This window comes from Erpetoichthys calabaricus, chromosome 5 (genome assembly GCF_900747795.2).
Source record: "Erpetoichthys calabaricus chromosome 5, fErpCal1.3, whole genome shotgun sequence".
Lineage (NCBI taxonomy): Eukaryota > Metazoa > Chordata > Cladistia > Polypteriformes > Polypteridae > Erpetoichthys > Erpetoichthys calabaricus.
In genome coordinates, this window is record NC_041398.2 from 112,870,413 (window position 1) to 112,942,501 (window position 72,089).

Here is a 72,089-nt window from a genome sequence, read left to right on the forward strand (position 1 = left end):
GTTGTAAAGACAACAATACCTGGGACAGTCCCATCAGCCATTCCTGCTGGATGTCCCTATGCACCTTTGCCTCAGCAAGCTGAGTCCATTGCTCTCCCACCTGGATTCTGAGCACCTATAATTCCACTGCCATGGCCTGTATAATAGTTGTGACATCTTGGGACTCGCTCATCTTGCGAATCTTCATAATTCCTGCCAACTACGCCACTGTAATGAAACAGGCAAGTCATCAAGGTTTGGGGCACCCACAGTGAAACCCTGTATAATTGAAAATAAATGCGAGTTTACTGGATTTCTTTTTGTGGCTAGAGGTCCACAAAGGGAAAAAATGAGTCATGTACCTTAAAATAGTTTTTAATTCCTAAGCTTTCAACGACCTAGCAGGTGTCATCATCAGAGGAAAATGACTAGATATACAGGAATCAAAAGCAGGTGAAGGGTGGGGGTGGAGGGAGAGGTTGTAAGAGCGGTGGGGTTTGGAAGGTGTTGGTCATAAAGTCATTTTTATTATTTGGATGTTTTCATTTTCATTAGAGAGCCAAGATATACACTGCTAAACTAATCTGAATAGCCTAAAATAATAACAAAGTTCAATGAAGTCGAAGTATTACCATCTTTAAACATTTAACCACAGTTCAAGTTTACCTTATCATGGCTAAATGCAAAGTAGTCAATGTAAACATTCAATCAATGCATAGCGTCAGTTTTTCGAGGCTTTGGAGAATTTTTTTAGCCTGCTTTTTTAGTGAATCTGAAAATTATAATCATGAAGTCATTAATGGTGGTAAACAACTAAGGATGAGATAAGCTGTTTTAACGTATGTTTGAATGTAAGTCTATTTGAGACAATCTCATACTTGTAGCTAACTGAGCCTTTAGCAATGGATTCAAAGTCTACTGTTACAGTCCTATTGCTGTTTTAATCTTAAATTTTCTTTGCCAAGTCTGCATCTCCTATGCTTCGCCAGTTTGAGGATTATTGTTATTATTTTTGTTGTTGTTTCTGAGTTATTATCAATGTTGCAGCCTATTATACTCGTTTATGATGGGTCAATGCCCATGCACATGGCACTGTATTTATATTGTTTATGTTATTTTCTAAAATTTCAATTAACATTAATTTCTAGAATCTGTTTAAGGTGTGAGTCACAATGTCTTTTAAAAGTCTTGTACATTTGCAACATGGACGTTTAATAAAAAAAGTGCAGGCGCCTTTTAACTTGCAGAACAGTTTTAAACATCAGGGTGTTTAGGGAAGCGTGAAGAAGAAAGAATGATAGTGCCGTGGTTCATTTCACATTCAATTTCATATTATACATTTTATTGTTTTTAATGCCTGCTTTGTGTGTTTTATTGTTTTAAACCTACTCTTTCTCAATGGTGTACATTTTCTTAAAAAATAATAAATTATTGATTTTTTCATCCAATGTTTAGGGAATGGACTGTTTCGCGAAGCCTGTACAGCACTACATCTTGTATGTGAATTAAGTGTATTATCTCATGCCTAGGTAGAAAATAAATGAATAATGATAATAGTTAATTATATTTATTAATAGTGTTTTTCTCACTACTCTAAACGCTTCGACACAGGGGAACCACTTCAACCATCACAAAAGTGTAGCATCCACCTAGATGATATCATGGCAGCTATTTTTGAGCTAGTACACTCAGCAAACATTAGCTATTAGCTGGTGAAGTAGTGCGAGAAATAGCCAATTAGAGACAAGGGATGATTAGGGGGCCAAAATGGATGAGGCCGTGGTGGCCAGTTTAGCCAGGATATCAGGATAAACCCTATTCTTTATGGGGTCAGGGATCTTTAATGACCACATAGAGTCAGGACCTCAATTTTACATCTCATCTGAAGGACAGTGCCATTTTTACAGCACAGTGTCCCCATCACTGCACTTAGGCATTGAGATCCACATTCAGACCACAGGGTAAGAGTCCCCTGTTGGTCTCGCCATCATTTCTTTTTTATCAGCAACCCAAGCTTTTTCCTAGATGGTCTCCCATCCAAGTACTGGCCAGGCCCGAATATACTTAGGTGGATTACCTTTTCTGAAGTGCATGTGATATGGTTGCTCACAAGAATATGGTGTGGTGACAGGGTAACAGAAATGTCCCTTATTTAACACGTCAGACCTTCTGTTACATGTTGAATTTTTAGTACTTTATCACACCATGCCTTCTCACCCCCCAGGTATTTCAGGTGCTCCCATTACCATTTTTGTCTGGATACAGCTCATAGAAAATAAAGTGTCCATTATGAAGGTTAATTTGACATGACAAATAGAGGACATGACATTGAAGGTTAAGATTAAGCTATATAAAACACTTATGAGACCTCTCTTGGAATATTGTGTGCAGTTTTGGCCATCATTTTACCAAACAAAAGCCCAGTCTTCTGGAGCAATGTTCAGAGAAGAACAACCAGGCTAATTCAAAAACTGCTAGGTATGAGCTATGAGGAAATATTAAAGGTGTAATATGACTGAAGTTTTTAAAATTATGAAGGAAATTAATACAGTGGATCCAGGTTTTTAACTCTAAATGAGTTTTTCAATAATAACATGAGAACCCAGATGGAATCTGTAAACGGCACATTTCACATGAGCTTTAGAGGTTTGCTATACACAAGGAACCCTAGACATATGGAAAAATTTACCCAGTGGTGTCGTAGAGAGTTTGTTTTTATGTCATTTTGGAGAAGTAGGTAAACAGGAATAAAGAGTGTTATTGGCTTGAATGGGCCGATCTCATCAAAACTGTTCTAATGTTCTGAAAACGTAGAAACCAGTCCCAGGATGAGAGTCAGTGGCAAAGAATTACACACATCTCCACTTACTTACACCAAGCCATCAGTGACTCACCATAAAACCTAATCTAACAGCATGAAGAAAACCAGGGAAATCCATGAAAACACTGGGAAAATATGCAACCTGTTCTCAAAAGACACTCCACTGGGAGATGGTGTCTAGGTTCTTGACAAATAAAACCTAGCTTAAGATACTAAGAAATAATCTAATTTTATAATTGTTAAACTTGTAGACACCACTGAGAAGTCTCATAGTGTAATTTTACCCCAAATAATTCCAAAGAGGTCAAAATTTACAAAAGGGTTCATTTATTAAATAAAGACATCTGACAAGGATGGTTAAACAAAGGGAGAACAGTAGAATACACTGTAATTGAAAAATTAGAATTCCTACCACTTAGACCTTATGTGCAAAGTCCAGAACCAGAACTTGCCCGCCTCAAAATCCCACACAGAATATCTCTAATATGGGACCATCCAACCAGAGCTCTCAATGCTGATCCCAGGTTTCCCTGCACTCCTGTACCTCAGTGCACCCTTTAAGGGAAAGGCTTCTACAGACTTCTGGCTACCTGCATTAAGTAATATATAGAAGAGGTTCATATATTTCTCAAAGGACCACACTGCTGTCACTTATTAACATTGGGGACTTTTACTCTTTTGCCCATCACCCCCAGCTATGCTTTTATTTCTTCATCCATTAAATAACTTCTTTGGGTACTGTTATCAATAACTAAGTCATACCACCTCCTGGCAGACACCCTCCTGTACTAGGATGACAGCTTTCATCATTACTGCCAGCACAAGATTCCTCTTTTTGCTTCTGCCCTGCAGGTCCCCATCCTTGTTCTGTGCTGTGTTTTCCTACTTGTACTCTTCCTTTTCACCTTTCACAAGCTACAAAAACTCAGGAGCAGAAGTAATAAAGGACACAGATTTCTATATTTTAGATTGCTTCTGTAATGATATAATAGATTATCATTGCTTTTCACTAGATAATGAAAAAAAATATTTTAGACACACAAAACAACTGAATTCACTTTCCTCCAAGAATATGTTCTGCTTGTTTTGAGGACCCTGTTTTTTGAAGCCAATATTCAGAGATACAAGTCAAAACTGTTTAAGTAAAAAGTTTAGCAAGCTCAACAAATGCGTTGGCTAACTGCTTGCCAGACAAACTTGAGCTGATCTGTTTCAAAGCATTTGATAAGCTTATTTTGTATCTTTCTCATATGCTATCACATTTCCAATGTATTATTTATTCAAAGCTCAAGCTCGTACGGTGATGACTTACACTTTCAACCCCATGGAAAAAGGTACAGTGAATGAAAAATTCATCACCTTGTTTTAAATACAATATGGAAGATATTACATTCCAAAAAAATACATTTCAGAGTGATAGTCAAGTGTCATTCTGTCTGGCTTGAATGTCAGTCCAACATGGCATGACCAGTTTGCTGATTGCTGGCCACAGTATCTGAGCATTAGATTTTCATGTCATTGTGTTTGTATCTGCAGCATTTGAATTCTTCAGTTTGGTGAACTGGAAATATAATCTCATCAGTAAGTAAAGTTACTCTCAACTCATTATTAGCAGACCTCAACTGTGTTTTAGACTACCGATGTGAAAAGTGCATCTCTATATCCAATATTGTCAGGCAACTCAATTACATTTCCCAAGCTAAAGTGCCATGTAAAAGAGTCAAGGTGCTTTCCCAATTATCAAAATGCTCATCAAAAAGACCATAATAAAAAATATCCACATAAAGAACCTGTCCATCACTTTGGCCACTTTTTTCCATTCTGCACCTTTTGCACATGTTGCCCTCTGTTCCCGGAAGCAATTGGCAATATATTCGATATTCTTTGCAATCTCATCATGGTGCGCACAGGAGCACATATACAGGTTCATTTTCTCTGCGCAGTCCACAGTTTCCTTCACTCCTCCATTCAAGTGGCCACTAGACTCATCCACACCACAGATGTCATATTTTTTACTGCCTTCCACCTGCATCTTCAGCTCTTGCTTTTTCCTGCTTTTTCTATGTCCATTCTCCTCAGTATGAAACTTTATATCTTTTGTTTTTGCCTTTTGGGGGGTGGTGCAGTTTTCTCCTACTTCATAGACAAAAAATATTTTGGACATATAATCCAATATAACTAGTTTTGCCCAGTTTGGTACTGGTTTTGCCTCCGCCCCACAATGGTGAATATTCATGATAAAAATGGTCAAAGCAGTTGAAGCCGTTATCATTGTCATTGTTGCTATGTAATATTTGCCTGTTAAAGAAAGTGGTGAGATTTTTGTTACTTCTTATAAATAGAGAGAACACACATTCATCAGCACAATGAGTAAAATAAACCTGTAGGTTGAGTCATGTGTAATGTATGAATAAAGTAAGCCTATGAGTTAGAGTCATGCATAATGTTCTTTATCTCACAGTACGTTGTCGTCACCCTGTGTTCGGATTCAGCGGGTTAGAAAATGGATGGATGGATGGAGGTTGTCGTCCAATCCAAGTAGATGTGCACCTGAGTTGTATATGGACTAACCACTGCAACTCTAATTGGAGGCTTTCGATATAGTTGGAGGAGTGAATGTACAATATTGCTTTTCATTCCAGACCCCATTAACAGGGAGCGTACTATTTTGTATGTTTTGATCTTAGTATGAGTATTGAGAATTCCATCCTCCCTTCTGTTCATCTGTATTTTAGGAACCCATTATGTTCATATTCAGGGTCAAGGAAAAAAGAAACATATCTCATTGGGAAACAATGTTTGACATAATCCCAATTCATCACAGGGTATAGGCACTTACACCCAAGCTCATCCACATCAGAATAGTAAGTTGCTAGTCAGTGTCATGTCTCTTCCAGGTTTCCTTCATTGGCTGGAGTTCAGACTAATATTTTATGGTCATTTTCTATTTTTTTATTTATGTTTATGTGCATTATTCTTTATTTTTGGTTTGGGCTATGTATTTAAGCTGTCTTTATTATGTTCCAATGTGTTTTGTGGGTGGATGAATCTCCCAATTCACCACAAGGAACTGCCCTCCATGCTATAAATCCAGAGAGTCTTCCACAGTTCCTGGCAATTCAATGTGAATGCGCTCTGGAGTTGGTGAGTTAATTGTGTTTTTGCTGTGCTTGTGCCTTGATATACTTTTAGAATTTTGACCTGCATGCTCTTTGTTTGACTCAAGGCATTCAAACAGTATATTCAATGAAGACACATATAAAAGAGTAGAGTTTTGTGCATGTAAATAAATAGATTGTCTGTACCTATTGTTATGACTTAGATAAAGATCAGGGGGGTATTTTCCGTACGTCGCTTAAATCATCCGAGATCAGATGCCTCATCTTGAATGAGTTAATGCCGGTGACACTCATCCTGGATAAGTCGGATTTTCAAACGCAACCGTGTATTAGATTAGTCTAGCTGGATCTAATCATCCGAGATGAATGCGCGCGCCCGTGCTGATTGAAAAGCCATATATATTGAGTCTAGAAAACATGATCAGCAAATCTTTGATAGGCTGCAACAAAATGACAAAAGAACGGGCGCATTTTTTTTTTCCACACAAGCGGAGCAAGACCTTTTATTCGAAGGACATGAAGAATTTCAAGATTTAATATGCACAAGGGGTAACACTGCAAAAGCAGCCCAAACCAGAAAAGACGGCTGGCAAAAAGTGGCCGACAAATTAAACGCTAAGTAGTGTGCATTGTACTTACTGAATGCAGTGTTTCATTTCCTAGATTAATTATTATTTAATATGTCATAATTCCAGATCAAACGTGAGCACAAGGAGAACATGGGAACAGGTTAAAGTGAAGTACAAGAATATACTTCAAACTGGTAAATATTGGTATATAACTATTTAAAGAATTGTTGACATAAAGAATTATATATAATGTAAAGAACATTAATTTTAAAGCTAATAAAAAGGCAGACAAGCAAAAAACAGGTGGAGGTCCATGCGGTCCAGACGTAACCCATGCAGAAGAGATGGCTCTCCAGCAAAATGCCCATCGCCCTGTTTCTGAGGGCATTCCAGGGGGAAGCTCCTCCTCAGAACCAGTGGCAGGATGCAGTGGTCACTTCATTTCAGGTAGATGGTCATTGCATATATTTGTCCTCAATGTGTGCCATTGGTATGTTCCATATAGCCCTCTTTTTTTGTTGGGTCAGTTGCAGGGAATGTCATATCCCTAGAACCTGTGTCTGACCAACGAGATATTGACAAAGGTCAAATATTTGATGAAGACACTGTGTCTGATTATTCATAAGGAGGGGAGGTACATTTTCCAAATCAAACTCCACTCTGATCAGTCCCATGTGCCCCAATCACATTTGGAAATCCTGGGTAATGAGAATGTTAGGCTGATTGTGAGATTCTTTATGGAACTGTGGGTGTTTTTACTTGTGTATTACCTACCTGCAATGGCATGAAACGCCTCTTTTATTGTCTGCACACGCAGGTGTCCAGGAAACACTATGAAAACCTGAAGGAAATATTTCAGAGCCAGACAGACTTTACGAATTGCCTGGCAAACTGCACTTTTAGATGATTTTCCGCATCGTCTACAGTATATAAAAAAAGTGCCGCTTGCAAAAAACCTCAAAGCAATGCATACTGTCTGTGTGGTTGTGAGAGCCCGACTTCGCCGAGTTTGACTTCGAATATAAGGTCCTAATAAATTTTTGAGGTACAATATTCCCCCTCGGCTAAAGCGGTATCTTTCGAAAAGAATTTCCTCCGGGAGCAATAAAGGATCTTGCCAATCGCGCAAAACTCTCTCTATATGAAATTCTCTTCTTATAATTTGCGTACCGATATCAATTGATCGCTCATTCATGAACAGTGAAGTTATGACTGAATGAGTTCCACACATGGACACTGATTAAGTGTGTGAGCTAATCCTTGTTTATATAGAACAAACCTGCTCCGAGCAGGTTTAAGGATTTGGATGTGCTGCTATGACAACACATCCAGCAAGAGCTTCAAAAAACCGACAGATCCAGGATCAGGCCAAATCGTCAACAATTACATCCAGTTAAACGAGTAATCCACATACGAAAAATACCCCCCAGATCACATTTAGGATTATCCATTGGAATCCAGCAAACTCCAAAGGTTTCACATTTTTTTTCTCATAGCCCTATGTGGGAATGTGATTCACAGTATTAACAGTAATGTTGTGTTTAATATTAAAATATTGGACTACATTAGGACTACAATTTTTAAGGCAAAGTGGGATGTGGCCATTCTATGAGATTATTTACACGTTGCTTATATTTGTCCGTTTTCCTCAGAATCTCCCACTTTGTATTTTTACATATCTATGTGAAATGTAGTTCTGTGCAGTGTTCTTTATAAGACTTAGCTTTATGTTATTAAATATTTACTTAATTTCGCATAAATTGTCTAAAGGCAACATAATAGGCTTACCTATCAGTGGAACACTCTCAGAAGGAGGCATGCTCTCGGCAACCATAAGTTGAAATACTGTCAGTGCAAGAAGAACAGTTACTCCCAGGGATACTTTTTCCCCTGAGTCTGCAGGCAGGTAAAATCCCAATGGTGCCAAGAACGATATCATAACACAGGGAATAAGAAGGTTAAAAATGTAAAAAGATGACCGCCGTTTGAGTAGCAAAGTGTAGGTAATGTCAGGGTAAGGATCAGAACAGCAGCCATACATGATGACATTCTTGGCAGCTGGCATTCCGTGGACCTCCCACTCTACATTCTCTACAAAGTCAGACAGGTCTCCACTATCCATTTCCATAGTAATATCTATTTGATTACCGTTGTATGTCCATGAGCCAAAGGTCAGATTGCACTGTTGGTAATCAAATGGAAAGTAGGCTACATCAACAACACAAGAGCTCTTTGTTATAGCTGGTGAGTCCCAGGTTATTTGCCCATCATATCGAAGTACAACGTTAGTGTCTACAGGTCCAGAAAATTCATCATCTGCTCTGCAGGAGAAAAATAACAATTGTGAATTTAAGCATTTTAGCTAAATAGAAAATGTATATTTTACCTCATCAGCAAAAGTGTAATCAAATATTTTAATAACATTTAATCATAAATACCCATTAGCAAAAATTAAAGTGATATTTGATTTTTGAATCAGTTCAAAATGAAGGGTAGAATATGTAACATGAGCATTGGCTTGATCACAATCAACAGAGGTGAAACTCAAAATCAGCATCACACCAGCAATTCAGGAAACTGTACATCTGCTCTGAGCTTACTTACAGATGTCATCTTGGACTCGCATGTTTTCATGTGGCACTCCTAGCACCTCTCTAAACTTATCAAACTCTCTCTATACAAGGTGAAATGTTCATATTAATTTTACTATTTAATAAAGATATGAATTAGTACATTCCAAATTTTGAAAATGCACTTGTGGCAAACTTTTTGTCAGCTGCGTATAACCTGCTTGACTACCTTATTCCAGGATTGTCACACTTTGATTGTCTCTGATGAGCCCACAGATTCTTTACTTGCTTCTTTTAGTGGAAGCATTTCATGGACATCAAGGTTCAAGCTCAGTGATGCCTGTGTCCTATCTTTAAAGGGCTTTATTCATCATCTGACTCTGTCAGTGCTTTTCTCCTTCAGACATTTAAACTCTGTACACTGTTGTTATAACATTTCCTTGTCATCCATTTTGTTGTGCTGAATTTGCAAGAGAGGGTGAAAATGTCAATTTTCAATAAGGTGTGATGGACTAATAGTTATAATATCAGGCATTTCAATATTGGCAGGCTCGATCTGATAATTCCAAATTGCTCATTAAATCCAGCACAACTCTTATCTGTATGAATTGTTCATTGGGTATGTCAAGGTTCCAAATATGGGATCTCAGACTCTGCAATAGTCATCTCTATGTTTCACTTAGGATTTTTCAAAATAGAAACCTTTATTTAAGCATTTTATGAAACATTTCTATAATCAAAACAAACCCATTTTCACCTGTTACATGTCTACCTCAGATTTTAAGGAATCAATATTGCACTTAAATTACTGTACTTAATATACTGTGCATATATTCATTTTGCCATGGAGGGTGAAAACAACAAGGAAAATGCAGACAGAGATAAGGTTCAAGTGTTGTAAGTACAGTTAGGTCCATAGGTATTTAGACAATGATACAATTTTTATACATTTGGCTCTGTGCGCCACCACAATGGATTTGAAATGAAGCAATCAAGATGTGATTGAAGTGTAGACTGGAAGTTTTAATTTAAGGCTTTTAACATAAACATTGTATGATCCATTTAGAGAAAACAGACATTTTTATACAAGGTCCCTCCATTTTCAGGGTCTCAGAACTATGTGGACAAACTAACATATTCACGAATATAAAGAACATTTTCAATACATGGTTGAAAATCCTTTGCAGTCAATGACTGCCTGAAGTCTGGAACCCATTGCCATCTCCAAGTGCTGGGTTTCCACCCCATTGATGCTTTTCCAGGCCTTAACTGCAGTTGTCTTCAACTGCTGCTTGTTTGTTGGACTTTCTGCCATTGTCTTCAGTAAGTAAAATGCATGTCCAATTGGGTTGAGGTCAGTTGATTGACCTGGCCTTTTAAGAATATTATACTTCTTTGTCTTGAAAAGCACTTGGTTTGCTGTCACGGTATGTTCTGTCTCATTGTCCATCTGTACTATGAACTGTCGTCCTATTAGCAACCCACTTCCATTGGCAGTCATACATGCCCATGTCATAACACTGCCTCCACCATGTTTCACAGATGATGTTGTATTCTGCAAATCATGAGCCATTCATTCTTCTCTCCATACTCTTCTATGTCCATCATTCTGGTGCATACTGATCTTAATTTCATTTGTCCAAAGAAAACCGTTCCATAATTGGACTGGTTTGTTTAACAATAATTTTGTGGTAAAGTCTAATCTGTCCTTCCCACTTTGAGGTTTAGCACTGGTTTGCACCTTGTGGTAAACCGTCAGTCTGTATTTTCATGAAGTCTTCTCTTGATTGTAGACTTTGGCAATGATAGGTCCACCTCCCGGAGAGTGTTCTTGGTTTGGCTAAATGTCCTGAAGGGGTTCATCTTCACCAAGGAAAGAATTCTGTGATCATCCGGCACAGTTCTCTTCCATGGTTGTCCAGACCTTCTGGTGTTGCTGAGCTCACCAGTGTATCCCATCTTTTTAAGAAAGTACCAGATGGTTGATTTGATCACTCCTCGTGTTTCTGCTATCTCTCTTAAGGGTTTGTTTTGTTTTCTCAGCCTAATGATGGACTGTTTTAACTTTTACTTGCACGAACAGCTCTTTGAACCTCATATTAAGAGTTAACAATGACAGCTTCCAAATGCAAATTCCACACTTGGTATCAATTCCAGAAATTCTACCTGTTTAATAGTTAATGAAATAATGAGGGAACTGCTCCAACCTGGCCAAGGAACAGCTTGTCAGTCAAATGTCCAAAAACTTTTGAACTCATGAAAGTGGAGAACCATGTATAAAAATGTCTGCCATTCCTAAATGGTTCATACGATATTTCTGTTAAAACTGTTGAGTTACTGCTGAAAGCCTACGCATCATGTAATTATTTATTCATTCAAATCCATTTTGGTGGTATACAGAGCCAAAATTATGAAAATTGTATCATTGTCCAAATTCTTATGGACGTAACTGTGTGTTATTGAATGAGCAGCCAGAGTGAACCCAGCTACATGCACAGATTGAATTCTCCTTTAACGTGGAGTTTGCAAAGTGGGAGCGATTTGAGTGAGGGAACATTCCACATGAATGAATCCCTGTAATATTTTATTAAATGCAAGGGTGATACAGTATTGTGTTGCGTGTTTGCTACATTCATTGGTTGGAAGTAATATTTCAAGAACATATTATGCAATCTGGTTACATTTCCCAGTTACAAAGCAGTATAATGCATCAGAGTTTAAATTCTTGTAAGCATAATACAGTTAGAGACTTAAGTAGAAGAAATACAGTTAGAGACTTAAGTAGAATTTTGGTAATTGCATTACTCAATCAGTATTTCCCTAAGAACAATAAATTTAAAAGTCGTAAATACAGTATCTTGAAGTGCAGGCATTTCATTTTACATTCAAGGAGGCAAGTGTGGCTATCTAATCTGAGTCTCCAGCCAATTTCACTGCACTGTTTTCATGCGGGTGTAGTACACTTGAATTTTACAACTTTGTCAGATCCACACCAGATGTGTGTGTGTTTTTATAATATTCCACAATACTTCATTTTACTTTGGATCGAACTGAGGTTGACATAGTGTTTATTAAGAAATCAAGATTTTGAGCATTACTTTGAAACATTTCTGTTTTGCAATATATTCAAAAATATGTTTAATGAAGAGAATTTAATTCTTGTTAAAGGAAGACAGAATGAAGTGAACCAATGTGTGTGTCAAGGAACTTTACAATAAACTGTGTAATAGCTACGTTATTATTGTCATTCCTTGTGGTGTATAGCCTGTTGATCAAGAAGTCCATAAGGAAACAAAAAGGACAAAACTCTTCAATATCCAGTTAAAGGAAAACTTTATTTGCATCATTCTGATGGAGGAAAGTTTGTGTGCAAGCATATTAGTTGAACATTTGCCTTAATTGTTACTGAATGTAAGATAGTTAATTACAAAATGTAAATATTTCCATTTCGATTGTCACATGCCTTCTTCAATAGTGTAAAGAGCATTGAGACAGGAGACACATATTGATTATGTTAACATAATAAACACTGCAGGCACAGTAGCTGGACCCACCCGATCAATAAGTGCTCTTGCCCTCTAACCTCTACACTTGCAATAATTTTACTGTTTAGTGACTCCATGTGTTTGTGTGGTAGATTCAATTTTATTTCTAATTATTAAGATACTTTTCGGGTGGCACAGTAGCGCAGTGGGTAGCGCTGCTACCTCGCAGTTGGGAGACCTGGGGACCCGGGTTCGCTTCCCAGGCCCTTCCTGTGTGGAGTTTGCATGTTCTCGTTGTGTCTGCGTGGGTTTCCTTCCAAAGACCTGCTGGTTAGGTGGACTGGCGATTCTAAATTGGCCCTAGTGGGTGTGTTTGTGTGTGTCCTGCGGTGGGTTGGCACCCTGCCCAGGATTGGTTCCTGCCCTGTGTTGGCTGGGATTGGCTCCGGCAGACCCCCGTGACCCTGTGTTCGGATTCAGCGGGTTGGAAAATGGATGGATTGAAGATGCTTTTCATTTTGAATTCTTCATGTGAGCTAGAGTCCTCTACTTACTGATTTGTATATTTAAAATGACTCAGTGCTAATGTAAGTTATGCAGTTTAATTGTTGAATTCACATTTCTTATTTTTGGTTATTTTCCCCTTATTAAACTACTGAATAGACATTTGGCCATTATCCTTATACTTTTCAATTGTCATATTTTTGCATTGGTTTAGAGAGGAACTCTGCTCATTACAGACTGATTTTCATAAACCCTGTTAGTCCATCTGCAAGTGTCTTAAGACTCAGAAACCTTAAATAAGATTAAATCTATTATCTAAACACAATTTTTCCTGGTCAGGGCTGAGGAAAGCTGGAGTCTACCCTGGTAGTTGTAACCTTCAGGAGGGAGATGATAAAAAAAGTAATTCTTACAAACAAAGCACCACATTAGAATTTCCCATCGATGCAAGTGCATGAGAGGTTTAAGGGTGAAATCCTAAGTACTTGCTGGAATTCCATGTGAACAAGTAAACTCCATATAGGAGGAAATGCAAACCTTCCCAGTTTATAATATATAGCACACTTAAGGAAAACTATCCATCCATCCATTTTCTAACCCGCTGAATCCGAACACAGGGGTCTGCTGGAGCCAATCCCAGCCAACACAGGGCACAAGGCAGGAACCAATCCCGGGCAGGGTGCCAACCCACCGCAGTAAGAAAAACTACACAAGTTTTAATAAAAACAGGCAGTAAACCTTTTTTTTTGGAGCCCACTTTTCCTAGCTTTTGGGTCATACAAATCTAAACCAGAAGGAGCCAGGCTCATTCAGCCGACCTATCAGTCAATCGTAGGACACACTCACACACCAATATTTGTTGTTTAATTTTTTAGATGCTCCATTTGGGGCCTTTGCCAAAGAAACAAGTAAAAAAGAGTCTTATTTTGGCTCCAAACTGCATTGTCTTGGAGAATATACTCCCAAAGAAAGCCTTCAGTAGGCTAAAATATCTACATGCTTAGTCTGTCTAAAATATTCATGCACTTAATTAAGATCTACCTTCTGTCATTAAGCTCCATTGACATGAGGACAATTAATGATTAGGTTTGGGAGCGACTGTGAAAGATGAGCCTGATCTCACATGATAGGGTACCTCGGACAAACTTTTTTACCAGAAACAAAAAGGCAGAAGGAAACTTAGCTTGTCTGAATTCCAGCCGGAGGAGACGTCTTAACTGCTCGTGTAAATTGACTCTGAAAGCCTCTTAACAAGAGTATCTTTTGATCTGGACACCTTTAGGTCTTGTCAAATGTATCCTCCTCCTCCTTTTTAGTAATGTTAAAGCGATATCAGAACTACGACATTGACTTTGTGTTACATCCTAAGTACTCTTGCTTTACAAATGACATTTTGTAATTGTGCTTAATTTTGTCTGATTATTGTTAAAAGTACATTTTGAACTGCTTAATGGAGTTACGAATGTCTGTTTTTTTCATGTTTCCTGGTAAAAGATCACCATTCGCGTGCAGCTTTCATGAGTTTTATGGTGAAATACAATTTTTAGATAAGAAATTACAAAACAACTGCCCCTCAAGCTTGTTAAGCTGAGTTTTGATGTTCACCAAAGTCACCATTTTTCGACATTTTCGATGGTGTGCATCAAATATAATAGTCAGTATAACAATAATTCTTTATATACTCAAAAGCGCTCCATGCAGGGAGGACACAGGACATGAACCCATAATCTCCTAACTGCAAGGCAGCAGTGCTACTACTGCACCACTCTAGCTTATACTTTAAACAGTTATAGGGACATACAGTTTATATGATTCTTTTTTTTTTGCAGAGCTACATATTTTATAGACAGATTTAGCTGCCATTCACACTTGCATATTAAAATATTTATCAGTGCTGTGAACACTAACAGAACCTGCAAACAAGGCTTTTGGAATATAAACATCCAGGAAGAAATTATTCTGTACCTGAAGCCCAAACACAACCGGGTTAACAAGAGAGAGAATGGGAAAAAGATATATTTGGGGTTATATTATTGGGCAAAGTTTGTAAATAATATTTGAGTGAGATGCTATACACTACTGGTTCTATCTACTGTGCCTTCATGTGTTAATATGAGTGTGCTTTGTTGTTGGAAGTCATCGAGGCATCCAGTCTTTGGACCTTCTCTCTGAACAAAGGCACCTTGACACAGCTGGACAGGCAAGACCTCAGCCAGATAAAACAAACCTACTCATCTCCTTGCGGTACCAGAGACTCTTGTTTGGTACCCTTCCAACTTCACAGCTGATTGTTCCAAGTTAAACCACCATTAAAAGGTAAGATACGTTTTTTCTTCTAATCATTGACTGCTTTGTTCTTCATTGCCTGTTCTGATGTGTTGTTTTGACCCCTGCGTTCTTACATCTCTTTTTTGTAGAAAATCTCCACTGTGCCTATTTCATTTAATAAAATAATTGTTCAACTTTCTTTATTAATGTTCACCCCCACTGTTCACGTTTTTAAAAAATTAGGCAAGAGATTCCCTTGGAAGTAGACTACTCACATATAGAATATGTGACATAATTATATTGTGTTAATTTTAAAGACTCAGCAGATTAAAATAAAACAGACTCTGAAAGTGTTGATGTGTAATCTAATCATGTGTGCCAAAGAGTCAGACTTCGTACTGTAAAGCTGCAAGTTCTGACACACACATTCTCTGTGTAACTCCGAGCATGTCATTCAACCTGCCTGTGTTCATAATATAAGAGCATTTCGAGTTATATGATACTGTTCACTTAAAGCAATTTGATATGGTGGTTACCATTTAAAATGCTTTCCTATATATAAAAAACTCTGTTGTGTCTTTTTGTTGGTAACATTGTCCGCATGTTGTCTGTAGATTGGCTGCATTGGCACAGGCAAGGTGCATAGAGTTTACTGCTGCTCTGATCACAGATCTTTAAAAATGCACATCTATAGGACTCAATGGGCACAAGGACAGAGATATCTGAGGTTCTTTCAAGAATTTCCTCAAGTGTGTCAACACTGCTTCAGAAATTCCTGGAGGAACCTGTGTAGACTCTGTTCTTCACTCTATACACCTCCGACTTTAAATATAACAGCAGGTCATGCCACTTGCAGAAATTCCCAGATGATTCTGCACTTATGGGGTATATTGATAAAGGGGATGAGACAGTATAGGAGTCAGGTGGAAAAGTTTGTTTGTTGGTGCCAAGAGAATTGTCTGCAGCTGGTTATTGACTTTTGCTGCACCAAAGAGCCACAATGTTCTGTCATTATTCATTGAGGTAGCAAAGGAGAGGATAAAAACAAAACTGAGTGCCATTGTGAACAATGCTGCACATTCTCTCTGTGACACACTGACACTGAGTACTTTTAGTGAACAAATTATTTAGCAGAAGTGTGTCAAGAAACGCTACTGGGGCTCTTTTGTATCAACAGCAATCTGCCTACATAATACCTCACAGGGAAAGTTTACAAGTTCTAAACAATGTGTAAACTACTTAGGTGGCCATGCGATTCCTTATGTCTTAGATTTAATGAAATATGAAAATTTTACCTATACAAGGCAAAGATTAGCCCATCTATCCATTTTCACAGCTCTTATCCAGTGTAGAGGCATAGAGTCTATCTTGACAGCAACTTGCACAAGACAGAAATGAAACCTAGTGTAGAATGGATGGTATTTCTTTATAGGACACACTTAAACACACATTCACACTCATATTAAATGCACTGCTCTGCAAATATTTAGAATGTGGGAGAAGAAACTAAATTAACCAAGAAAATTGCATACTTCTTTATAGGACACACTTAAACACACATTCACACTCATATTAAATGCACTGCTCTGCAAATATTTAGAATGTGGGAGAAGAAACTAAATTAACTGAGAAAATTGCATACAGACATGGGGAAAATGTAAACACCCCACACAGGGCAGGTCAAGATTCAAACCCAGAACTCTGTAGATGTAGCTCTGCAACAACAGTCCTAACTTTATCTGTACATTCTATGAGAACTTGTCTTCTCCTTTGCCCATTTTCTTCAGTTGTATTGTGATGTGTGTTTTTCGTTTTGCATTTGTTTCACGTAAGCACTTGTGGGTTAGATGTATATAGTTTTACTGTAATACAGTTTTCACTGGACTAGTCAAATAATGTTTGCCTTTGCTTTTTGAATTTCATAGTGATTTATTTATTGTTATAAATTCAAATATTTTGTCTATTTTCTATTTCATTCTTCAAGGTTGTTTTCTTTGAAGACTCCCCTTGTTCCTCTTTTTTGTGCAATCTAGGCCGTGACATTGCAGAACTCATACAATTTCTTTCACTCCATCATCTAGCGTTGTACAAATGAAAGTCAGTTTTAAAAGTCATGAATATCTTACCATTTTCAAAGGAAACCAAACAACTATAAATAAAGATTATAACAGCGTGCGTATTATTAGAATGTGGTAATGCAGGATGACACATATGAAAGTGGCACTGCGCACAGTAAGGTGCCCTGCTCAGGTTTTAGCAGCAGATTCACCTAAATAGGACTTGCTTTTTGTACAGCCTCCTGCCAGCTACAGGGATAAAGTCTACTTATTCATAGCCACTTATTCATTCACAGTCAGCCACCAGCTACTTTTTCACACAACCTATGCAAGCTATTTACTTATTCTATGTTAACAGAAAGACTGTTATTGTTTGTCGAGGACATCCTCCCTGGCCCAGATGTCTTTTCTTTTTTTCTTCTTTTTAATGTATTTTGTCTTGAATCATGTAATTATGAATATTGTTTTGTTTATTTATTTAATATTATTGTGCTATGACCATAGTATGTTTAATGTCCTTTAAGTTATGTATCTCGTGTACTTTATGCTAACCCAAGTGGGGATGGGGCTACCTGACGCTGTAACTGGGAAACCATCCCAGGACTATTTAAGAACCAGTAGTATATGAAATAGCTGCTTTGGTATTGCATCTATCTTTGATTTTAAATTTATATTTGGATTCCTGAGTTTGTAAATGTCTAGCTTTCATTTAAAGGTACTGTTATTGGATTTTGCATTGGATTTATTTGCTTTCAGGGATGCCTTTTAGGCAAATCTTTTTGTTTCCCATTTCCATTAGTCCTGCCTGTGTTCTCCATTGTCTCATTTTTTAATTATGAATACATCTTTACATATTAAAGAAATGTAGTTTTGCTTTTGAGATCTTATGGTTTTCTCCTCTCTTGTTGTGGATATTTTTGACTTTAAAGCCTTTGCCCAATTATTGGGCCTGTGCAAATGCTAAGCCTGCATCTTAAGCTTGGGGCTAGGCTGCTTTGCAGTGGTGAGGCCTACTCTTTTTGTGTGGGAGTATATGTCTGATTTTAATTTTTGAGACCATTCACTTTGTGAAATTTGTGTTAAGGTAGAATCACAACAAAGCTATAGTGTTGTTCAAAATATACATATATAATTATACGTATAATTAAAATGTACTAATAAATAGAAAATATCAATGTTTCAAATTTTGATCCCGCATAAGTTCAAACAGGTTACATCATGTTGAGCAATTTTCATCTTTATAGCTTTAAAAGATTTGTCAGTGAATTTGACATGTACATTTTCATTGGGCAAAACTCAGCTGCAGTTTCGCAAGGGAATGTGCCTTGTCCCGAACCTGTGCAAATTAAAGCGGTCCAATGTTATTTAACCCTTTACTGTACTCACACTTGATATGCTGTTTTTGACTACTGTACTTCCATTGGGCTAGGCAAAATTCACCAGCAATTTAAGAAACGTGTATCTTGTCAAAAAAACTGTGAAATTTAAAGTGTCCCAACACAATTTAACCTATTTATTCCTGCAAAGAGTCAAAATGTGAAATATTAATGTTTCCTAATTATTGATCAATGTATACCTTGTCAATGTATACCTTGTAGAATACTATGTCTTGCTATCAACATAGAATATGTAAGTGGGTTTTTTTGTAAGCTGTAAAAATAAGAAGCTGGTGGCTGGCTATGAGTGAATAAGTACCTCAGAATAAGCAACCAGCCTAATAAATAGCTGCAAATAAGTAGGTAACTTCAGCCTCATTTCAGCTCAACACTTGAGGGATTCATGAGCCATTTAAAATGCTCCTCTGAAATGCACAATTTAGCAACTGGTGAAAAGTACCATGCTTCTGGCTCTGTTAGCAATAAACTAAAACAAAGAAACCTTTCATTGGCTGTCAGGAAATTGTTTTTTGATCATTTCTGTTTTCATGAATATGTTACACTGCATGGAACTTTGCGTCTGTTCCGATGGAGATCATTTTATCTTTTTTTTGGTATACTGTATTAATCCCTGAGGGGGAAATTGTCTTTTCACATGATCCTTTGGGGGTCATAGTGCAGGGTTAGCCATCATACAGCGCTACTGGAGCAATTTTCAGGTTTAAGGGTCTTGCTTTAGGGCCAAATGGAGTAGAATCCCTTCTGGCAGTAGTGAGAATTAAACCGACAACCTTCCAGATACCAGCAGAGATCCTTAGACTCAAAGCCAATCCACCTTTGAGAATAGAAAACTTGTCCTCCCTTTGGCCCAGGTGGGGTGGAGAGGTGCACTGGATCACTGAATCGCATCACTGAAGCAGACAGGTACAGTAGGTGCCCAGGTAACCCTGTTGGCCTATGGGAGGTGACTGTTCCTACTTGTATGGGACAAGAGGTCTGGGCTGGTAGCGCCTGCCACCCAGGCCTCTCCAGGCCACGCATCCAGCCATGCCTGAGGGAGAACCCTAGCAGGAGTCTGGAGCGGAAACCCGACAGGGAGGGCATTGAGCAGGTACGCTGGACTTGGTTCTCACTCTTGGCAGATGCCTTTCCATCCAGCCCTCATCCTCCAGAGAGGAGGAAGAGGGTCCAAGATGGTCCAGGAGTTGGGGTGAGAGATGGGGCCATGACCTTGATCTTCACCGACATCAGGGGAAGCGTCAGTAATGATCTTTCTGCAGGTTCAGCTATAGAAACCTTAATACAACATTTACTTTCCCTAGATATTCAAGTTTGATCATCTTCTTGGCGCTGTGCTACTGCAGCAAGACCAATCTAAGGACCTCACTAAACCATCCAATCAGTATTAGCAGTGGGCCTTTAGTAACATTTAATAACAATAATAAAATAACAAAATAATTTTGCAAGTGAAGGCAGCATGGTAGTACAGTGGTAGCGCTGCTACCTCACATCCTAGTTCAACCATGCATGGAGTTTGCATGTTCTTTTTGTGTCTGTGTGGGTTTCCTCCCACTGTCCAAAGATATGCAGGTTATGTGAATAGGTGACACTAAATTGGCCACTGTGTGTGTGTGTGTGTGTGTGTGTGTGTGTGTGTGTGTGTGTGTGCCCCCTATGATGGATCAGTTTATTCATGGGTTTGTTTCTGCCTTGTGTCCTAAGTTAACTGGGACAGGCCCCAGCACTTTTCAAGTGTAATATAACATTTGTAATTCATTTAGTACTGTTAAAACTAAAAGACTGGGCTACTTTTTCATGCACCACCTTGTTTGTGCTTTTAGAACATATGTGGAATGGGGCATTGCTTATATATAAATAAATATTCAGCACACTTTTAGCCTTCAATTTCAAATACAAATAAAAAATACAATTAATATAATAGTTATAAATGCTGAAAGTCTATTCATGTGGGAGCATTCATTTATACTACAAAGAGACAAGACAATTTAGCTTTAGAGGAAACAATGACATTTCTTGGTCTTCCAAGAGTGTTGTTCCCTGTAACATTCGAGGTGGTGGTATGTGAACTGTACTTCTGGTCAATGGCTTCCCTGTGGCTTGTAAATATTTATTGTGGCGAGTGGCTGGCGGTGGTACCCAGCCGGGACACCCAGGAAGACCAGAGGAGGGCTTATGCCTCCTCCAGACCATGAAGGGGCGACCACCCTGGTGGCTTTGGGGACAATGGGAATGGAGCTTAGAAGCTCAACCCTATAGGGGCCCGTGGTCACCGCCTGGGGGTGCCCTATGGAGCCCTGGCCCTCAGCACTTCCGCCACACCCGGAAGTGCTGGGGGGAAGAAGACCAGGGTCACCCGGAGTGTTTCCGGGTGCGCAGCCGGTACTTCCGCCACACCAGGAAGGGGCGGTGGAAGCTCATTGGGAGACACCTGGAGTACGTCCGGGTGGGGATAAAAGGGGCCGCCTCCCTCCTGGAGTCGGGAGGAAGAAGGCAAGAGCTCGGTGGAGAGGAGTGGAGGTGACGAAGAGAGGCATTGTGTAAAGAGGCCTGGACTTTGGGGTGAAGGGGGTTGTGTGTTTCACCGTTGTAAATAGTCATGTAAATAAACGTGTTGTGGTGCTTAAAACAATGTCTGCCTGTCTGTGTCCGGGCTGTTCCCCACATTATACAGAATAACTGTGGAAGCTGACCATGTCACAAACCAAAACCAACATTGAAATAAAATGGCTTAATTAATGAAATACAAAGTGAAGGACATTATGGGGAATAAAAAAGAAGAAGTCAAACATACAGCAGTCCTGGGCCTGATTAAACCCCTTTTTCTGCCCTTGTCTAACAGATTGTGTGGCGTGTTCACTTGCCTTCTTCACCTCTAACTCCATGCCAGTTGAGCGCTTGTCCTAACCTTATCTTATGAGTTTACAAAGTTATTTTTGGAGTCATTTTCTAAATGACTATCAGGATCAAGGACAGACTTACCTTTCATGGTCCCTAGAACCACATCCTCTGTGACCTCGCATTTCTGTTTAGTCAATGATGTTTCTAAGCACTTTGGCCCCACATTAGACCTTTCTGGTGCAATGTGTCAACATAAAGAAATTTCATTGCTTTCTGTCAGTCCTCGGGTTTTTATTTTCACATTCTGCTGCCCTTGAATCAGCTATTTCTGAGGCACCCTCTGGCAAACATATTCTACATTTAAATCAAGGTTCTCATGATTTAGGTCTTATTTCTTTTATCTTAATTACTCCGAATCTATGAGAGATAAACTTACTTCACACTGAACACGGGACAGCCTATTTCCAGTCTAGCTATGATTAGCATGATGATAAGAAACCCAAAGTATGTAAAAGGGGAAAACCTGGGGTTATATTGAAGGTGCAGCTTCCTTTATTAAGGAAATTCCCACATAGGCGTTTGTAAAAATATTATATGAGACTGCTGTCTGACATGAAGAAGCAGAGCTAAGCTTTTGTCACCAATATTTGTGCTGAGAACTTCTGGTATGGAGTAATTAAAGTCTGCAAGATATTTATGATAGGCATAAAAAAAAAAGTATTTTGCTAATGCCCCACCATTCTTTTAAAATAACAGTCCAAAGCTCACAATACTATGGCAGGAACTCAAGAAGCTGAGAGACATAAGTGTAACAGGTATGTCACGGGAGCAGATTAGGTACGATGACCTGCCTAAGTAACAGATGTGAATGTACTAAAACCACCTCTGATTTAAATTAACATGTCCATGTTGTGGCAATTAGTGTGCTTATGGCCACAAAATGAAAGTTACACCACTGCTAGACAGCTATGCTTATAATTTAGAAAATTAATGCTAAAATTTAATACATTACAACATGGCTTGAATAAAGACAAGAGTTTTATGGCCAGATATGAGGATTGTTTACATCTCTCAGAATGACAGACAACCTGTCTACAGACCCACATTGTTTTGAAAAACTCATTACAAACTTCTTTTATTGGCTAACTAAAAAGATTACAATATGCAAGCTTTCGAGGCAACTCAGGTCCCTTCTTCAGGCAAGACATCTTGCCTGAAGAAGGGGCCTGAGTTGCCCTCGAAAGCTTGCATATTGTAATTCTTTTTAGTTAGCCAATAAAAGGTGTCATTTTGCTTGGCTTTTCTCTACATTCATAATGGCTAACACGGTACAACACCCTAGTATTACAAACTTCAAAAGACTTTGTTGGACAGTTATCTTATCCAGAGATCTTGACCATACATTGTTCTTCTCTCTCTTGTTAAATTAACCTTGGCCTGAATGAATCTATTAATTTTATATATTTAAAATTTCTCATTTAAAGATTTACCAATGTTGTTTTTGTCCTAGAGTGTGTATATAAACACAGGGAACTCCAGTTTCTGTATTACATCTTGCCTGAAGAAGGGGCCTGAGTTGCCTCGAAAGCTTGCATATTGTAATCTTTTTAGTTAGCCAATAAAAGGTGTCACTCTACAAAATTAAAAAAAAAGATTATTTGATGTTATTTAATAATTAGTTCAGTAATTAGGGGTTAGCATATCAAGTAACATTGATACTTTGTCCTGATCTGCTGCACAAGAATTAAAATTTCAGCAGCTCGAGTCCACAACTTCTGTATTTCACTGGCATCAGAGCGAGAATCAGACCTTTGTGTACGCCCCCACTGTCACCCGCCACCATCACCACTCTTCGACCATTGCTGTATTACAGGTGTAACCTTTCCATTCAGTCACTGATGTATCTTAATCTCATTGTGTTTTGGTCATGATGATCCATAGTAGTGCTACCATACTATCCCTCTCAACTCCATGCATGTGTGAAAGAAGCTTAACGTCTTAGGCAGACCAGATGACATTCTGTATTATATGGCAGAACAGCATAAATTTATTCATAATGAAGTTTTTACTCAAAAGTGATACCTGTAAATTTAAAAAAAAGTGTTTTTAAATTCTAAATACAATTAAAAGTGTTTTTGTTCATTTTCTAAATACACTCTGTGTCCAATATTTATGGTCCACTTTACAAGAATTATATACAGCAGGCAACATGCAGAGTTAAAACCATTCTAAAACCCAATAAGGCTTTGACCCTAAATTTACTACGTTTAGGAATTATTAACAATAGATAATGGTTGACAATATAATTTAAGCATTGTGGCATCATTTTATTCAAATGTTGAATGATGCCCCCTGGTTCATCCAAAAAGGCATCAACCATATACTCCTGCTGGGAGATAATCTCCATGGAGGAGCACTGATGCAGTGTAGGACTCCTTGGGAGCTAGTAGGCAAATATCAGAAATCATTGCCGTCTTTTAAAATGGTAGCAGGAAGGCCTGCCATGAAAGGATCTTCTTAAGATATTGTTATGTTGTCCAATCTCCCCTTGCAAACAGCTGAGGCAACCTACTACCATATGTGTCAGTCTCCCACACCATGACACTTGCTATTCTACTAATGTGCCATTTGAGAACTGCATTGTTTTCTGCCTTATTTCCACATATGAAGATGGTAGTGTTTAGTTATGGGAAGAGATGGGACTCATCACTACAGTTTATCTGATGTCAGTCCACAGTTGTTCAGGTCACTCAAACTTAACACCTGTTCAGACGTAGTCAACAAAATAGTCAATGGTGGACAACATAATAGATTCTGAAATGAAGTCACACCTTTGGAAGATATCTAAAGCTTTCCCCAGAGTTCCATGGAATGAATCACTTGTTCCATATGCTAAGCTTGCCATCCCTTTTGTTTCAGACCTATTTACAGAGAGTCATATGCAAGTATCTTTTATGATGGTCAAATGCATATAAACCTAATAGTCTGCATACCTGGCCTTGCAGATCTCCCAAATGTTACAATTAATTCTGGGCACCACTAATTTTTAATTCTTGGAGAGTATATCCTCAAGTGGAGAAAAGTGACTTTATGAAATGAATTAGATTATTTTAACTTACTTGTTGTACAAGACAATATCAGGCCTCCATACCAAGTTGCTAGGGATTCTGATAGCATCAAGGCCATCGTATTGTTCTTTGTCCCATTTGAGATAAGCATCATACCATGTTTGACGAATCCACAAGTAAGCTGTCAAAATTTGATTCCTTTCATCCTAGAAACAAAAATTGCAACAATGGTGCAGTCATTTATATCGGTCTTCAAGAATATCCATTAAAGTAAATCTCTTGATTCAAAAATTATACATTACAAAAGACAGCATATGTCTAGCAAGATATCAGCTAATAAGTTAATAATAAGTACGACCAGGGATCTCTTACTTTCTTTTTTTTTTGCCCCAAAACACTTAATTGTACCTCCCTGTGCAAGCTTTTGCCTTACCATGTCCTTGATTTGTGAGAGCGTGACCTGTAATGTCACATTTAAAGCTTTGTCTGTGTCCTCAACTGGTCTGATGGCATTTGAATAATTTTCCAGTAAGTCCTGAAACAACATTTGAGCATATTTGCCTTGAGCAGATTCTGTGACTGTAAAAATATAACAAGAAAAAGAGTTTATTACTGAGTTTATCAATATTTTAATGACCTATGGCAATTTAATATTGTTCTCACTTTTTAACAGACACTGTCATATCAGCACATTTTTATTATTTAGAACAACATTTGATCCCATATGTTTTGGAACTTTTGAAGGTTTATCCCATCCAGGGATAGAGAGAACTGATGAACTATAAGCTTTCTTTTCCTTCAGAATTATGTTGTTTACTCTAATTAATGCTTATGAAATTTAAGTATATTAGAACATTAAAACATTAGAAAAATGTTGACATTTGTTGTCATTCAGCCCAACAAAGCTTGCCAGTCCAATCCACTAATTTCTTCCAGAATAACATCAAGCTTTGAAAGTCCCTTAAGCCCTACTGCCTACCACACTACTAATTCCATGTGTCTATGGTTCTCTGTGTAAAAAAACTTCCTAATATTTGTGCAAAATATACTCTTAAAATGTTTCCAGATGTGTTCCAATGTTCTTGATAAACTCATTTTAAAGTAACGGTTTTAATCCACTGTTCTAATTCCTTTCTTTATTTTCCTTTCTATACTTTCCTCTTTTTGCTTATACTAGAAAAGCTCAGCTCTTCTAATCTTTCCTTATAATGAATCCCCTGTAGACCTGGAATTATCCTAGTTGCTCTACTCTGGAGTTTTTCTAGCACTGCTATGTACCTTTTGTAGCCTGAAGACCAAAACTGTACACAGTACTCCAGATGAGGCCCAACCAGGGCGTTATATATCTTAATCATTACCTCTTTGGACTTGTACTCTACACATCAGAGCGCTATATAACCTAACATTCTTAACGGCTTCTGAACACTGTCTGGCAGTTGATAGTGTTGAGTTCACTATGACTCCTAAATCCTTCTCATAACGTATATTTTGATTTCCAGACCTCCCGTTGTGTACTCAAACCTAATATTTTTACTCCCTACATGTAATAGTTTACATTTACTGACATTAAATTTCATCTGCCTCAAATCTACCCAAGCCTGTATGCTCTTCAATTCCTTCTGTAATGATTTAACAGATTCCAAATTATCAGCCAGTCCACCTATCTTGGTATCATCTGCAAACTTAACCAGCTTGTTACTTATATTCCTATCGAAATCATTTATATATTTTTAAAAAATAGCAGCGGCCCTAACACTGACCTTTGTGGAACACCACTCATAACATCAGCAATTCTGTAAGGTTCCTTGCACCATAACCCTCTGCTTCCTGTGTCAGAGCCAATTTTGCATCCATCTACAAACATCACACTTAACTTCCACTTCTTTTTGTTTGATACCTAACTTCTCGTGTAGCATCTTATCAAATGCTTTCTGAAAGTCAAGAAAATTAATATCACATGCAGTACATTGATCGTATCCTTTTGTTGCTTTCCCTTAGAATTCCAGCATATTAGTAAAACATAACCTCCATTGTATGAATCCATGCTGACTGTTCAGTATAACTCCTGTTCTTGCCATGCGTTGCTCAATTGTTTTCTTAATAATTCCTTCCATTAATTTACCTGTAATGGACATTAAGCTTACTAGCCTATAGTTGCTTAGATCTGCCCAGTCATCCTTTTTATAGAACGGGATATTTGCCATTTTCCAGTTCTTAGGAATTTCCTCAGTGCACAATGACTTCCTAAAATGTACTATTTGAGGGCTAATTTTTTTCTCTCTTTTGGCCCAAGGCTGAATATGTTTTCCAAAAAACTCTGAAAAGCACACAAAGCAATGGTTTTGCATATAAATCAACATAAAATACTTATTTTTGACAAATGTCACTGTTTTTAATGTTTCGTGAGCCTCTATAGTATGTGTTTTCACATACCTGTTACATAGCGTAGTCTTGCAACGTATGGTAACGTTCGATGCAGCCAATGACGTGCATTGCCACATTACATAGTTTGCAGTATGTTTTACCCTGATGCCACTGTTTCAGGCGTATGTTGCTGCACACAACACAATCTGATTTGTACCTCTTGTCATTGAAAGTGGCAAAAAAATGGCACTCGGTGAGCCTTTCTAGAAGTGCTCTTTGTGATGGCCTTCCGTGCTTCACAGTAGGTACAGCAAGCCGTCGACCACCTTCTTGCGGAAATTGGCAGCAATCAACGAACTATCTCTGTTTGACTGTTTGTACAATATGTAGCCGTTGGTCAGTGCAACCTCATGCACATGATGATATACGCTGTATTACTATTTTGTTGTCTGTAGGCGTATGACTCCAGTGTCTGATCCAGTTGATTGACACCTGACATTATGGAATTGTATTCTTCACTTACAACTGGCTTGTCCAGTTTCCTGCATTCTGGCTTTCAGCGTTCACAAATAATTTTTTTGCAGGTATTATTTGAGTACACTGTTAGATAAGTAACTCTTTTTACATTATTCCATGCTACTGCCATCAAGCTGTTCACTCACATGAAAACTGGATCATCACCACATTTTAGTTTCAGTTATGAGTGCATATGTTTCCTGTTTACACGAACTGTGCCACACGCTCGAATTCCCTCATTTTGCAAGTCAATGAACAACTCTGGAGATGAGTAGAAGTTGTCCATATAAACTATGTGACCCAAATTTTTGTACCCGTCAAGTAAATTCAAAACAATTTGACTCTTCAAAGGATGGTCCTTTCGAGGTAAGGGGTATTTTCCGCATAAATCATTATTTTTAGACAGTAAACCATGTTTGCTTCAGCTTAATTTCCATACTTAGTTGGTTTGTTCTGGCATATACTGGCAAAAAAACAAGTGCCCCTTTTCTTTGATCAGGGTCTCATCCACAGAGAGATTACAGCTAGGCTATTAAACTTGTCTGTATGTTGGAACTGTAAGGTCCAGCAGAGGTTGCATTTTATACAGAGGGTTATACACTGGTACACCCTTCGGGATTTGCTTCTCGATGTCACAGAAATGTATAAAACTTTGTAGTAACACATATCTGTCATGTAGCATAACTTGTCCAAAACCACCAGGAGACAGAGCATGTTTGGACCAGTGTTCTCTATAGATATATCACCAGTCAAGTCCCATCTCAATCTGCAATGCCATATAGCCCTTCATTTCATCCTCAGTTGTAGGCTTCCATTTTGAGAAACGAGAATATGGTGAAAGCTCAGCCTGATAAATCAAAAAATTGTTTGGCATATCTGTTTGCCTCATCACTCATAAGCTCAGAGACACTTTCTGGAAAAAAACAACTTGAAGTAGTTGAGTGTCCAGTAATCCATAGTGTCCTAATACCATGCTGCATCATTTGGTGAAGTATGGTAGCCAACTTGCCTCTCACCTCCTCCCTCCTGTAGGCACATCTGCTACACTAATGCGTTCGTAACTATGATCAGCTGGGGACCAATCAGATGATTCAAGTACCTCACTTCCATTTTCAATTTCAACATCACTTACATCAAAATCAGAGTCTGATCAATCAGAGATGAAATTCACCAATAATACACAAAATGCTGTCAACTAAAACTATTAAGTTTATTATGGGTAGGTGAAAGTCTAAAAGGGATAAACTTTTAAGTATGGAGGAATTCAATGAGCAGTGGAAAATGTTTAAAAACATTTTTCATGTGATGCGAGACAGATACATCCCAAAAACTGGAATTAGTAGGAAATGAAAAAACACTGACAAAAATATTGAGAGTTGTATAATATTATAGTCAATTGACCGTAGTGGTTCATTCTCCTCTACACCATGAATTCTACCTTGGTTATTACAAAATATTAAATCTAGACGGGTTTTCACCCACATTGGTGCTTTAACATGTGGTTATTGGGCAGTTGGTAGTTCAGAAACCATCTGTTAACAAAGAACAATTTTATGTTTCACACACAAATACATTTAAAATCATAAAGGCAATATATTACTTAGCACCACCTCCAAAATCTTCCCATGGGCTCACCACCTATGGGAGAGGCCAAGGAGGTCGGGTGCAGTGTGAGTTGGGTGGTGGCCGAAGGCGGGGACCTTGGCGGTCCGATCCTCGGCTACAGAAACTGGCTCTTGGGACGTGGAATGTCACCTCTCTGAAGGGGAAGGAGCCTGAGCTAGTGCGCGAAGTTGAGAGGTTCCGGCTAGATATAGTCGGACTCACCTCGACGCACAGCTTGGACTCTGGAACCAATCTCCTTGAGAGGGGCTGGACTCTCTACCACTCTGGAGTTGCCCCCGGTGAGAGGTGCCGAGCAGGTGTGGGTATACTTATTGCCCCCCAACTTGGAGCCTGTACATTGGGGTTTACCCCGGTGGACGAGAGGGTAGCCTCCCTTCGCCTTCGGGTGGGGGGATGGGTCCTAACTGTTGTTTGTGCGTATGCACCGAACAGCAGTTCGGAGTACCCACCCTTTTTGGAGTCCCTGGAGGGGGTGCTAGAGGGCATACCTTCTGGGGACTCCCTCGTTCTGCTGGGAGACTTCAATGCTCACGTGGGCAATGACAGTGAGACCTGGAAGGGCGTGATTGGGAGGAATGGCCCCCCTGATCTGAACCCGAGCGGTGTTTTGTTATTGGACTTCTGTGCTCGTCACGGATTGTCCATAACGAACACCATGTTCAAGCATAGGGGTGTTCATATGTGCACTTGGCACCAGGACACCCTAGGCCTCAGTTCGATGATCGACTTTGTGGTCGTGTCGTCGGACTTGCGGCCACATGTCTTGGACACTCGGGTGAAGAGAGGGGCGGAGCTGTCAACTGATCACCACCTGGTGGTGAGTTGGCTTCGATGGTGGGGGAGGATGCCGATCAGGCGTGGTAGGCCCAAACGTGTTGTGAGGGTCTGCTGGGAACGTCTGGCAGAGCCCCCTGTCAGAAGTAGCTTCAACTCCCACCTCCGGCAGAACTTCGACCACATCCCGAGGGAGGTAGACATTGAGTCCGAATGGGCCATGTTCCGTGCCTCTATTGTTGAGGCAGCTGACCGGAGCTGTGGCCGTAAGGTGGTCGGTGCCTGTCGTGGCGGCAATCCCCGAACCCGCTGGTGGACACCGGCGGTGAAGGATGCCGTCAAGCTGAAGAAGGAGTCCTACAGGACCCTTTTGTCCTGTGGGACCCCGGAGGCAGCTGATAGGTACCGGCAGGCCAAGCGGAATGCGGCTTTGGTGGTTGCTGAGGCAAAAACTCGGGCGTGGGAGGAGTTTGGGGAGGCCATGGAGAATGACTTTCGGACGGCTTCGAGGAGATTCTGGTCCACCATCCGGCGTCTCAGGAAGGGGAAGCAGTGCAGTGTCAACACTGTATATGGTGGGGATGGTGCGCTGCTGACCTCGACTCGGGATGTTGTGGGTCGGTGGGGGGAATACTTCGAAGACCTCCTCAATCCATTAACATGCCTTCCAATGAGGAAGCAGAGCCTGGGGACTCAGAGGTGGACTCCCCCATCTCTGGGACTGAGGTCACCGAGGTGGTCAAAAAAACTCCTTGGTGGTAGGGCCCCGGGGGTGGATGAGATACGCCCGGAGTTCCTCAAGGCTCTGGATGTTGTAGGACTGTCTTGGCTGACACGCCTCTGCAACATCGCATGGACATCAGGGACAGTGCCTCTGGATTGGCAGACCGGGGTGGTGGTCCCCCTCTTTAAGAAGGGGGATCGGAGGGTGTGTTCCAACTACAGAGGGATCACACTCCTCAGCCTCCCTGGAAAAGTCTATTCAGGGGTCCTGGAGAGGAGGGTCCGTCAGATAGTCGAGCCTCGGATTGAGGAGGAACAGTGTGGTTTTCGTCCTGGTCGCGGAACAGTGGACCAGCTCTATACCCTTAGCAGGGTCCTGGAGGGTGCATGGGAGTTTGCCCAACCAGTCTACATGTGTTTTGTGGACTTAGAAAAGGCATTCGACCGTGTCCCTCGGGGAATCCTGTGGGGGGTACTCCGAGAGTATGGGGTACCGGCCCCCCTGATAAGGGCTGTTCAGTCCCTGTACGATCGGTGCCAGAGCTTGGTCCGCATTGCCGGCAGTAAGTCGAACCCGTTTCCAGTGAGAGTTGGACTCCGCCAGGGCTGCCCTTTGTCACCGATTCTGTTCATATCTTTTATGGACAGAATTTCTAGGCGCAGCCAGGGTGTTGAGGGGGTCCAGTTTGGTGGGCTCAGGATTGGGTCACTGCTTTTTGCAGATGATGTTGTCCTGTTTGCTTCATCAGGCCGTGATCTTCAGCTCTCTCTGGATCGGTTCGCAGCCGAGTGTGAAGCGGCTGGGATGAGAATCAGCACCTCCAAATCCGAGACCATGGTCCTCAGCCGGAAAAGGGTGGAGTGCCCTCTCAGGGTTGGTAGCGAGATCCTGCCCCAAGTGGAGGAGTTCAAGTATCTCGGGGTCTTGTTCACGAGTGAGGGAAGAATGGAGCGTGAGATCGACAGGCGGATCGGTGTGGCATCCGCAGTAATGCGGGCATTGCATCGGTCTGTCGTGGTGAAAAAGGAGCTGAGCCGCAAGGCGAAGCTCTCAATTTACCAGTCGATCTATGTTCCTACCCTCACCTATGGTCATGAGCTATGGGTAGTGACCGAAAGAACGAGATCGCGAATACAAGCGGGCTGAAATGAGTTTCCTCCGCAGGGTGTCTGGGCTTTCCCTTAAAGATAGGGTGAGAAGCTCAGTCATCCGGGAGGGGCTCAGAGTAGAGCCGCTGCTCCTCCGCATCGAGAGGAGTCAGATGAGGTGGCTCGGGCATCTGATCAGGATGCCTCCTGGACGCCTCCCTGGTGAGGTGTTCCGGGCACATCCAACCGGGAGGAGGCCCCGGGGAAGACCCAGGACACGCTGGAGGGACTATGTCTCTCGACTGGCCTGGGAACGCCTTGGGATTCTCCCGGAAGAGCTAGAAGAAGTGGCCGGGGAGAGGGAAGTCTGGGCATCTCTGCTCAAGCTGCTGCCCCCGCGACCCGACCTCGGATAAGCGGGAGACAATGGATGGATGGATGGATGGACCTCCAAAATCATTGATGAGTTTTGTTTTTAAACATAAAGAAAAGAAGTCTGAGTAGAATAAATGCAAATAGAAAACCGAGGAAAAAGTAAAACGTTGCAGAGATCAAACACTAAAGGATGGTCAGAAATAACGTACAGGGCAAAACAAAGCTAAGTATCTTTCCAAATTCTCTACTATCGTTCGTAAAGGTGCTTAACAATTACATTCTTTACAGGGTTTTGCTTTTATTTACACAAAGTTTAAAGAACAATTAACACGTGTTCCATATGTAAATAACTAATGAAAATTACATCACACAGAGTTCAGTGTGTGATTCACATGCCTAACAACACAAAGTATTACAGCAACAAAACAACAAAAAACATGAGAACATGGCAAAAGAAACAAAAAGAAGATGTTATCCTTTGACCCTTGATATTAAGAATAGTATTGCAGAAATCAACAATGTAAGTGAAGCCAAACATATGGAACATACAAGTATATTAATTAACATACTTAAGGAATGCTATAAGACACATCACCAATAGAAATATTGCTTTATCTAAAGACTTCCTTAATAAAATAGAAACACCACAGCTCCAGGCATCATGTACAGACAAGCTAGAAGGACCTTGAATGTTCTCCAAAATCTTTGGTGCTGTAATATTTATAAAATTGGAAATGCTGCTCTCCAAAGGAGCTATCCAGCAGAATTTTATTTTACAAAATCTCTGTTCAGTTTTGCTCCTACTGCTAACTATAATGATGGATGCTAGAGAAGAAACTTTACCTAAAACTCTCTTCCAGGCATACTTTTTCTAGACAATAAAAGTTATCTAGAATTTATTTCCTACAGGCCAATGTTCTTATTGAACAGAGATGTTAAGACACTAAACATGGTCCTCATGAAGACAATAGAGAAAGTGATGCTTTCCATTATTTTGGAAGACCAAACTGGAGTTGTTAAAGGCACATTACTATTTTCAAATCTTTGACGTGTTTAACATTGTATATCACCAACCTCCCCATAGCAGCCATAAACTTTCCTGAGATCTTACTATCTTGAAATATACAAAGCACTTTTAATAAGCTGAATGGTTTATCTCTTCAGGGGACCTAGAGACTGACATATTTTTTTAACAATGTAGTGAGAAAATAATTAAAAGATGCCTTGTACAGTATTTTAACTTCAAATTGGGAAGAACATGGAGAAAGTAGTGTGTTAGACCCTGTGGCAACCACCAACAAGATGCACAAAATCTAATTATTACACTGGAAACAGAAGGATATAGTTTAGTCCAAAATCAAAGTTTGTGATACCTGTGATACCTTACATTCCTGTTTTACAATTAACCCACATATTGCCCTCTTGTTATGATGATTATCAAATCTTTTAGTAAACAAAAGTTTCTTGAGCTTCCTCCTCGACTGTTCTTTTGCTTATTCAGCCAACAACATGGAGCTGGGTTCTTTTTGTCAAGAGGAAGGATTGCTTTACATTCTTATATTGGTTACTGGTAATTTAATAAAATTAAACCTGATCTTCAAAGTACAGGCAATGAGATAAGAATTAAGGAGGGAAATGAATGAGGAAATTCTTCTTCTTCTTCTTTCAGCTGCTCCCGTTAAGGGATGCCACAGCAGATCATCTTTTTTCCATATCTTCCTGTCTTCTGCATCTTCCTCTGTCACACCCATCAACTGCATGCCCTCTCTCACCACATCCATAAACTTTCTCTTAGGCCTTTCTCTGTTTCCTCTTGCCTAGCAGATCTATCTTTAACATCCTTTTCCCAATATACCCAGCATCTCTCCTCTGCACATGTCCAAACCATGACTTTGTCTCCCAACCATCCAACCTGGAGCTCTGGTCACCATCTCTTTGAAGTGCTTGGTTTTCCTGACAGTACTCTGGTTTTCCTTACACATGTCAAAGACGTACAGGTCAGGCTAATCATTGTGTGAGTTAGTGGAAGCCTGGATTTACATGAGCATGCCATGTGATAGCCTGGTGCCTCATCCACAAATACCTTTATTTTGCAAAGTTTTTTTTATAGTGAATGCTATTCACACTGTGGTGTGACCTGTTCAGTTGCTTGGCATGTCTCTGGTGAGTACTTATAACCTCCATAACCTCCAACCCCATGGTTTCTGGGCCATCACATCAACCATCAAGTCATACTATCACCAGTCAATTAAGTATGAATTTAGATATAGAAATTCCTTACTTGCAATAAGTCATGTAGGTCATTCCACACTAAATAATAGCTTGTTTCTTTCTAGAAAAGTCCACTCCTAAATTTCTCATGGTGAACTCGCCCTGTGACCCTGACCAAATCATTAATTAATTGGAAAACCTTTTCCGAGCACATATCACAAATATGCCACAGTGTATTCCAACAAGTACGCGCCGGTTGGTAGTTTATCTTGGAGTTTAATCTTCGCTCAATCTTGTCTTATGAAACTTTGATGCTTGCGAGACGAAGGATTAGTGAGTGTGCCAAAAAAAGAGATGAGCCAACTGGACACTACATTCACTGAATGTTCACCGTTATAGATACAGGCGGGTGGTACAGTAGTCGTTATCATAGCCCCAGAATTCCAGGGACATGGGTTCAGATCCCAGGCTGGGTACCATTTGAAAGAGACTGTCAGTTTCTATTTGGTTTTCCACCAGGTTTTCTAATTTAATCTTAGAGCAAAAAGATGTGTGTGTTTGGTAAGTTAACTGGCAACTCTAAACTGGCATGTGCCCTGTGATGAGATGCTGCCACACCTGAGGTTGCTTTATAGATTTAGAAGAGGAATCCATATGTGTTTGTGGCAATAATATGTACTTTATGCAATTAAAAAAAGAATAAATTACACAGTAGCTATGGCCCAGACAAAATGAATTTCATCTAGTTGTGGATGGTGCTGTTTAATCTACTATTGGTAATTCATCTCTCATTCTTACTAAGCATCCTAGCAGTGGTGCGCCTATAAAGATAGTCCTTCAAACATAGTGAATATACACCATTGACCACCAGAAGAGATGGCAGACGTGTGATCAGCCAAAGAAGCTGTCCAGTCAACAATATCTTTGAGTCAAACCTTTACTAGATTAGCAGGCAGTCTGAAGTGTGTTCGCTCTGTTTAAATTTGTCATCCTCAAGGCATATGGCACCAAAGAAACTGAAACCTGCTTACCAAATGAACTTAATAAATACTTCTATTAGTCATCACTCCTCCAAAGTACTACAAAAGCCAAATTATGCTTAAATGAATAAACACAATTACATGTAAGTGATATTAGGAAATGTATGCTAAACCTCAATCATTTAAGATTAGTACTAGTGTAAAAGTTAAACACTCTAATTAAATATAAATTTGTGAAAACCGTTTGCATTGTTACGCATAGCTTTGTCCCTTATTTTGCACCTACCTTGCAAAACTTCAGCAAGGATGAACCACTTTGCCAGATAAAATAAAATCATCTTCATTACCGACCCTAAAAGCAAATGAGCAGAATCCTGTGCCTTGATCTACATGTCACTACACAGGCGTATGCATGTGTCCCTCTGAATAAATACTTTCCTTTAGAGAAAAGTGGGCCCATTTATGAAGTGACTCTCTTAGCCACAAGGTTTAGGTTGCACTGAACTCACTCAGGTGAGTCTCTTTGACATTTGGAATGAGAGCCGGGGTATCACGTCACCGTAGAGCCCCCTTCAAGAAACTAGAAACGCTTTATTGTAGCAGACAGCAGACTGAATGCCTGTGGCACTGTTCACTTAATCATATGAAAGACAAAAGATGATATTGAGCTCTGCAACAATGTTTCCAGTTGTTATGAACTTAAAAAAATGGTTCAATACAGTCAACATTAACAAAAAAACTTTTATTCTCAGAGTTGATTTGAGTTCTTCAAAGATTTGAATGGCAAAACAGTACACATGACACCCTTGAGCACAATTGGACTTCAGCAATTTTTATTGGAAACAATGAGGTTGTTAAGTAAAACTGCAATAACTCTCTAAATCTTATCAGTTTTCTAAAGCCTTTTTTTCCATTGTAGGGTTACAGGGAGCTGAAGTATATTGGGGAAGTGTCAGGCGCAAAGCAGAAAGCTTTTCTCAAATGGGATACTGGTCCACCGCGAGACGCACATCCACAGATTCTCCAGCCTAACAGTGTTGGAGGTGAGAAAGACCACCTATTGGAATTACAGTCAGATTTTGGGAGAATCTGTAGATGCTACATACCAAGCAAAAAAGGTTTTGTTAGAAATCTGCCATTTCTTCTTGTTTTCTGTATGTTTTGGAGTGCCTGAACTTTTTTTTATTACCTACATATATTTTTTTATTTAAAAATGAGAGTTAAAAAGCAAACAACATCACAAAGACAAAAAAAATGAATCAGTTGCACACACGTTTACGCTCTGATTTTTCATATAAGCAGAATGAAAGAGTTAAAGACAAGCATAGAAAAATATATAATTTTGGGAATATCTAATTATTCATCTTATTTAGTAACAGTTAATTAACTACATTGCACACATTATTATTTTTAACTGTTATTTAACTTATCAACAATGCAAATAAATTACATGGTACAAACACAAAATAACACCATAATTGGAAATGTATCTAATCAGGTAAAAGAACTATCAAATAAACTTGAAATTTGAATAAGTACATGTTTTGTTTCATAAGTTGACATATTCATACAATTATTACTTAATCTCTACGTATACGAGAAAGTCAAGTGGAGAATACTCCAGATTTTTGCAAATGAAATATTTTCAAAAACATATTAATTTAATGACATTTTACCTCAAAGGTAATTTTTTAATTTTTGACCTTTCCTTTTGTGAATTGCGTAACAGCCATGCAAGGAGAGCGTGAGTATCTGCCTGCGCAGTGTAGGCTCCCAAAGAGCAAAAGGAAGCACTACCTTGCTGAAAACATTCAAGTACTAAACTTGTGCAAAATAAACTTCCAAAACATAATATGCATGTAGTTGTCATGGCTCCACCAGCATATTCCCCCCAGCTGGTGTTCAAACTTGTTCTTCTTGTTTGTTTCGTGATATTTTATGCCATTTATTTGTATTAATGTTTATTTTGTTTAGTATGTACATTTTTCTTCATGTTCATTTGTCATTGGTTATGTCCCTTGTGTTTTGTGGGTGGCTCCCCTAGGGGAGTGTCCACCTGTCAATCATCACCAGGAACGGCCCTCCATCCTATTTAAGGGAGGGCCTCCCATGGTCAGCATTGAACGTGCTTGGAGTGGAGTGTTATTGTGCCTTTTGCGATTGTTTTGTGATTCTCCAGATTTTGAACTTTATTTTTGACTTCATCTTTAGATTTTGTCTTGGGCCTGTGTTTATTGATATTTTTGAACCTCTGACCAGAGTTTTTGCTTCTGTTTTGGGACTGAGTTTACTGTGTTTTTCCTTGTCTTTCAGGCAATTCTTTGTGCTTTTCGGAGCTTTGTGTTGCTCAGCCTTTGTTAAAATAAACCTTTTATTTAATAAAGATTTCTCTTGGCCCTTTGGGTTTCAAGTCGGGGTTTTGATGGTGTTTCCTCCCTCATGTGTTTTTGGTACTTGTGCTTTTGGGACTCCTTAGATCACAGCAGTAGCATGTTGTGAATTAAGATTTTAAATAAACTTGTTATGAACCAGATTGGCAAGATAATTATATGAACAGTAGGGGGAGAAAAACAAGCAAAGTAATAGAGAGGTGCATCTTTTGTAAATATTCAAATTCATGTTTGTTAATAAATCAGAAGTCTTTGTGAGTTAGTCACCTGCCTCGCATTGAATCCTTTACTGATGCTTTCAGAATGAACAAAGAACAGTACAATGCACACATAAGAAATCGAATAATGGAAAGAATAAAAATTTATAAATGACTAATTGTATAGCTAAACTAGTCAATCGAAAAGTTAATTAAATAATACATTTCGGGAGAAATAAAATCAAAGTAGAAACAAAGTACGAAATAAACTGAAAATAACAAACCTATTGTTCCTTTCGGGTACCTATACAGGTGTTGATTCCTCCTCCATGTCTGTTACGTTGGACGTCTCATAATTTGCACAATTGTCACAGTGCAAAACGCATTTTCTTCACCACCTCTCTCTATCTCTCTTTCTCTCCCATAGTGTCCTGGCCTCTCATTCTTCCACCAGCTGAGCACTTGTCCCATCTCATTCCCTGACACTACACGTTGTGGTGCCCGGCGGGCGTTCATGCCCAGCTGGGATGGCCAGGAGGACCAGAGGAGGGCTTGTGGATCCTCCGGAACACGAGGGGGCGTCCTCCCTGGTTACTGTGGGGACCACGGGTACAGAGCTTAGGAGCTCATCCCTGTAAGGGCCCGTGGTCACCGCCAGGGGGCGCCCCAATGCCTTGGGAGTGTTGGACCTCAGTACTTCCGCCACACCGGGAAGTACTGGGGGAAAGAGACTTGGAGACACCCAGTGGACTTCCGGTTTCACCACTGGAGTTTCCGCCACACAGGGGTGTGGCCTCGAGCCCCAGGATGCAGCTGGAACCCTTCCGGGGTGAATAAAAGGGGCCGCCTCCCTCCAGTCAGGGGCAAGAGTCGGGTGGAAGAAGGACGAAGCTTGGTGGAGAGAAGTGGAGGCGGACCAGAGACATTTAAGGCATTGTGTTTTGGCCAGGACTTAAAGGGGTGATTGGTGCTTCGGCACTGGGTATGTGCACTGTAAATATGATAAATAAACGTGTGTGTGGTGAAACTGTCGTGTCTACCTGTCTGTGTCCGGGCTGTTCCCCACAACGTGTTAGGTTTCTAGCCTAAGGTGATTTTAAACTACTTCTTGGTGTCATATCCAGGACTGAGGCAGGTCTTACCAAGGGTTACAAAGCCACAGTGACTTCTGGAAGTCCCAGAGACAACTGCACACTGGAGCTTAACAAAGTTTTTAAAAGGCCTGGGTGGTAAGACAACCATTATGCTGTTTCTCTTAAAAGAGTCAGCCAGCCCAACCTCTTCCAGTCAAGGACATTTTTTTTAACCTGATGGGTGGAGGTACCATTAAAATGATGGTGCATTTCTACTTCTTGGTCAAGACCTTGTACTGCCTCCTATACTCCCCGCAGTGTTTTGCTTTCCCGACTGCCTGCCCTTGCTGTTGCAACTACTTTCACTTATCTTGAGTTAATGTTTGTTATCATTGTTTTCTTTATTCACATTTGGTTTTATTTTTCCCCTGTTCACACTTATCATACTACACATTCTCCCTGGTTGCAACTCTTTTCTGTGCCCATTGTCCTACCAGCATACCAAGTAGACTTTCAGAGCTAACCACCCCTTGATGGTGCTCTTTCACCTACATCGTCTTATGTATATACAATCCCACTGGCTGTATGGATTTTTCCCTCACACTTATTGGGCCATAGCCAAGCCTTTCCTGGCAATCCATTCCACAAGAGGCAGCTAATCACTGCAGATAATACCTGTAGCTGTTAAGTCAGTTGTTGCTGTAATTTAAGTTCAAACATTTCTGAATTAAATACTGCCACTTTTTTCCTGTGCAACTCTAATGCAACATATCAAAGCATGTAATGATTGTGTACGTTTATGTTTTATTTGTTAAAGGGGTTTTTAGTTCCAAGAAGACAAGAAACATCACTAGCTGTAGATACGTGGGTGTCTTTAAAGTTTAATGCAAAGAGCAACTATAGGTTAGAGTTGTTCCAAAACGTGTAACAAGCTTTCGCAAGAGCCTCAGAACAATTCACTAACAAATACAACAATAACCCACACTAAAAGAAAAGAAAGTTTGTTTAGGCCAACCAAAAAACGGAAAGATAAATATACATGTGGTTGCCAGCTTTTCTTTTTATTATGTTTGATGCAGCACCAGAGTGAAAGGAAATGAGCTTTAAAAAGGGAAGGAAGCGCAAGCTGATCTCCAACATACACAGAGGTGTGCCTGCAGCTATCAGTGGCACACGCTTCACAAAAAAGGCTATGTATGGACCTCAAGCAACTAACCACTGGCACACATTTGCCTTTCACATATTTATCTTTGTATTTCTACTTTAAAGATAAAAAATTAACCTATTTTCAAAATGTATTTGACTCTTGAAGGATGATATAGGAACTAAAATAATAATATATTTTATTTATATTGCATACAAAATTGAAGAAAAGGCTCAATAACTTACACTGGATGGAAGCTAGTGTCAAAAATATAAAAAGAGGAAACACATCCCTCTGCCAAGAACAGAGAAGAACAGTAAACAGGAATAAAATACAAGGTGTCCAAACTCAAGAAACAAATAGCATAGTTTGCAGTACTGCATGCCATCAAGACATGGACTGAGCTAGAGGGTCAGACAGTCAGTGTTAGTTAAATGACTTCCTAAACAGATGTGCTTTAAGTTGCCTTGTAAAAGAGTCAGCAGATAAAATTTCTTTAGGGAGCTGAAGGTTCCATCACCCAAAGAGCACAAGATAGGTTGGGCACTCCAAGACTGCCAGCATTAGTGAACCGAGGTGGGTAGACACAACTATAGTGCTGCAGGAAGTTACTGATGTCTGTAACCAGCCATTTACATCTTTACAGGTTAGTAACAATGAGACAAAGGGAGCCAGTGAAGATGCTACAGAACAGGCATTATGTGCTGTCATCTGTAGATCTGAGTGTGGACTGTTGCAGTAGACATTTGAACCCACTGGTGGTGATATAAAAGAATGGAAGGGACACCTGACAAGAGAGGGCTACAGAAGTCAATGTGGGATGTGAAAGCTCAGATGAGCTTCTCAGCATCAGAAAAGGAGAGGAACGAGCGACAGTGATTTGATGCAGAGGTGCGAGTTATAAATGTGTTCATGTGATTTTGGTGAGTTGAATACAAAAATGATTCCATGCTAAAGACAAAATAATAATGATAATAATAGATTTTATTTTAAAGCACCTTTCAAAATACCCAAGAACACTGTACTGTACATTAGTATAAATATTACAACATATTATTAAACATCCAATTATGTAAGAAAAATTAACAAAATCAACAAAAACTCACATTAAAAAGTTTTAAGTTTAGATTTAAAAGCAAAAAGTGAGGTACAAATACAAAGCTCCAAAGGCAGGGTATTCCATAACCAAGGGCCCGATACACTAAAAGAACTATCACCCATAGTACGCAGTCTGCACGGTGGGTCAGTTAACAGCATAGAATTGGAAGAGTGAAGCGAGCAGGATGGAACATATGGGTTCAAACTGGAAAACTGATGAGGTGGGGCCAGACCATGAAGGCCCTTAAAAACTAGGAGGAGAAGTTTATATTGGTTGCAAAAGAAGGACAATGTAATTTTAAGGTGTAGTCAGAGAGGCGAGATTGCGTTGGTTTGGACATGTGCAGAGGAGAGATGCTGAGTATATTGGGTAAAGGATGTTAAGGATAGAGCTGCCAGGAAAGACGATGGCCTAAGAGAAGGTTTATGGATATGGTGAGAGAGGACATGCAGGTGATGGGTGTAACAGAACAAGACAAACAAGGACAAAAAGATATGGAAGAAGATGATCCGCTGTGGCAACCCCTAACAGGAGCAGCCAACAGAAGAAGAAAAAGAAGAAGAAGTAATATGCCCTCAAAGTTTTAAATGTGTATTAACCCTTGCAGCTGAATTTTGGACATGCGGTTGACTGTTTAGGCTCTGCACTGGGATACCACACAATGCTGTGTTGTAATAATCAAGTCGTGAGGTGACAAGAATAAGGGTCCAAAATAAAAGGACACAACATTGAGATTTGCTTAAGGAGGATGAAGGCTACCTTGGTAATATTCGTAGTCAGAAGAGAGTGTGGGATCTAAAATAACATCAAGATTTTTGACTTGTGCAGACAGAGATAGATGTAAGAGATGATTTTCTAATGAGAAACTGTTCATTTTCCTTAAAGTACTTTGAGATGAAATAATTAAAGCCTCAGTTTTTCACTGTATAGTGAAAATGTCAGATTTTCTTCAGAAACTTTAGAAGTGTCCCTAAAACCTTGATGTTTGTCTTTCCCTTTAACACAGAGAATCTCGCTGACCATCATAAATACATTATGACTGTATAGAATAAGAAAATTTTCAGACAACCAGTGTTTTATATCAGTCAAACAGGCAACCAATGCAGGAGGAGGTAAATATAAGTACAACAGTGTTACCATCTAGAGTGAATGTAAAGGGGTACATTTTCTGAAGCTGAGCTTCAGGGCCAGCATGAGTTCAGGTTTGTTGCAAATTAATTATAAACTGTTGCACTTTATCCAGCATTTAATTTTAATTTCTTTAGGACACATCATGAGCTGGAAGGTCCCTGATTAGTTTGCACTTTTAAAATTAACTTCGATTTAAGTGTCATCCACATAAAAAAGTATAAACCAGTCAAAAGCTATGGCTAAGAAGAAGTGTGTTGATACAGAAAAGCCAAGGGCCAAAGAAGGCCTAGCGTGACTGGCACATAGCTGGACCTACTGCTGCCAAGACTGGCAAACTTTTGCCTGCCAGTTAAGTATGACTTAAACTACTGGAGAACAGAGCCAAGGTTACCCATGCTGCTGTCTATTTTGGGCAGTCAAATATTATAACTAGTGTGGTGGATGGCCTCGGCTCTTACCCGGCCAGGACATCTTCGTGATGGAAGGAATGGGGGAAGAGAGCTTGTATAGGGTAGTACATTACCCGGAACAGCAGAGGGCAGCCCCCCTGGCTTGGAAGCTCAGCCCTGTTGGGGCCCAAGGTCACTTGCCAGGATGCGCATGGAGAACTGCTGAGCTCTTTATGGCAGCACTTCCACCACCCTAGAAGTGTTGCCTGCCAGAAAGAGATTATGGGATACCTGGAGCACTTCCAGGTGTTCTATAAAAGCAGCTGCCTCACTCTATTCGAGGAGCCAGAGTCGGGAGGAAGAGGACAACACTTGCCAGGAGGAGTGGAGGTGAAAGAGACAGAAAAGAGGAAGAGAAAGAAAGAAGACAAAGAGCTGTGTGCTTTATATTGTGCATTGGTGGGAAACAAAGGAAAAGCGTTTCTCCCTTGAAAATAAAGCCTTGTGCGTTGCTGGACTTGTGCCTGTGTCCTTTGTGTCGGGAGCGCCCTCTGGTGGCCACACTAGCAATATCAAATGCTACACTAATTTGCTGTTTTGTTAGAATCAGCTGCCAAAAGTAGATCTTTGGTTACTCAAAGCAGAGCAGTTTCACATCTGTGGTGTGCCCTGAAGATGGACTGAAGGGTTTCAGTCGGGTTATCAGAAGTAAGTATTTGGTGAGTTTAGAAACCAAGAACTTCAGATAGAAAAGATAAGAGAGAAAGAGATAGGCTGAAAAAGTTCAGACAATCGGCCTCATGCCATGATTTTCTTAACGCTTAACTTGCAGATATCTCATAGGCTAGACATGATTCTCAATGAAGAACACACGTCTGAGGACAAATTGCTAAATACTTTGTACTGATTAGTAGGAAAATCCACTGCTGAAAAGGCTCTATCCACTTGGTTTCTTCTTAAAAACCAGCCCCCAATTTCCTTCAGCCTACACACTTTAAACGATCGAGGTTATGGTGTCCCATTTTTTATCGTGCATTAGACAAATATGTAAAATAATTATAGAAAGACAGGAAAAGAGAAAAAGAAACCAAATTAAAGACTAGACACCAAGAAAATGGAAAGGTAAAATTGTTGCTATCAATTCAAAAGCTCAGTAACAGAAACTTAATTTTTAATTGATATATCTTGCTGCCATTTTGACTATTGCATCACTAGATGACATAACAACAGCAAACATTGTTTAGAGAAGCATTGTGGTCTTTATATATAAATACTATGTGCTAACACACTGTGACTATATTTAGATATGGCGTGTTTGGCACTTCGAGTTAGACAGTAATGTTAACTCACTGTAGCAGTTTATTTGAACATGCAGCAAGATGTTGGGTGCTGTGCAGCCTCAGTCGTGGTGTAGCTGAAGTGGTGTTGATGTCTTTAGGCACATTTACTGTTCTGGTTGTACTGAAGAATGAAAATGACAACTCCCGCGGCTCTTCCTTAACAGCTCTCTTGACGACAGTCCTTTTCACCTCCATTTAACTGGGTGTGATGACATTGTTTAGTTTGAATGTGTATTTTACAGTTATTCTCTTCACAGCCATAGCTTCCATTTCATTCAACCTCACATTAACTGTGGGGTCATTTTTCAGCCATTGATGTTTATCCAGTCTCACTGCCTGCCAGGCCAGATTAACAAGTGCACTGGTACTCCTTAATAATAATAATAATTCTTTACATTTATATAGCGCTTTTCTCACTACTCAAAGTGCTCTCTCCCCGCGTTTATCTGTGCCTTTCACATGTGAATGTACTCTCACTGCCTGCTTGCCTTTCTGCAGCACCTGTCATATATATACCTTTCACATCTATCTATCTATCTATCTATCTATCTATCTATCTATCTATCTATCTATCTATCTATCTATCTATCTATCTATCTATCTATCTATCTATCTTTTTCTCCTGACAGTTTTATATCTTTTATTATACAGTGCCTTCCCAGTTTATCTGTCTAGTAAGTTCTTTGTCTGTGCATTATTCAGTGATCTAACAGTGTATGTCTTACAGAACTTAAAAATAAGAACAGTTATAAGAACACTTGTTCATGTTAATTGTAGGCTCAATTTTTAATTTTTTTAAAAAGAGCATCCCACATCTATTATACAGTGACTTTCCTATTTATCTGTCTATCTAGTGCCTTTCAGATCTATATGTACTCTAATGGCCTTCTTGCTTCCCTGCAGCATGTGTTGAATAATAAACAGACTGAATCATTTTTCATTTATTTTATTGACATAAATCTCAGATGCACACTTATACTGTATATAGTATATATACTGTATATATATATATATATATATATATATATATATATATATATATATAATAAAACTAATATATTGCTAATGCTGATATCTATCTGTCTAGTGCTTTCTCTGTCTGTTCTCTTATATAGTGCCTTCGCTGCCTGCCTATTACACAGTGAATTCCCTGTCTATTTAGTAATAATAATATTATTACTTTTTGGTTTCCCTTTCTGCCTAGTATATAGTGCCTTTCCTATCTATCTGTCTTATATAATGTTTTTCATGTCTGTCTATCTATCTACCTATATAGCGGCTTCTTTGCCTGTTTATTATTTACTGTATACCATGTTTTTATGACAGTTTTGTATCTGTTATACAGTGCCTTCCATATCTATCTGTCTGTCTAGTGCTTTTCACATCTACATGTACTCTCACTATCTGCTTGCCTTCCTAAAGTATCTGTTGATTAATAAAAAGGCTGTACCATTTTTCATTTAGTAGTGCTTTCTCTGTCTGTCTTTTATACAGTGAACTCCTTGTCTATCTATATAGTAATAACAGTAATTTTATTATTATATAGCAGCTTCCCTGTCTGCCTATCATATAGTGCCTTTCTTTCCAATCTATCTATATATCTATCCCCTTAGCTGTTTTTTATATATCTATTATACAGTGCCTTCCCTGTTTATTTATATATCTAGTGACTTTTCTGTCTGTCTGTCTGTCTGTCTGTCTGTCTGTCTGTCTGTCTGTCTGTGTGTTATGCATCTTAAAAATAAGTTATAAGGACACTTGTTCATGTTAATTGCAGTCTCAATTGTTAAAAAAATATTTTAAAAGGAGCATCCCACATGAGAATACAACGATCTGATTGAGTGACAGTGCATAACAATTTATAAATTTTATGTCCGTTTGAGGATAAAAAGATAAAAAAAAAAAATAACACTTTCTCCCCAGCAGGGAATCGAACTCGGGCCTCTGAGGCACAGCAGGCTTGCTGCGCTCTGATTGGCTGAGGAGTCTGTGTCAACTATCTGCAACTGGCGCCTGCGGGAGGACCCGGGAAGCGAACCCACAAACTCCTTACTGCAAAGTAGCAGCACTACCACTGCGCCACCTTGGCATTTATATCATTGCCCCTACTCTGAGCTCCACCTTCGTGAGGTGTTGGATTGGTTCAGAAATTTCAAACTAATTGTTCTCCCTTACTTTAAATCCCAATTCACTCATGGTTGTCACCAGACGTATGTTTTATGTGTCTGACACAAGCTATTGCAAAGCAGTTGACCCAGAGCCATAGTCAAGTGATACTTTAGGGTTTGATAAATATGTTCATGCTAGGCCTCATTTTACAAAGCTGGTCATTGATAGATGAAGATGAAGCAAGTTAAATGTGAGCTGACAGAGCCTGGATACAGGGAGGAACAGAATGATGATCTAGCACTAGTGGAATTATTTAGGTTTTCAGTTTCATTAATAAAAAATCAGGAGTGGTCTCCCCTAGACTTTCTCGTATACTCAGATATGGGGATGGATATTTGAGGAGTAAACCGCAAGATAATGATTATATTTTTATATTATGTATATTAAAGAACCATCAACAGCAGATCAAATCAAATTAATAATATATTGAACAATTATTATAAAAATAAAGTTGAATAAATCAGACTCTGCAGCTGCATGAATAAAAATGTACCACTTCCGGTTAGTGGAAATAGCTCAAAAGTTGATAGAAATCTACGTTTTGTATCTAATACTTGAATGTAAAATTTGGTTGACCTAAGTGAAAGCATACTCAAGTTATCATGTTTATATACACACACAAACATAATTCCAAAAAATGGTATTTTTGGACTCAGGGATGTCTAAAACGTTGAGATTCATCAAAATGTCGAGATCAAATTTTTGGATGATTACAATACTTTCCCTGTACTTTGTACAGTGATCCCTCGCTATATCGCGCTTCACCTTTCGCGGCTTCACTCTATCGCGGATTTTATATGTAAGCATATTTAAATATATATCGCAGATTTTTTGCTGGTTCGCGGATTTCTGCGGACAATGGGTCTTTTAATTTCTGGTACATGCTTCCTCAGTTGGTTTGCCCAGTTGATTTCATACAAGGGACGCTATTGGCAGATGGCTGAGAAGCTACCCAACTTACTTTTCTCTCTCTCTCTCTTGCGCTGACTTTCTCTGATCCTGACGTAGGGGGATTGAGCAGGGGGGCTGTTCGCACACCTAGACGATACGGACGCTCGTCTAAAAATGCTGAAAGATTATCTTCACGTTGCTACCTTCTGTGCAGCTGCTTCGTGAAGCGACATGCTGCACGGTGCTTCGCATACTTAAAAGCTCGAAGGGCACGTATTGATTTTTGATTGTTTGTTTTTCTCTGTCTATCTCTCTCTCTCTCTCTTTCTCTGCTCTTGACGGAGGGGGTGTGAGCTGCCGCCTTCAACAGCTTTGTGCCGCGGTGCTTTGCATACTTAAAAGCCAAACAGCCCTATTGATTTGTTTGCTTTCCTCTGTCTTTCTGACAGTCTCTGCTCCTGACGCGCACTCCTTTGAAGAGGAAGATATGTTTGCATTCTTTTAATTGTGAGACAGAACTGTCATCTCTGTCTTGTCATGGAGCACAGTTTAAACTTTTGAAAAAGAGACAAATGTTTGTTTGCAGTGTTTGAATAATGTTCCTGTCTCTCTACAACCTCCTGTGTTTCTGTGCAAATCTGCGACCCAAGCATGACAATATAAAAATAAGCATATAAACATATGGTTTCTACTTCGCGGATTTTCACCTTTCGCGGGGAGGTCTGGAACGCAACCCCCGTGATGGAGGAGGGATTACTGTATATGAGAAAGTAAAAAGTAACGGAATTTTTCACATTCTGCAGTGGAAGAACTGGTAACAGTGCAACGTGCAGGCTTATTAAACTTATCAAGCACAGAAAACAAAATCTCCAAATTATCATGGCTGCTCTGTCTCATTCTGCAATAATACACTGTGTATTCTTGGCTGTGCTCTTTGTGGGTCAGAGAAAGCCTGGGCATGCACAGTAAGGCCAGTCTTACACCAGAGTCCCTCCAAGGCCTTAGAAAAACATTGGCGATTGTGTAGAATTATACAACACAGCCAAACGCTCAAAGGAGACCACCCTGTGTTATTTTATTTTGTCTAAAACTGAGCAGAGGGCTAAGTAATAAAGGTCAGCAAGATTCTCTATGTTAAAAGGAAAGACAAACGTTAGAAAAAGAAATAGTAAGATAAGAGTGACGTTTCTAAAGGTTCTGAAGGAAATTTGACATTTTCAGTTAAAAACAGGAAGAGGCACCAATAAAAAGAAAAAAAATAAAAAGTAAAAGAACTGCTTTATGGTCAGAGAGGCCCAAATAAGTAAAGGGGGTGTTGTCAACAGACAGACCACCGCCCTGATCTGGTTTGTGAGCAACTGCACACAAACATAACCAGATGGAATCCCCTGATTCAGAGATACAAAAGTTATTAGGTTTTTGCAGTTTCATTTAAGTATAACACATCTAAATTAAAGTTATTGATGAATTTGTACAGTGCCAGTGCTTTGGCATTGATAGAGCTTGTGTGAAGCAGGGCAGGGTTGGCAGCAGATCGTTTCACTCAGCTCCATATTTGTGGATTTTGGCACAGTGACACATTTGTGAAACAAGATGGTGTATTTAAATGCCTAACAAAGCTATGAGTGTACAAACTGAAGATTCAAGTGGCATGTCAAGGAAAAGAGGGTAATGCCACTTTGTGCTACAGAACCCTTTATACACAGCAATCAAGGCTGGGACAGAGAGAACAGGAGAGGTAAAGACAGGAGCTGACATATGAGGGTCTACATTAAAGTTTATAATAAATCTTACCTAATAATTATTATTCTTCCACAATTTCATTGTTCATTACAGATGTCACCAAACTCTTGGGTTCTTTTTTTGAGATATTTTTCCAAGTCTTCATGGAAACCATTTTAGTGACTATTTGCTTTGGGTGGTTTCTGGCCTCATTCTCCATTTAAATAAAATTAAATGCACACTAAATTGGATTTAAATCAGAAGATCAACATGGTCCATCAAGTACTTTGTACAACGTAATATCTTGTTTGTGCTAGTGGCATATTTTGAATCAAAATTTTGGTAGATGATGAGTTTTGATATGGCAAGCCAAAGCAATTTCAGATATGTTAAAATGCAGTTCAGGTTTTCACTTATCTGAAATTCAATTCAAGATATCTAAAAATAAGCTCCTTTACATTATATTTTGAGACACCACTATCATTTATTTCAAGACATCTCATATAAATTTTCAGATACCACAAAATAACTTCCTGTGTATTTCAAGATACTGTATCTCAGATAGATTTTGAGATATCTCAAAATGACCTTGTATGTATTTTACAGAATCTGAAATTTGTTTCACTATGTTCTTAAATCACTTTTTATAAAATTAACCATTTTAAGGTGAAACAAACAAGACGGCCATTCTGAGATACCTTGAAATGTATTTCAGATATCTCAAAATGGACAAGAAGGTATTTTGAGGTATCTAGAGACACATTTGAGATAGCTGTACTTTTTTATTATGTCTTGAAATGGCATCACGGCTGTATCACATTTTCTGACATCACACCACATCTCTGTCCTGCTGCAGCCAAGATTTACGCAGAAGCTAAAATGTTCATCCCATTGAAGAGAAGGCTATGCAGGACTGGTCCTGAGGTTACAGTTAGGCCCGTAAGTATTTAGACAGTGACTCAATTTTCCTCATTTTAGCTCTGTAGGCCACCACAATGCATTTGAAATGAAGCAATCATTATGTGATTGAAGTGCAGGCTTTCAGCTTTAATTGAAGGGGTTTACCAAAAATGTTGTACGAGCCATTTAGGAATGACAGACATTTTTCAGCATAGCCCCCCATTTCCAGGGGCTCAAAAGTATATGGACATTTGACTTACAAGCTCTTCCATTGCGAGGTGGAAACAGTTCCCTCATTATTTCATTAACTATTAAGCAGGTAAAAGGTCTGAAATTGATTCCAAGTTCGGAATTTGCATTTGGAAACTGTCACCGTGAACTCTCAATATGAGGTCCAAAGAGCTGTCCGGTCAAGAAAGAACAGGCCATCATTAGGCTGAGGAAACAAAACAAAGCCAAGAGAGAGGTAGCAGAAACACGAGAAGTGGACAAGTCAACCATCTGGTACATTCTTAAAAAGAAGGAACACACTGATGAAGTCAGCAACACCAGACGGTTTGAAAAACCACAGAAGACAACTGTGCTAGATGATTGCAGAATTTCTTGGAGAAGAAGAATTCCTTCACGACATTTAGCCAAACCATGAACTCTCTCTGGGAGGTAGATCTATCATTGCCAAAGTCTACAATCAAGAAAATGATTCATGAAAGTAAAGACAGAATGTTTACCACAAGGTGCAAACAACTGGTAAACATCAATCATAGAAAGATTAAAAAAAAAACAGTCCAGTTATGGAATAATTTTCTTTGGACAAAGAAAACTAAGATCAATATGTACCAGGATGTTGGAAAGAGAAGGGAATGGAGAAGAGAGGAAATGGGCCATGGTCCAATGAATACCACATCATCTGTGAAACATGGTGGAGGTAGTTTTATGGCATGATTATGCTTGGCTGCAAATGGATGTCAGTCTCTAGTGTTTATTGATGATATGACTAATGGCTGAAGTAGCAGGATGAATTCTGAAGTGTACAGGGCTATACTATCGGCTGAGATTCAGCCAAATGCTGCAAAATTCATAGGATGACTCTTCACAGTACAGGTGGACATTGAGCCAAAACATACAATAACAGCAAACCAAGTGTTTTTCAAAACAAATAAGTGGAATATTCTTCAATGGCCAAATCAATCAACTGACCTCAACCCAACTGGACATGCTTTCACTTACTGAAGACAAAACTGATGATAGAAAGTCCAACAAACAAGCAGCAACTGAAGACGGCTTCAGTAAAGGCCTGGCAAAGTCTCACAAGAGTGGAAACCCAGCACTTGGAGATATCCATGGGTTCTAGACTTCAGGCAATCATTGACTGTAAAGGATTTTTAATCAAATATTGAAAATGATGATTATATTTATGATTATGTTAGTTTGCCCAAATACTTTTGATCCCCTGAAAATGTGAAGACCATATATAAAAGTGTCCATCTTTTCTAAATGGGTCATGTCATATTTTTGCTAGACCCCTTAAATTAAAATTGAAAGTCTACACGTCATTCACATAATGATTGCTTTATTTCAAATCCATTGTGGTGACATACAGAGGCAAAATTATGAAAATTGTGTCACTCTCCAAATACTTAATGTACCTACCTGTAAGCAACAGCTCTCATGCTGCTATGACTGGAAAACTTTTAAAGACTCAGCCCCAAACATCAATGAGTATGCAAGGCTGCTTACAGTGTACGTCAAAAATGTGGTTAATATGTGTGTTATAATTTAAAAACTGGAGTCCTGGGGCCTCATGTATAATGCTGTCCATAGAATTCACACTAATGCATGGTGTACAAACAAAACTGGAAATATGCATACGCACAAAAAAATCCAGATGCATAAAACTGTACATATGCCAAGTTGCACGCACTCCACTTTATAAATCCCAATGAATGTGAAATTTAACGCATGTGCCCGCACCTACAGCTCCACCCCAACTCCTCCCAGAAATTCACATATATGAATATGAAAATTAAAATAAATAGACTCTTGTGTTCAGTATTTTGTTAAAAGATAATGGCAATAGCACACGGAAAAAGAAAACTTTCAGTGAATGAGAGTTGAGGCAAGGAAAAATCTATTATTTGTTGGCTTAACCAGTAATATAAGCAAAAAAAGGATGCTGATGGAGTGATACAGCATAGCAGAGAAAAGTTCAAGTTCAGAAAGTCGCACAGTGCCAGAAATAAAAAAGAAGTGGTCAGATATCAAAGTCGACATGAAAAGGCGAGTCGCAGCCCACTGTCTGTTTATTCTGTTTCAGACAGTATTATAAAAGCTGCCCCCATGCTGAGGATGCAACCTCAGGCAATAATGGTGCTGCTGTGCCCAGCACATCTTCAGACGCTGGCTGCTCATACATGTCTGCTTTAAAAACTGCGGTGCGACCGTCTGGCTGTGTGTTGACAGACTGTTCTGGAGTCACAAAATGCAATAGCGGATGCTGTAAGAGATGTAGCCAATGAACTAAGGAATATAAATGCTGTATTATGTGATATTGATCACAAATCAAATGAATTGGTTACAAAATAAATGTTGCATCTGATTACCTGTTTTTACATTCAGCTAATTACATTCAAACAAAGTTGTAACGCTGTCCAATTTGGCTTATCATTTGGTAGCTCAGAGTCAGGTTCATCATATTGCATCTCTTCAGGTATGGGCAAGCCACGATTGTGTGCCACATTATGCAGGACTATAGACCAGCACATTAATACAGTGGAAATGTTTTCTATTTACATAAGCAAATTAATTCTCTGAAGGTGCCTTTATAGTGTAGCGTTGGCGCCAATTGATTTTCTGCTATTTGAATGGTTCTTTGAGGTGACTCATTATCCTTAAAAGGACTGCTTGATTTTTGCCGTACTAGTTGGAAAAATAACCTGCGATTGTGTGGAGTTGCCATTTTTATAGGCTCTCCAACTATAGATGATGTAATGCCAGCTCATTCTTTTGGTGATTCACCTCTGATTGATGTAACTGTCCCTCGCCGTTGCAATAGCAATGTGCGTGCAGTTGACCTCTCTGATTACATTTGGAAAAATGGATGTTGCTGCCAAATGCACTTTGATGTTTCCCCAGTTAAACCGCAATGTAAGGAAATCTTATATATCTCAATGACAAGTGGATAATACCAGCCTATACAGCCGGCATGGCGCAACTCAGTAATGTTTGTGCAGTACTTGATTGGTCAGCAAGTTCACGTTGAAAAGCTCCTGTGGCTAAAAAAACTGAGGGTGGACAGAACTTGTAAAGGAGCAGGTAGAACACAATTCCTCAAAGTCTGCCTTTGTAAAGCCAGTGCCAGTTCAGCATACAGCTCCAAAAGGATAGCTCTTGGATATCGAAATCGACTTAGAAGCCAGTCGTCATCATCTATAAATCCTCGCTTTCTTCTAATTCTTCCATTTGCAACATCTTTAAACAACATTAAAGCAGCTATGGTAGTTGGAATAGTTTGACCATTCCATGCACCATTATGTTACAGAATGATTACAAGCAAGTGAATTAAATCCGTAAACAATATGCAATACATTTTGGTGCATTTGATAAATCCCACTTCATTGATGTGAATCTTAAAAAATGGGACACCACACAGAAACAGTAACACTGCTTTGACTGTGGGTGCCACCAGTTTGCAAAACCGAGCAGAAACTTGTGTATGCACGGTCTGTGGCTGCTGTGAAAATGGCTGTGGCTTTACGACAAATTTAGTTTTAGTGAGCATGGAGACAGGTGTGTGCAACATTTTTGTAGGTACACATCATTTATACATGAGGCCCCTAGAGAGGACCAACATACATGCAAAAAAGGATCACACAGACACTTGACCTAGCAAAGATACTTATACAATGCACTGCTGGAGAGGCTTGAGGACAATCAATAATTACAAACGACAAAATCACTGTAACTGTAACCACATTGGATGATTCACAATTGTGTCAGGCAGGCTGCTGGGCCACAAAAACCATCTGCAGGCAGGTCCTGGACATCTTGGCAGGCAACCTCCAAGTAGTGAGGACTCAAAACAAAACTGCATCCCTTTTGATCCTCAGATCAGGTCCCCAGGGCTGCTGCCTAAGCCCACAATTGTATTCTCTATGTACACACAATTGAGTGGTTCAGACCACATTATCAAGTTTATAGCGGCACACATAGAAAAGAGGTAACAAAACTGGTGGAGTGCCACCTGTAAGGGAAACTTTTTCTGTTTTATTGTTTCTATTTGACAAAGACTTTCCAACATGGTAGCAGTGAGATCATATGATTGGTTGGTTTTTTTTTAAGTATTGCCACATGTGCAATCCAAGTGGGTACTTTGAGGGCCTGGTCCAGGTAAGAAATAGTGGGAATAGTAAGAGAGTGACACACCGCTTTAACCATAGAGAGGAAGAGGATGCCTGAGGCTCTTCCACTGTTTAAAAAGCACCCATACCAGAAGCTGGCATTCATTCTTGAATGTGCTATCCAAGAGGACATGTTTTCCTAATACAAAGCCATTTCTAATGGCTAAGAATGCCATATTTTGAATTGGTAATTTCAATTCAACTCGTTTCATTGCACCAGATTAAACGGGGCATCCCTCCTGCGACCTCAACCCTTTAACTGTTGTCATTTTTATTTGTTACACTATTTAACTGTTTCATAAACTACTATTCTCCATATAAGTAGCTCCTACCCAAACTATGTATGTGGTGAGAGATCACTATTCTATACTGTTTATCTTAAATGATGTAAAACGATGTGATGTGAGCTTTATAACTGGGTTATGCAAATTATCTCATACAGTAAATAAACAGTATGTATGGGGAAATAATCAGAAAAGATCTCACTCTCAACTATTGCTTAATATTTATCTTAAGACCTCAAATCTGACTTGTCTGGAGGGATGTTTCATTTGTCACTTCTTGGCAGACATGGCTTTCATCTTTGGGATGGGAGCATGCACTGATACAGCACATTGTCACATCCCACCACTTGACGAACCACCTCAGGATCTTTGGGAAGAATCCACATTTCTGCTCAAGCTGTTATGGACACTTAGCTGGAAAATGAATGTGCCAGAAGGAAATAGGAAAAAGAAAATGACCAGGAGATGAGAGGTATGGAAAGGAACAAACAAAAACAAAACCTAACAGGAGTCGGAGATCCAAGAAAAGCTGTCAGAACTGAATGTCAAACCAAAATCATAAAGCCAATGTTGCAATTTAATGAAATGAAGAAGAAGGTCCTAGGAGCTGGTGCAGTTTTTACATTTTTAAACTTATTTTGCACTTTTTGTATATACCACCTGTGGTGTTATGGGTCCACAGCTCTTTTAGCAAAGGCCAGTTTGTTTAAAATAAATAATCACCGCGCTCGTGGCTTAGCGAGGGGCCATGGTGGCTGTAGCGAGCCACAGGGCGATCTGTGGTGTGGGCGTTTCTCACCTAAGTGCGCAAATGAGAGACTGCCCACATCCGTGATTGTCCCTGTGGCTAATGGGCTGCAGCTGCTATGTCCTCTCTACATATATAGAGAAGCCTGAGATGGTTAGAGGGATGATAAAGAAGAAAAAGAGAATGAGGTGAAAGAAAGAAAGAAAGAAAGAAAGAAAGAAAGAAAGAAAGAAAGAAAGAAAGAAAGAAAGAAAGAAAGAAAGAAAGAAAGAAAGAGAAGAAAGAAAGAAAGAAAGATGGAGGGTACGGGAGGAAGCAAGCAAGCAAGCAAGAGAGAGAGAGCGTGCGCTGGTACGAGTGAGTGAGCGAGCGAAAGCAGGCTCGCGGCAGCTGAGCAGATAGCCTGGGGTTAGGCCGACACCCAAGGCGTAGTAGTGGTTGTTGCTCCCGCAGAGTTTGTTTCGGGAAGGACGGGAGTGACCGGGAGACGGGTGACTCTCCGCATGATGCCGCGGATGGCAGCAGGAGTCTGGACATGGGATATGGTGTCCTCCACGTGAGAGCCTTGGCCGTGGGAGGAAGTCCCAAGTTGTTGTCTGGAGGAGCCGACCGGAGCCAAGGATCGGTGAGGCAAGTCTGACAACAGTAGCAGGAGGAGTAGGTAGAAGGTCAGCTGAAATGAGAGCGTCTCGCCTGTTGAGTAGCCCAGACGAGAGTAGCAGGGGAGCTGCCAGAATAACAAAGGACGCCGGGCTTAGTGGTTTTAACAGATTGCTTCCTGTGACATTTTACCTCGTTGTTTTTAGAGGATTTTTCTATTTATTGATTTTAACCTTCACATTTTTTATGGATTATTTATTGAACTTTGCACTGCTGCACTTTGTCTGAACACTTGTTTTGTTTGTTTAATAAAAGCACTTTGCACATTTATTACATCATCCCCTTGCTCATTGTTATTGCCTCACTGTCTAGCTCATCGGTGACATTACCGACGGTGTTGGGTTCAAGGGCTCCCTAACAGCCAATGTGAGCACGGAGCTGAACCCGTATCGTCACACCACCAGAGAAACAGACATCGTGCAACAAGAGCAAATCGTTTCACACAGCATACTTTGGCTCAGTCCTTCAAAGACAAGCTCATCCTCACTGTTCCTAATCCCAGTCATGTAAGACTCTCATATGGAAGACATAGAAAAGCTGCTGAGTAAAGCCTCTTAAGGTTGAGCACATTTCCTAAATATTCAAAAGAGAATTAGTGTCACTTTAGGATGAGAAGATAAGAAATCCCCACCTCGTACCCTCCACCATGCTGGAAAAAATACTGCTGAAATTCGAGGAATTAAACACCATTTCCGCATTATATAAAATCTTATTAGAGTCCCTACCTTTCAAAGACCCAAGAGGACATTGGGAAAAAGATCTCTTAATCAATATATCAGAAAAGGAGTGGAAGGTAGCATTGCAGAGAATTCACTCGAGCTCCATATGTGCAAAGCATAGAATTATTCAACTAAAAAGTATATATCGAGCTCATCTGTCTCGCTTAAAACTGTCCAAAATGTTTCCAGGGCAGGATCCAACCTGCAAACGCTGCAACCAAGCTCCTGCCTCACTGGGTCACATGTTCTGGGCCTGCACCAAACTAACATCATTCCAGACCCAAATCTTTAAATGCCTTTCCGACAGCCTTGGTGTCACAATCCCTCCTAACCCACTAACAGTTGTGTTTGGTGTTCTTCCAGACGGACTTGAAGTGGAGAAGGACAAGCAAACGGTGATTGCATTCACTACACTTTTGGCACGCAGACTTATTCTGTTAAATTGGAAGAATCCTAATTCTCCTCTGATAAGTCAGTGGGAAACCGATGTTTTATATTATTTGAAATTGGAAAAAATCAAATTCTCAGTTAGAGGATTTGTACAGAATTTTTTCAAAACCTGGCAGGATCTAATCAATATTATTTTAGAATAAGAGAAATGACTATTACCGCATTTAATTCCCTTCTCCATTATTTTTTCTTTTTTTTTATTTACCTATATATATTTCTTCCTTTCTTTTGTTTATTTTTGCCCTATTAAAAAGCCCTAAGCAATTCTCCTTTGGCTAAGCTCTCCTTCTCAAGGGTGGGGTTTGATATGTCTTTAATTCTTTTTTGTTATGAATTAATCTACTATATTGTATGGAATGATTACAATAAAATTAATAAAAAAAAAAAAAAAAAAAAAAAGAAGATAAGAAATCAGATTGTGCTGCTCGATGTTAGGACACTTTTAGCACAGCAGGCATCTCTATGGAAAAACAGCATCCCCAAACGGCAACAAGAGGAAGTAACACAATAAGAAGGAAAAGAAAAGAGCTAAAGAGCAGGATAAGAGAAGCAGGGCAGTAAGATGATCTGCAATTACCATTTTCTTATTTGGCACCTCAACGGGGCTCCCTGAAGACAATGTCAGTTTCAGTGTTCTACAAAGCAATAGCCATGTGTTGCAGGACTTTTACTGGTGACTGTGTTCATTCAAAAGTCTGGATTTAAGCCACACATGCAGGTCAAGATGGGAGTCTGAAGCAACAGTGTGTCAAAAGCAGATTCCTAAACTAGTTATCTAAAATATTACTAATACAATGGGAATATTTTCCAAAGAATCCATAGTGTTTTCACTTTTACATTTTGTTCATTCCAGGCACACCAATAAGCTACATGTGTTTAGATAGAAAAATGTTCAAAACATATAAATAATCTTATTAATTTACCTTTTATTTCATATCATTAGTAATAACTCTATGCATTCTTCAACTCAAAATATATAAGCTCATAAAATGCATGGAGAATGCAAATATGTATTTATTTACATCCATACTATGCGTCCATTTATGGTATTGTCACATGTGCAGAGTAAATGAAATTCTTACTTGCATGTCTGACCAACATTAGTGAATTCACTTAATCCAATTTTAAGGTCCCAACAGCATCAGTTGCAAGGTAGGAGGCAACCCTGGATGTGCGCTAGTCATGCAGAGACCAGCGCTCTGTTACAGTTTTACCAGGGCGCCATCACTGGTTGCTGTTTTCTTTTGTTAATTTTGTTAATTTTTGTTGATTATTTTGGCTAATTTTTCTATTTTAATGTTTTGTTTATTGTTGTTATTCCCCATTTAATGTAGCTTGGATTTCTGATTATTCTGTTATTGCTGTGTAGCTTTTGTCTTTTCATTTTTATCCTTGCTTATGTATGATCAACCCAATGGGTGGGGACCACCCTGAGCATTTCTGAGGGGCTGAGAGGCCACATCTTAGTTAGCTCTTACACTTCTGTGGTTCGTGTTATGAACATTTTTTTTTTGTAATCAGGGGTAATTTAAGGAACTTGGGCCATTTCTATTTCCTGATGATTTTTTTAGCTCCTATTCCATGGTATGTAGTTTTCGATCAAACTAGAACTATTGCGGGTGGAGCTAAGGCAGTGAATTGTGCTGATTGTTTGATCACAGGCATTGGCACTATCTGATAAAAGAACTTTGAAGAGTTTTCTGTGAAGATGGAACGCCGCACTTCGCAAAGCATCACTCATTATAGCTGCCTCTCTGGTACACCATGCCTTACATCACATCTAAGCAATTATCTCCTCCGTGAAGTCATGATCGGTTTGAAGCAATAAGGTGCAGGGGCCCCCCATAAACTACCTATCACACCACACCTTGCACTGCGTCATTCCTCATAGCCACTTCCCTGGTGCACCGCCCCATGCATCACATCAAAGCAATAATCTGCTCTGTATGCTCACAATCAGTCAAAAGCAATAAGGTTAGGGTTTGCTCCCCCAAACTCTTGATTGTGCCGCACTTTGCACCATGTCATTCTTCATATCTGCCTCCCTAGTGCGCCACGCCATGCATGGCATCAAAGCAATAAGGTGCAGGGAACCCTTGAACCCAGAACTCATGATTGCAAAGCACTTTGCACCACATCACTCTTCACAGCCACCATAGCCACCTACCTGGTGCATTGCGCCATACACCACATATTTTGCATAAAGGTTACAGTGTATGTTGTGCAGTTGGAACACAACACACAAAAGTGGCCAGGGACCAGAAATGGCCCAGAGCCTACATTGTGCAGGAACTCACTGATTCTTGAAAACAAAGTTCCTTTAGTGGGAAAATGCCTAAAATGGACCAAGTGGTATGAGGCCTCCATAAATTAGTTAGAAAAGAGGCCAGATTCCCGACCAGCCTTTCCACTAAAGATGCACACAAAGTTAGCCAAAGCTCCAACTATACAGGCTGGTTTTTGGCCTACACTGAGCCAAACTGCACTTCAACTTCAAAACCTCAAAAGTGCAATTTGAAATCTCAAAAATTCAAAGTTTCTCAAGGCAAGCCACAAAAAAAAATCCTTTGGATTGAGCACAAAACATTTCCCAGGAATCTTAATATCTAAAAATATTTATTTAACAAGAAAGGAAAGAATTCAAAAGCTCAAAATCATATAAGTTGCCAACATGCAATCCAAAAGCAATAAGTATGGCAAGCCAAATTAACATTTAGAGATATCTCAAAATGAATTTCAGATATCTTAAAATGTAATTTACTCTTTAAGATATCTGAAACTAGCTTTGAGATATCTTAAAATAATTTCCTACACATTTTAAGATATCTGCAATACATTTTGAGATATCTCAAATGCATTTCAAGATATCTCAAATATATTTTCAAATATCTCAGAATAATTGTGTCTGCATTTCAAGATATCTCAAATGAATTTTCAGATATATTAAATTGACCTTTCGTGCATTTTAAGATATCTCAAAATCATTTCCTGTAAAACTGCCTATTATTTCAAAGGAACTTCTTGTTTATTATAAGACTAGTCATTTAGCCCGTTACAATAACGGGCGCTGGAACAGTAGTGCATAAACATTAGTAGGAACAGTCTATATTAAATAGCAAGGGACTTTGACCTCACTCTTTTTGTTGGCCGTATTTTTCTTTCTTTCAGCCTTTCTTTTGTTGATGTTTACTTGCTAAGCTGACCGTTCTTCGTGGGCTGCCGCCGTGTATTGTGTGTCTTTAATTTTCTGTGACGGTTATACTGTCTTGTACGGCTCTATTCAATAAGGGCGCGTAGATAATTTAGTTCAAATGGCTCTGGAATATGTGAAGAGCAACAAAGGTGCAGATCTTTATTTACACACGCCTTTATTTGCTGCGCCCAATTGAGGTCGTCCTTTTGAGGCTCGCCTTTTTGTGCGCGCCCTTATTGAAGGATACCGTCTTGTACGTCCGCTGGCTTGTACGTCCGTAATATACGTCCGTACGTCCGTAATGTACCTTTAATTTTCTCTGGCGGTAATACAGGCGTGCGCTTCGGTAATATGCCTTTAATCTCCTCTGACAGTAATACTGGCTTGTATGTGGCTGTAATATGCGTCACTGTACTGTGTACCTTTAATTTCCTCTCACAGTAATACTGGTTTGTATTTCTGTAAAACGCCTCTAACTTTCTCTGATAGTAATATCGCGCATCGCACCGTGCCCAGCGCATGCGCATTTCATCACAAGACACCCACACACGGACACCTGGACGCACATAGGGATTTTATATATATAGATATCTAAAAATGTATTTGAGATATCTGAAAATGGACAGGAAGCTGTTTTGAGATATCTGGAAGTGTATTTCAGATATCTTAAATTGTATTGTAGATATCTGAAAATGCTATTGAGATATCTTGAAATAACTGAGTGTCCTTTTAAAGATATCTTAAAATGTTTTTTAGTTACCTTAAAATAGATGCATTTTTAGATATCTGTAATTCAATTTGATATATCTAAAATGCATTTCCAGATATCTTAAAATTAATTTTGAGATATTTCTAAATGTTAATTTGGCTTCCCATAAATAAGTCCAAAAAAACAAAAAATTAATTCCAGCAAAAACAAATAAAAGAAAAAGCAACACTGACAAAGACAAACAAACTCCACCAGAGTGCATTCAAATGAACTGTGAAGGGACTTCTCTTCCCAGGCTCCCTTTATTGGCTGGAGGAGGTCACTTAATAATGATGGATGGGTGGCCCCGCCTCTTGGAGCTCCACCCACAACATACATGGAACATCAGAGAACAGGATAACATACATAGAAAATAAATAGAATAAAATTATCAAAAAAAAATCATAATTTGACAAATAATAAATGAATGGAATGAAATGATCAGAAACAATAGAAAACAATAATGAAAAATGACCAAAAAAGACAGAAAAAGAATTTTAAAAATAGGCTGGGGAGGAACACTGACAGGTCATCTCATTTTGGCTTCCTAATTTTGAAGCGCTTCTTTTCTTAATTTTTTTTTTATGGTTTTGATTTTTTGCTCTATTCTCTGGCTTTTGATTTTTATCTCACTGTCTTGATTTTGTTCTGTAGGCAAATCAAAAATTCATCTAAATCACAAATTAAAAGAAATTCTATCACACTTAAAAGATGATAGAACTTAGTCAATATGAACATAACCCAGAAAGACAAAAAATGCTTATCACAGAAGACAAGAAAAATTAACAAACTGGCAAAGAAGTCAAACTCAGTTCCTTCTGTACCCCTGATACATTCATGCCGTGTTTAGTTACGACCCACATTTTATAGGATCAGGCATGAGATGAGTTAGTGGCTACACTCTAACACAAATGTTAAAAAAAGAAAATGTTTTGCCTTTTTCTCATGGCATGTCACCAAATAAAAGTACAGCAACTATGAAAAAAGAACTTGGAGCCCACAAGTAGAAGAATCCCACCATCGCTTCCTGCATATGAATTAGCAGGCCTCTATCTTTAACCCTCTGGTTTGTAAAAGAAGAAGAGGTACAAAGTGGAAACAACACAAATCACATGTCTTATGAAACATTTCATTATCAAGCAATTGGCAAATACGCACACTCCTGTATTAAAGGGCCTTACTTCATACTTGTGCTTCTTGGGGTCTCAATACCTAAAATCCAAGCACAGCATGGCTGCTGGTCACTAAGGCCCAGTCAGGACACTACTAACCTAATGAAGCTGTTCGCTGTTGAAGTTTGATTTTTCATTGGGGATGTCACTGCATCACCTCTTAGTAACCATCAGAACACAAAATTTATAAAATTAGTGGACCACAGCGTGGTAAGCTTGCACATTTGCCCCTACTGACACCTCTCAAACACATTCATTTGTCTCACTTTAATTCTCTCAAACCACAAGAGACATCTGCTTTTACCTTCAAACTGACCTCGAGCCAGCGGGAACCTTGGCCAACTATTTCTGGGATCATTAATACACTGTCTCCAGATGGCCTTACACCCCGTGACCCTGTAGTTAGGATATAGCAGGTTGGATAATGGATGGATGGCTGGCCTTACATGGCTGATCCATGAAGGGCCATGGTTTATTATACATTCACAACTCTGAAAAAAAGTGTTTTCTTATTCAAGCTTCATATTTCTTCTTTTCTCCTAGTGGCTGTGTCCCTGGTTGTCACTGTTTTGGTTCAGGTTTTGACATCACAGTCACATTTCTCCTCACTTGTGATTTAAGACTTCAACTGATATCATGAAAGACGAAGCTTACATGTGGTCCTCCACACTATTCAAATGCACCATCTTTGAAGAACCTCAGAATTCAAATTCCATTTGTGGTGAATCTGACCAGAGAGGGGACATGAGGGTGTGTGAAACTTCTGTCTGACAGTTACAGGAGAACAGGTCAGATCCTGGCCCAGTCATTGTCTGTGTGGAGTTTCCTTGTGTCTCCGTGTTTTCCTCCTCAGATTCTGATCTGTAAGCAGGCAGGCATCTGTGTGAATGTGCGTGACGCTCCTGAGTGTGGCGCTGTCCACCACAGTCCTACATTGCAGTAAGCTAATATGTTCACAAGATGGAAAGACGACCTAAAAAGCTGGTATCACATTGCGTGGTTTCTAATCGGAGGGGATGTCAAATTTAATGGCTTTAGATGCTGATCTCATCGCCTAAGTATGACAAATTACACAACTAGGAAGCACAGAGGATGACAAACTACACGACTCCTGACAAGTTTCCAGCACAGTTTCACATGTACAAAGTTTCCCTTTTCCGACAGCCAGTAAGTAACCTGCTGCCTGACAGCACCAGAGCTCTACGAATGCTTTCCAGGTGCAAACTTGGTCCCTTTTTTCCCCATTGTGTTGTGATATGTAAAACACAACACAGCAGACAAACAAGTCTCTTTTCTGTTTGAGAGGTTCAACACACATACCCTGCAGTTTATCTGCAGGTGCATTGCCTGTATTCTACTTCTGAGTGGACATTCACTTTTTATCAAGAATGTCATACACAGAGCTCACCCTTGCAACTTAATTTGTTGGGGCGAGACACAGACTGCTCAGATCGAGTCACTCGAAAGACGGGTGGTCAAGGGAGCACACCGTAACTGCCTCCAACTCACTAAGATTATATAAATTAGGTCTCCTACTGAAAACTGAAAATTGATGAAGAAGTCATGTAATGTGACATGGACTTTATATGTGTTGTACTTCCAGCTGAGCGCTCATTAGTTGTCAGCCTCATGCATAAAAGTCCACCCCTACCCTTTAAAGACAAAATCAAACCTGTCACTCTTATGTATCAAGCTAGGTGAATTGGTAGATAATCTCAAATCCAATGAATCATTACAGAGTGACTTGGACAGCATACAGGCTTGGGCAAATGAAATGTAATGTCAGTAAATGTAAAGAATTACATGTAAGAAGTAAAAAGATGATGCTTTAGTACACAAAGGGAGGTCTGAAAATCGAAAGTATGCCTTAGGAGAAGGACATAGAAGTCATAGTGGACTCAACACTATCAACTGCCAGACAGTGTTCAGAAGCCATTAGGAAGGCAAACAGAATGTTAGGTTATATAGCGCCCTGATGTGGAGAGTACAAGTCCAAGAAGGTTATGCTCAAGCATCATAATGCACTGATGAGGTCTAATTTGGATTACTGTGTACAGTTTTGGTCACTAGGCTTCAAAAAGAACATAGCAGTGCTAGAAAAGGTCCAGAGAAGAGCGACTAGGCTGATTCTTTCTTATGAAGAATGATTAAAAGAGCTGAGCCTTTTCAGTTTAAGCAAAAGAAGATTAAGAAGTTCGAAGTGTTTAAAATTATGAAGGGAATTAGACACATGGACTAAGCTACCAAGTAGTGTGGTAGACAGTAGGCCTTTAGGGACTTTCAAACTCAACTTGATGTTATTTTAGAAGAATTAAGTGGATAAGACTGACGAGCTTTGTTAGGCTGAATGGCGTGTTCTCATCCAGATTGTTCTAATTTGCTAGTGCCAGACTGTGCGATTGGTGGTCATGGGAGCACACCAAGACTGTCTGCAACTCACGAAGATTACATAAATGAAGTCTCAAACTGAAAATCATTGACATAGTCATGTAATGTGGCATGGCCTTTACATGCATCGTACTTGCAGTTGAGTGCTCATTGGTTGTCAGCTCACATGCACAAATGCCCACCCCTATTACTTAAAACAAAATCAAACCTGCCTTTACTTGGTCAAGATGAGTTACCGAGTAGCTTGACTGGGTCACTAGGGATGTCAGATTCTGCAACTGCATCCGACTCATTTTGATTATGTGAATGAAGTCTGCAACTAATAATTGCTAGAAAAGTCATGTAATGTGATGTGGTCCTTATATGCATCATACTTGCAGCTGAGAACTCATTGGTTGTTAGCCCATGTACAAAAGTGAGTCCCTACAACTTAAGACAAGATCAAACCTGTCTCTGGGAATGTCAGACAGCGCAGCTAATGGCCACAGGAGCACACCATGACTGCCTCCAACTCACTAAGATTACGTAAATGAAGTCTGTGACTGAAAATCACTGACATAGTCAGGTAATGTGACATGGCCTTTGCATGCATTGTACTTGCAGCTGAGTGCTCATTGGTTGTCAGCTCATATACATAAAAGCCCATCCGTACACCTTAAGACTGTTTAAATTTGTCAGGGCGAGTTGGACTGAATCACTAGGGATGTTGAATACTGCGACTTACCTCCAAATCACTAAGGTAATATAAATGAAGTCTGTGACTGAAAATAACTGGTCAGGAGTCATCTAATGTGCCATGACTTTAAGAAGAATTGCACATTACTGTCAATATTGTTCTGGCATACCAGAATGTGGTGTGTTTTTTTTTACTCTACAAAAATGACTAAGACAGTGAGGTACAGGTGAAACCAACTTCATTATTAACTATAATACCTAATTATGAAAATCTGAACTTGAAATTAATCTTCTGTTATGTTATGACACTTATATTGTCACAGAGAGTGTGGTGAAGAAGAAACACAGAAGATAAGAATGAGGAAAAAGGGCTTTGCTTTCATTGTTTTGGTTGAATCCCAAACCCCAAACCACTAGGGCCCATGGCAAGAGGAAAACTAAAACTGTCATCCATCAAGTTCTCTGCTGTGAGAACTGCCACCATATGTAATACTGAAGTGGTCTTTGTTACAGATGCTTTAGTAACAGAGCTCAAGTAAGTCTTTTAGAAATACTCTACCTGATGCTGTTCCACTATAATTTCATTAATGAAAGGGCTTCTTTGTTATTCTGTGGAAAGTTTAGGTTTAGGTTTAGGTTTATTTGTCATATATAGGTTAACACAGGGTCAACATACAATGAAATGTGTATGACGAGAAAAACAAGTCACTCAGCCTAGATCCAATACAAGGTAAAAAATAATTTTAAAAAATTACAAATTAAAAATAGACTAGCCATATAAAGTAAAATGTATACATTTTAAAAGAAGTTATAGAGCAATATGAGTTGAATGAGCAGCAAGTACAAATGACAGTTATTGCACAGATAATGTTTTATAAGTACAGATGCATATTCCATAAAGTGCAGATGCATGTTCCAGTCAGTATTCAGAGTGTGTGCAGGTACAGTTTGTGTGTGAGTAGTGCAATGTAGATCTAATGCAATGTAGGTGTCATGTAAGTGTATGTAAGTGTTCAGGTGTTGCTGTTGAGGAGTCGAATGGCCTGGTGGTAAAAACTGTTCTTAAGTCTTGTAGTCCAAGCAGCCAGACTCCTGTATCATCTGCCAGACGGTAACAAGGACAACAGCTGGTGTGATGGATGGCTGTGGTCCTTTATGATGCTGTTTGTCTTACGCAAGCACCGGTGGAGGTAAATGTCTTCAATGGCAGGGAGACTCTTGCCCATGATGTGCTCTGCTGCCTTCACCACTCTCTGTAGTGATTTCCGGCCGCTGGCAGAGCAGCTCCCATACCAGACGGTAATGCAGCCCGTCAGCAGACTCTCGACCACACTCCTGTAAAAGTTTGAGGTGATGTTGGCATTCATGCCAAACTTCTTCAGCCTCCTCAGGAAGTAGAGCCGCTGGCGAGCTTTCTTAACCACAGTGTCTATGTGAAGGGTCCACGAGAGATCCTCGGTGATGTTTACTCCGAGGAACTTGAAGCTGTTAACCCTTTCAACTTCTACACCGCTGATGTAGATGGCCTGGTGTTCTCCGCCTTGCTGTTTCTGATAGTCCACGATCATCTCCTTGGTTTTGCTGACGTTATCCAGGCACCAATTACTCAATGCCAGAACCTCCTCTCTGTAGGCCATCTCATCGTTGTCAGTGATAGATAGATAGATAGATAGATAGATAGATAGATAGATAGATAGATAGATAGATAGATAGATAGATAGATAGATAGATAGATAGATAGATAGATAGATAGATAGATAGATAGATAGATAGATAGATAGATAGATAGATAGATAGATAGATACTTTATTAATCCCAATGGGAAATTCACAAATGATAAGGCCTATGATGGTTGTGTTGTTTGCAAACTTGATGATGGTGTTTGTGCCGTGTTTTGCAACACAGTCGTGGGTGAACAAGGAATATAAGAGGGGGCTAAGCACACAGCCCTGTGGCGCTCCTGTGTTTAAAATGAGTGATGAGGATGTATGTTTGCCGACTCTCACCACCTGGGGCCTGTTTGTGAGGAAAGAGAAAATCCATCTGCAGATGGTCGTCCCCAACCCAAGGTCATCACGCTTCAAGACGAGTTTTGAGAGGATGATGGTGTTGAATGCTGAGCTGTAATCTATGAACAGCATTCTTACATATGTATTTCCTCTTTCCAGGTGGGTGAGGGCAGTGTTTATTGTTAGCGCAATGGCATCCTCTTAGTTGCATTTTTCTTAGTTGCAAAGTCTCATGGAAATTCTAAGAATTTGTGTCTGGGGGGTAATGAGGGCTCATAGCCACATCGAGAAAGTGTAAATTCTATGTAAGGGTGCCACACCATTTCAAAACTAGTGACTGACGTCAGGCTATTAGTTTCACCATAAATTACATTTACAAATAAAAATGCAACTAAGGGTGTTCACAGATTGTCTAAAACGCTGCATTTAGGTTTTAGTACACATACAGGAGAAATAATATAATAATGTTGTATCACATGGACAGTTAATGTGAAGCATAAGTATGTGTCATTGTGCTGCAATTGCTACATGCTGTACAGGAAATTTGGTGATCTTTGTGACCTTTATGTGTGGTAAGATTCACTCATTTCCTACATTGATGATTTGCCATATGAATCAGGACATTCCAGGATCAAAAGCTTATCTCTGTTGATTTGTAAATTGAATCAGTCAGCTAAAAATATGCTTGTGGAACTCTAAATTTGGAAATTGTAAAAACAGAGACAAGACTGATTCGCTTCACCTATTTATCCGGTCACTATTGAGTCTGGGCCATGATCACATCTTCATGAAGCTGGATCAGACACCAACGTGTTTCTGCAGGTTGTATTCCTAAAAGGCAGCATCATGAATGTTTCATACTGATGGAGGCATTTTGTTCTGAAGAAATTTTAAGCTTTTCTCTAAACGTTATGCTACTTATAAAAATGGTTGTCACGTCTCTCTTCACACTGGTGTTGCTATCCACTTTTCCCGCCCATAATAAATTATTTTTAAATGTTTCCCACTGGAAAGAAAATGCAGTGATTTCTTATTTTCCAGTCGCTTTTTTTCCTAATTATCACATGGAATGGCATATTTCAATTCCAAGTTAGCTAATTCTCTTGCAGGGCTGCTATTGTTGTAGAAAAAATTTGGGGGTAGGTCAGCATCTTCAAGCCCAGATAGGCCTCTGGATGCGTTAGCTTTTTTACAGACAGCTGATCATATGTTTGACAGTGCAATGCACAGACACTGGGTCGTTTAATGCAGTGTGATATTTCTAACTCTTGATTTCGGTGGGAGACTCAATCACTTCATCGCTCCTTCACATCTCATTGACACAAGTATTCAGACCCTTTACTATGACACTTCAAATTTGGCTCAAGTGCATCCCATTCTAATGGCTGTTGTTTAGATGTTTCTACACCTTGTTTAATACATTTTATTTATATAGCGCCTTTCCCATGCCCAAGGCACTTACAGAATATAATAAAGAACGGCAGCATATACAGTATATAGCATTGTACAAACCAGATAAATAAATAAAGAAGATTAAGACAGTGAATTCTGAAAGAAAAAAGAAACAGACAACATAATTGATGGTCCAGCACACACACACAGGTTACATTAGCATCTTGACAGAGAAGTAAACTGAGAGAAGGGTAATGAAGTCAAATAGAGCTTAAAGCCTTCCTGAACAGATGAGTTTTGAGTTGTTTTTTAAAAGAATTCATGGAGTCAGCTGACCTGATTAATTTTGGTAGGTCATTCCAGAGTCTGGGCGCTATACAGCTGAAGGCCCTGTCACCCATGGAGTGTAGATTAGTGAGGGGCACAACAAGATTGCCAGAATCAGAGGACCTTAGTGGGCGGGCAGGCACATAGTGATGGAGATGGTCACTGATGTAGTTTGGTGCGAGGTTATTTAAAGCTTTGTAGGTTATTAGTAGGATTTTATATTCGATTCTGTAAGACACATGGAGCCAGTGGAGACGGAGCAGGATGGGTGTGATGTGCTCGCTGCTGCTGGTTCGAGTAAGGACTCTTGCAGCTGAGTTTTGAATAAGCTGGAGCTGTGATATAAGATTAGAAGGGGCACCTGCCAGTAGGGAATTACAATAGTCGTTGCGGGATGTGATAACAGCATGGACAAGTTTCTCAGCATTAGAAAAGGAGAGGAAGGAGCGAACATGGGATATGTTACGGAGGTGAAAGTAAGAAAGTTTCTTAATGTGATTTATGTGGGCGGAATAAGAGAGGGAGGAATCAAAAATGACACCAAGATTTTTTACAGTAGAGGCAGGTCTGATGAGATCACTACCAAGATAGACTGGGAAGGAGCTAGTTTTATTAAGTTGCATTTTAGTCCCAATTTGCAGGAGTTCAGTTTTATTGCAATTTAATTTTGAAGAGTTCTGCTCCATCCAGGTTTTAATTTCACTAAGGCAGGTTGTGAGCTGAGAAAGCTCTGATGAAGTTCCACTTTTAACATTGAAATAGAGTTGAGTATCATCTGCATAAAAATGATAACCCAGTCCATAGCTACGGATAATATGGCCAAGGGGAAGAATATAAATACAGAAAAGCAGAGGACCGAGGACAGAGCCTTGAGGGACTCCTTGTGTGACTGGTGCTGAGCTGGATCTGCTCTTGCCAAGACTAACAAACTCTTGCCTATCAGTCAGATAGGACTTGAACCACTGGAGGGCAGTGTCAGAGATACCCAGCATGTTCTCCATTCTGGACAGTAGGATGTCATGTCTGACAGTGTCAAATGCTGCACTGAGGTCTAACAGAATTAATATGCTGTTTGGAATACACCTGTGTTCAATTCAATTGATTGCTCATGATCAGGAAAGGCACACACGTGTATATAAGGTCCAACAGCTGACAGTGGATATCAGAGCAAGAACTAAGCTGTTAGGTCAAAGGAACGGACAGCAGGCCTCTGAGACAGGGCTGTGTCAATACACAGATCTGCGGAAAATTAGTCTCTTACTAGAGCTCCATGCCCAGCCAAACTGAACAATTTTAGGAAAAGGGTCAGTCCACAAGAACTTAATGGTCACTCTGTCAATTACAGGGGAACTGTGTCAACTGTCACACAAAATAAAAATGAATAATCTTTATAAATAAAATATTTATTTTCAAAAAAAGCTTTGTTGAGGTGACACAACTGGGAATGTCTGAATAGACAAAGGCAATCCAAGACAAAATAAGTAGTCAATGAAAACCTAAGACAACATAAATTCTACACATACTGCCCCCATCTGTAGAAACGCTATTAACTGGTGTTTTCTTTTCTTCTCTTATCCTCCATTGTCAATTGGAGCTGTGAAATATTGGGGACCCCTCAATTAATCTTGTGGACCCCTAAAAGCCAGAGAATCGAAATTGTGGATCCGTGAAACAATAAAAACAAGTTACATTGTTGTAAAGCATTCATTTCCCATTACTAAGTGGTAGAATGCAGAAAGCTCTTCATAGGTTGGATGGGACCAAATGCTTCAGTGGCAGCAGCCTGTCCGGCAAAAAAGGAGAGCACAAATCAGGAGGATATGAAAAAGATTGGGGAGATTTTTATAGGAAATTAATAAATTAGAGCCCTGCATAGGTGTTAGTGTTACCTGCTTGGGGTCTCACTACAGTGACAATAAAGAGTGTGATAATGATTGCTGATACCATGATACTGCTGAGTCTAGCCACGTCATATTTTAGAGGCCTACTCTGTGGCCTGTAAAGATAGAAAAGTGAAGTTGTCAAGCTTTTTAGGGTCCTGTTTTGTTGTTTATTGTTTTTCAATGCAGCAAAGAGAATTTCAATTCCCAGCAGTCAACAGGAGTGTGAAGGAGCTGATCTCGAGCTGGTTAATTGACAGGAAACAAAGAGTAAAGATAAGAGGAGAATGCTCCCCGTGGGGTAAAGTCATCAATGCAGACCCTCAGGGGTCTGTCATTAGATGGTTACTTTTCTGATTTATATTAATGGCATTGATTCCAGCATGGTTAATAAACTTGTGAAATTCACAGATAATGGTAAAACTGGAGGAATGGCAGACACTCAGGAGGCAGCAAAAAAAAAAAATTTCATAAAGAACAGGGGCCTCATGTATAAACGGCGCGTACACATTTTCATGCTAGGTCAAACCCTGGTGTACACAAGTTCTCAACTGGCGGCACCCAGCGTCAAAGCAGTGCTTTTGTTCAAGTGTGTCCTTTCTTTTTTAGATCCACATCCCTGACGCGGCTTTATCATATATACTGAAATTAACCACATATTGTTTATTAATTTAATTGTAATTAACCTGTAACAATATAATGGTCCACAGAATGGCCAAACTATTCCAAATACCATAGCTGCTTTAGCGTTGTTACTCTCACCGCACCTTCTTCTTCATCCTTCAGCTGCCCCCGTTAGGGGTTGCCACAGCGGATCATCTTTTTCCATATTACTCTCACTGCACCACTCGGAGTATTTATATCACTGTATCTGCGTGGGGAATCACAGCTGTACAGCAGCTGATCGGAAAGAGAATTATTGCCTATTTTAACTGCTCTCACGCAACAAATGCTTCAGAGCCTTTCCTGTACGGACCTCATGGTTCAGAAACAGTTTCATCCCAAGAACTATAAACAAACTCAATCAGTCCATCAAGTGCTCCTTGTAGAACGCTTTGTACTTATAAGTACAATCACCTCACTGTAAACTTGCAATAGAGTTTTAATATTGCACAACCTGTGCCACTTTATAAAGCGCGTGTTTACATATGATGATGATATCATTTTTAAAGTGAAGTGCAGCAAAATATGTTTATTACATTATACAGGTAAGTTAATATCATTTAAATAATCTATATTTTTAATAATTAAACATGTGAGGACACAGTT

General features: G+C 39.5%; 1 protein-coding gene across 1 annotated transcript; it reads right to left on the reverse strand.

Moving 5' to 3' along the window:
* Positions 1-4,140: 4,140 nt before the first annotated feature.
* Positions 4,141-26,879, reverse strand: chrna9a (cholinergic receptor, nicotinic, alpha 9a). Its single transcript, XM_051928544.1, has 5 exons — positions 26,798-26,879; positions 25,109-25,287; positions 24,727-24,881; positions 8,277-8,809; positions 4,141-5,098 (listed from the first exon to the last, which is right to left on the reverse strand). The coding sequence occupies exons 1-5, from the start codon at positions 26,877-26,879 to the stop codon at positions 4,521-4,523; spliced, it is 1,527 nt and encodes a 508-aa protein (XP_051784504.1). The 3' UTR covers positions 4,141-4,520.
* Between the last annotated feature and the right edge of the window lie 45,210 nt (positions 26,880-72,089).

Coding starts and splice junctions, on each gene's coding strand:
- chrna9a (XM_051928544.1), bottom strand. CDS start 26,879: ATGGCAAATATCCCGTTCTATAAAAAGGATGACTGGGCAGATCTAAGC. Junction 25,288..26,797: donor AAGCTTAATGTCCATTACAG/GTAAATTAATGG, acceptor TGATAAACTCAG/TAATAAACTCTTTTTCTTGT. Junction 24,882..25,108: donor TCTCACAAATCAAGGACATG/GTAAGGCAAAAG, acceptor TTTTGTTTCTAG/GATGAAAGGAATCAAATTTT.